Consider the following 60,948-nt stretch of genomic DNA (forward strand, 5'->3'; position numbering starts at 1 on the left):
TTTCACGCAACGCATAAGTGATGCGTGAAAATCACCGCTCATGTGAACAGCCCCATAGAAATGAATTGGGATTCAGTGCGGGTGCAATGCGTTCAACTCACGCATCGCATCTGCGCGGAATACTCATCCGTGTGAAAGGGGCCTTAATGGGAATGTATTTCTGTGCTTTAGGCCTCATGCACACTGATACTGGCCATGTAAAATGGACAAGAATAGGACATGTGTATTTTGTAGGACCACGGAACGGGTGTGCGGATGCGGACCCTTTCATTTCAATGGGACCAACACACCATGAGCTTTCCGTATCTGCATGTCCGTTCTGTGGCCCTGCAAAAAAATGCAGCATGTCCTATTCTTGTCCGTTTTGCAGATCGGATGCAGACCAAAACCAGAGTCGTGTGCACAAGGATTTAAATAGCATAAATCTCTGCAAGAAATCTGCCACTAGTGACTGTATCCTCAGGGAGCTGTGTACATGGAGTATTAGAGCCAACTGCTGATTACAGGTGACTGCATCTTTCATGAGCAACCAACAATTCTTGTCAGCAGCCCATCGACCTGTGTGAACAGGAACCTGTGGCTGATAAACGGGGCATCGTAGTAGCAGTAGTTCATCCCCGTACAGTAGTGTTAATTGCTTCATGTAAATGCAGCTAACAAGGATGCAATGAACATTCGCTATAATTGCCCGCTCTATGAGCTTGTTTAAGACAACCCTAAGGCCTCATGCACACGGACGTTTTTTTTTTTTTTTTTTTGCGGTCCGCAAAAACGGGTCCCGTAGTTCCGTGTTTCGTGTCCGTTTTTTTTATTCCGTGGGTCTTCCTTGAATTTTGGAAGATCCATTGACATGAAGGAAAGTAAAAAAAAAAAATCGTTTTGGTGTCCGCCTGGCCGTGCAGACCCAAACGGATCCGTCCTGACTTACAATGCAAGTCAATGGGGACGGATCAGTTTGACGTTGACACAATATGGTGCAATTGCAAACGGATCCGTCCCCATTGACTTTCAATGTAAAGTCAGGAGTCCCTATTATACCATCGGATCGGAGTTTTCACCAATCCGATGGTATATTTTAACTTGAAGCGTCCCCATCACCATGGGAACGCCTCTATGTTAGAATATATACCATCGGACTTGAGTTAGATCGTAAAACTGAGATCCGACAGTATATTCTAACACAGAGGCGTTCCCATAGTGATTGGGATGCTTCAAGTTAGAATATACTAAGAACTGTGTACATGACTGCCCCCTGCTGCCTGGCAGCCCCTGATCTCTTACAGGGGGCTATGATATGCACAATTAACCCCTCAGGTGCGGCACCTGAGGGGTTAATTGTGCATATCATAGCCCCCTGTAAGAGATCAGGGGCTGCCAGGCAGCAGGGGGCAGACACCCCTTCCTCCCCAGTTTAAATTTCATTGGTGGCCAGTGCAGCCCTGCCCCCCTCCCTCCCTCTATTGTATTAATTTCATTGGTGGCCAGTGCGGGCCCCCCCTCCCTCCCTCCATCGTATTAATTTCATTGGTGGCCAGTGTGCGGTCCCCCCCTCCCTCCCTCTATTGTATTAATTTCATTGGTGGCCAGTGGCAGCGGAGAGTTCCGATCGGAGACCCAGTTTAATCGCTGGGGCTCCGATCGGTAACCATGGCAACCAGGACGCTACTGCAGTCCTGGTTGCCATGGTTACTTAGCAATATTAGAAGCATTATACTTACCTGCTGCGCTGTCTGTGACCGGCCGGGCGCTCCTCCTACTGGCAAGTGACAGATCATTAAGCAATGCGCCGCACAGACCTGTCACTTACCAGTAGGAGGAGCGCCCGGCCGGTCAGACAGCGCAGCAGGTAAGTGACAGGTCTGTGCGGCGCATTGCTTAATGGTCTGTCACTTGCCAGTAGGAGGAGCGCCCGGCCGGTCACAGACAGCGCAGCAGGTAAGTATGATGCTTCTAATATTGCTAGGTAACCATGGCAACCAGGACGCTACTGCGAATCGAGTAATTCGACACGAAAAAATCCTCGATGCAAATTTGACCATGGAGCGGGAGTGAAGCGCTTGCTATTACTTACCGCCCCGTGGTCACCCGCCGTGGTCGTACCGCACCGCACTGGATCCTGACACATTGTCAGGTCATAGTGCACGTAAGCGCGCACTATGACCCGACGATGTGTGACTTCAGAATCCAGTGCAGCGCTCGGAGAAGAAGAGGAAGGAGCTGTGGAGCGGCGCCCTTACAGGAAAGTTAAGTATTTTATTTCACTGGCGCTGGGGACATGGCACTGAAGGGGGACAGTCGGCAATGGATGACATGGAGGGGCAGATGGGAGTGGGGGACATGGAGGGGCTGACTGATGGCAGTGGGGAACAAGGAGGGGCTGATCTGATGGCACTCGGGGAGTGGGGGACATGGCAATGGAGGGGCTGATTGCACTGGGGTGGGGGAACGGAGCTGATTGCACTGGGGTGGGGGAACAGAGCTGATGGCAGTGGGGGATAGTGGAGCTGATGGCACTGGGGGAACTGATGCACTTGGGCTGATCACACAGGGGGGAACGAAGGGTGTTGGGGACTGATGGCAGAGGGTCTGAGTTTTTATAAAGGAAAACAGTCAATTAATTTTTTTCTTATTAGATTAATCGTGAAAAATAATCGATAGAATACTCGATTGCTGAAATAATCGTTTACTGCATCCCTAGATGTGGACCCAAACCACGGTTGTGTGCATGAGCCCTTATCCATAAAAAAAACACACATCAATTAATTGACAAACTCTGCTCTGCTATGTTCTGTCTATTGTATATGCAGATGCATTGTAGCGGAGATGAACTTGCCATTTAACACTACACATCATGATATCGTAGTTTATTTTTATTTATTTTTTATTTCATTTAAATTTCATTTCATTTATCGGTGGGCACCAGAAAATGACTAAATGACTAGCAGGGATCTGCTATATGCAGTATGGGCTAGTTAAGGGTTTTGCCAAATAATAAATATGAAATGTTATTTAGCCCTGCACAGGAACTCCGAATGCTTACAGCTCGTGGTGACTGAACATAAAGCGGACTATGTCACTGGGGATTTTTTAATTACCAGCAGAACACATGGCACCGCTGTTTAGAGACTGCACTACAGATCATAAAAGGGAAAGTTGGTGGGACTTTATAGCCTTATAACTCGCACATCGTTACCATTGCCGGCCTCTGGAACTGTTCACAAGTGTTGAGTATGGGGCACCCAGTGCAGGGCCATGCAAAACATGATTTATTTTGTTTTTCCGCCAATTAGGCCTCATGCACACCACCCATGTTCTGGTCCGCATCCGAGCCGCAGTTTTTGCGGCTCGGGTGTGGACCCATTCACTTCAATGGGGCCGCAAAAGATGCGTACAGCACTCCAGGTGCCGTCCGCATCCGTTGCTTCATTCCGTGGCTCCGCAAAAAAAATATAACATGTCCTATTCTTGTCCGTTTTGCAGACAAGAATAGGCATTTCTACAATGGGCCGCCTGTTCCGTTCCTCAAATTGCGGAAGGCACCCGGGTGTCTTCCGTGTTTTGCGGATCGCAAAAAACTGAACGGTCGTGTGCATGAGTCCTTATACTGATGACTTATGAGACTACATTGATGTAGAGGTAAAATTCTAATTCTGAGAGATGGCTAGACATGTTTTCACCTGGGGCAAAGATTCAGGGGGAGATTTATCAAGACTGGTGCTTTCTGCGCCTGTCTTGAGAGCCACTTCGCTGCCAGGGGATGCGTCTAATTTATGATGAGGCGTATACCTCGTCATAAATTAGCCGCATCCTCCCGTCTCTGAGCCACCGCCTCCGTTGCTCCGTTCCGTGGTCTGCAAAAAAAAAAATATAATCTGTCCTATTCTTGTCCGTTTTGTGGACAAGAATAGGCAGTTATATTAATAGCTGTCCGTGCCGTTCTGAAAATTGCAGAACGCACACGGACGCCATCCGTGTTTTGCGGACCGCAAAACACACAACGGTTCTGTGCATGTAGCCTAATACTGATGACCTATCCTCAGGATGCCATCATCATGTGATCGGTGGGGGTCTGACACCTGGCACCACCACTGATCAGCTACTTGAAGAGGCCACAGTTCTCTGGTGGGCGCTGCAACCTCTTCTTCACAAATATACATACAATGTATGATGCTTGGTAAGCTGCGAGGAAGCCGAAATTCTCACCAGAGTGCAGCAACCTCTTCAACCAGCTGATTGTCGAGGGTGCTGGATGTCCCCCACCAATCCAGTCTCTGTTCTCCTGATCAGTGGGGATCCCAGCAGTAGAACCAACCCAAATCTAAGTTGTCCCCTAGACTACCTGCACACTGTACAGATTATGCATGACTTTTACGCGCTGATGCTCTTGCGAAGAAACCGCAGCGTAATACAGTACCTGCAAATTGAATGAGATGGCGCAAATCTCACGTATACTCTGCTTTTTCGGTCCATGCGCAAATTGACCTGCCGTGCAGATCTTGAAATCTGCAGGACGTCAGTTTTTTGCAGGTTCTTTTGTGCGGACTTCACCCTTTTTCAATGTATGGGTGAGATCTGCGGCGAAAGATCAAACTTGCCCCCCCCCCCCCCCCTAAAAAAAAAAAAAAAAAAAAAAAAAAAACGGAAAGTAACACATGGGTTTTTGGTGTGGAAACACACGGAAATTTGTGCAGAATTTCTGCAAGACATTCTGTACCCGTGCAAGTGGCCTTAATGTGTTTTTATAAGATGAATTCTTGTCAGAATATCAAATTGCCATGAGGAGCAGCAATAGTATTTAAAAAAAAATAATAAATAAAAAATTGTTCCTCCATGAAGATTTATTTTTAGTTGGCCACCAAGGGCGAAAGTTCTGCTGAAAGTGGAAAATATTTTGAATATCTATAATCTCTGTAATGTGAGACTTAAAAGCTCAAAATGAATGCATTTCATATTATTGCAGTCCAAGTCTAAGAAATCCATTTTTCTTCTCTCGCCAGGAAAACTCAAAATATTTGAGTGGCAGGTAGACGTCCATGTAAAATGGCACGTGTCTCTTTTGGCTTCGTGCTAAAACAGCCTGAGTGTTGGCAGACATGTCTGCTTCGAGCGTCTGCCTCCAGACACGGCACAGTGCTGCTACTGTTTCCATTTTCAGGAAAATTTCCTGGGTTTTCCCGTATAGGTCAACACTGCACTGTCCAGGAATGAATAAAAGCCTCGAGAGTGGAAAGACTGAGCCCTGGCTAAAAATGCCAAATGTCTAGCGCCAGATCCGGGTCACCGAAGGAAGCTCCGTCTGGGGCCTGTGCATGTATTTGCCCTTCTGGCTACAATTATAATTTAGAATGAATTGCTGCACCACTGCACACTAGGAAACACTGGCTGCATGCACATGATGTCTTCAGTCCTCTATATTCAATCACGTACGGCCCCAAAATATTATATTGCGTTCAGAAAGTCTTTAGAACCTTTCACTTTTTTTTTTCTTTCTCATTTTTCAAATTGCGGCCTTGTGCTAAAATGAGAAAAAAAATATATAGTTTATCCCCCATCCATCTGCACTCAATATCTGATAATGAGGAAAAATGAAAATTTCCTCTGGACATAGGAAGGCCGGGTTCACGTCACCGTTTTGTTTTCCGCTCTTATGATCCGTCAGAAGAACAGAATAATAATAATAATTAAAAAAAATGAAACCTTTTGAGCGTCCGTTGTGCTCCTTCTTCTTTTTTTTTTTTTTTTTTTTTTTTTTCTGTATACGTTTCTTTTCAGTTCTGTCAGAGATCCGTTATTTTAGATGGGAGACAAAGCCCTGCTTAGGTTTTTACCTGATCTGGTGACATGCGTACATGAAGTCTATATCAGTCTGCTTGTAGCTAGCAGTGGAGTACTGTATGCATATATCATTAGATAATACCTCTGCTATAGTTATATTTTACATCCCCTTTTGTGCATTGTTTTTACAAGTTTACATATTGAAATCCCTTGGCAGATGTTGGGTGATTATGCTCTACACCTTGGTGTACACAGCAGTACTATTTGTATCCTCATGCAAATGCAAGTCTTCTCGTTTCATTAACACTTCAGTTGGAGGAACACGTCGGCGATGCATGCTGCCGTATTTGTGTTATTGGTAAAGCGGTGATGGGAGGATGTACATTATAAGTAGTGATAAGCAAATTGAGGTATCCGAAGTAGACTTCGATCAGAATTTTTGGGGAAAACTCGATTTGCCGCGAAGCTGAATTACCTTGTGCTTCGTGGGAATGAATCAATTTTCCCTGAAATGGCTGTAAAAAAAAAAAAAGAACATACCTTATCCATTTGAGCGTGAAGAAGCCACTGCCAAGCCGGCTCCCCATAGAAGTGAATGGGAGCGCACCGCGCATGACTGGCCACTGCTCCCATTCACTTCTATAGGCTTGACGGAAATAGCCGAGCCAGTGCTCGGCTATTTTCGCCGGGCCTATAGAAAATGAATGGAGGGCTGCTGCACATGCGTAGTGTGCCCTCCTTCACTTTCGGGGCTCCATTCTCTATATAGGTGCAGGTCCCAGCGGCGGAACCCGCACCTATAAGACAATGGGGGCGTATCCTAGCGATATGCCCCCATTGTCTATGATGAGACAACCCCTTTTAAATGGCTATTCCAGTAAAAAATAATGTCCCATGGGCATCAAATGGTTAAAAAAAAAAAATATAAACAAGCTTATACCCACCTCTCCAATGTTCATGCTGCGCTCCACTTCCTGCTGATGTCATGAAACAGGAATGCCGCTCAGCCAATCACTGGCTGCAACAGTGACCCGCCCCAGCCTGTGATTGGCAGAGCGGCAATGGGGACCTGGCCACCGTCGAAACTCTATCTGCGGTGGATCAAATGGGTTAGGTTTTTATTTATTTAAGAAATCTTAAAGCAATGTCAACAACATTTGAAGAGGACCTCTCCCTTCTCCTGACATGCCTGTTTTCATAGCTACACGTGTTCCCCCTGTGATAACAATTATGGATCTATTCTTATGGCTCTGTGTTGTGCCATTCCTTTATTTCTACTATAAGTTATGAATGAATTGCTAGCAGTCTGCAGTAAGGGTACAAAGGGGTGGTAACAAGTTGGGAGGGGGGGGGCCTGCACAGTCTGCCTTTATCCAGTCAGTGCTACCATTGTCAGACTGTGCAAGGACACCCCCCCCCCCAACTTGTTACCTCCCCTCTGTACCCTTACTTTAGACTGCTAGCAATTTATTCATAACTTCTAGTAGAAGAAATTAAGAATTACCACAACATAGGGACATAGGAATAGATGCTCCAGAATTGTTGTAATGGGTAATGCAACTATTAAAACCGTCTTGTCAGGAGAGTGGACAGGTTCTCTCTGGATTGTTTTATTTACCATAAAAAATACAAAACTCACCCCTGACTTACCGGTACGTAGTTGGCAGATGCTTTTTATAGGAGGCAACATGTGCAGAATGCTTTATCCTGTGTAGGGTACTGTAAATTCTAATAAAATACCAACCTGCAAATGACCTTTAGTGGATCAGTTTCATTTCCTGACATACGGAGTGCTTGGGGGCCTTGGAATTTTTAAATGTAAAATTTTGAATATAGACTAAAAACATATTTATTAAATCTTGCATCGGCATCTCTTGATTTTATTTTTATTTTTTTTAATCGTTCATGGTTGTTTTACTAAACGGACTCCTTTTTTTTAAATTTAAGGTATCCTAAAAGAAAACCAATATGGATATATACGATCCTCAGACGTTAGGGGGTGATGGTGTTTGGAGGTTTCATGGTGATATCCGCCATTGGCATTGCCCTTGTGTCCACCTTTTCGATGAAGGAAACATCTTATGAAGAAGCTTTGGCCAAGCAACGTAAACAGCATGATAAGAACCAGCCCAAAGTGGATAAAAAGAAGAAAGATAAACTCACTGAAAAGAAACCAAAGTCAAAGAAAATGGATGATAAACCCAATGGAAAATTACCTGAGCATGAACCTTCTGTGCAAACTATTAAGCGGAAGAAAGTTGAACATCCAGTTGTAGTGGAATTGGTTAAAGCTCAGGAAACTGTGACCCGTGTAACACCAAATGTGTCTGCAGCTCCAGAAAAGGCAACTTCCTCTCCCAAGGACAAAGACACAAAGAAAAAACAGGCAAAGAAAGTCCAGAAAGTTGAACCATCTCTGGGTCCAGTGATTGCTGTGACTAAAGCAGTTTCAAAATCTGCTCCAGTTTTGGAGGCTACTGTCAAAGAAGTGCCTGTGGTTGCTGTTCCTCCAGTTGCAGCAAAGCCAAGCACGAAGGTTTCTCCAATTGGGGCAAAGCCAAACACAAAGCTTGTTCCTTCACTTGAAGAAAAGCAAAGCACAAAACGTGGCCCTCAAGGTGAAGCAAAGCAGAACACAAAGTCTGTTCCTCCAGCTGAAGCAAAGCCAAACACAAAGCCTGTTTCTCAGAATGAAGGAAAATCGAACAAAAAGCCTGTTGCTCCAGCTGAAGCAAAGCCCAACACAAAGCCTGTTTCTCCAAATGAAGCAAAGTCGAGCAAAAAGACTGTTCCTCCTCCAGCTGAAGCAAAGCCCAACACAAAGCCTGTTTCTCCAAATGAAGCAAAGTCGAGCAAAAAGACTGTTCCTCCTCAAGCTGAAGCAAAGTCAAGCACAAAGCCTGTTTCTCCAAATGAAGCAAAGTCGAGCAAAAAGCCTGTTCCTCCAGCTGAAGCAAAGTCAAGCACAAAGCCTGTTCCTCCAGCTGAAGCAAAGTCCAACACAAAGCCTGTTTCTGCGAATGAAGCAAAGTCAAGCAAAAAGACTGTTCCTTCAGCTGAAGCAAAGTCTAGCACAAAGCCTGTTCCTCCAACTGAAGCAAAATCAAACACAAAGCCCATTTCTCCAGCTGAAACAAAGTCGAGCAAAAAGGCTACCCCTCCAGCTGAAGGACAGATGGACACAAAGCATGTTCCCCCAGTTGAAGGAAAGCCAAGCAAAAAGCTTTCTCCTCCAGGTGAAGCAAAGTTAAACACAAAGCTTGTTTCTCCAGTTGAAGCAAAGCCAAGCACAAAGCTTGGCTCTCCTAAGCCAAGCACCCCAGTCACTAATACTCAGGCCCAACCTCCTAAAAAAGCTGAGCCACAAAAAACAGCGATCCCGGAGGACCAGACACAAGAACCAGCTCCAAAGAAAAAGAAACCAAAGAAGAAATCTGAGCCAGGTAAGCGGTGTCTTGATTTCTGATGTGTTTATAGAAAGGATCATTTATTTTTTGTGGTTTAGATGATTGTTTTATAGTTATTTCCTACAACTTTTCATTTTTAAACTGAGACACAGATGATTTGAAAAAGTGATGTTGGCTTTTCTGTGATTGGATGTAGGAACAAACCAGAGTGTGAGAAAATTTAGTGTTGAGTGAATTGGATGTTTCAAACAAAAGGGATTTGTCTCTTCTTCTCCTGTCTGGTAATATTGTTTAGGGCAGTTGCTATGTCTGATCCGTTATCATCAGTTAGCTGACCTCTTTGCTCAGCTTGGTTAATTTAGGGAACAGCTTCTTATTATGCTTTCTGCAGTGAAGTTGCAGTGTGTAATATTATAACCGGAATGCCCCTTTAAAAAAGCTTATACATCATTTTTTTTCTATAAAACGTAATTTTATTTTTAACAATAGTAAAAAAAAAAAAAACTCTCATGGTATTACAATGTTCTTCAGAACCCGTATAAGAAAGGTAACATTTAAACTACTCTGCGAACAACGTAAAGACGTTTGCAAATAATAATAATGGAATTTTCCTCCCAACCTCCTCAATAAATAAAAAAATAAATGGTGCCAACTACATCTCACCCCACAAAAAGCAAGCCCACGAATGGCTACATTTTTTTTTTTTTTCTATGAGATTTAAAACTACACATATTTGGTTTTGTCATAATCGTGCTTACTAGAGATGAGCAAAGTTATCAAAAATTCGATTTGGCTGCTTTGCCAAATTTCCCCAAAAAATTTGATTCGTTACGAATTACTTTGTCATGAATCGCAATCCATTGTATGTAGTGGGTGCAGTGACGGGGAACGGCGATCGTGCGGCTCCCTGGCATTGAACCCATCAAATGCTGCATTCATTGGCTTTTGCTGGCATCTGACAATAAAATGAAGGCTTTTCAGGGGTTAATCAGAGTTAAAAATATAAAAATAAAAACACTCTCCTTATCCATTTGCTCTTGAAGAGGCCGTCAAAGTCATCTTGATTGAAGAAACCGTGCAAAATCTCGCGGGGTGACGTGATGTCATCACTGATGACGTTACCGCGCTGGCCGGCAAGCTGCTGACGTGGTGACGTCACTGGGTGAGAGATTTCACACTGTTTCTTCTAACAAGATGGCTATAATGACCTCTCTGCAAACAAATGGATGAGGTAAGTATGTATTTATTTATTTTTGTTTGTTTTTTACCGCCATTTTAGGAAAAATACATTTGTAGCCACGAAGCGCAAAGAAATGCGGCTTCGTGGCGAATCAATTTTTTTTTCCTGAAATTCGGATCGAAGTCAATTCGTTTGACTTCTAATCGCTCAACTCTAGTATTGACCCATAGAACCTTGACCCATAAAACAAGGGCTCGTGCACACGACCATTAGATGTTTTGCAAATGGCAGACCCGTAAAAACACGGATACTGGCCATGCGCATTCTGCATTTTGCGGAATAGAAGGGTTGGCCCTAATAGTACACTCCTATCCTTGTCTTCAATGCGGACAATATTAGAACATGTTCCTTTTTTTTTTTTTTTGTGGAACAGAAATACGGACACAGAATGCACATGGAGTCATTTCCATTTTAATTTTTTTTTCTGCAGCGCCATTAAAGTGAATGGTTCTGCATGTGGGCTGCAAAAAACATGGGGAAAAAAAAAGTTTGTCCCTAAAAGTAACCTTAATTATGCTGCTTTGTGAATGTTTTACATTTAAAGCGGTTCTCCAGGCTTTTTCTATTGATGACCTATCCTCAGGATAGGTCATCAATATCAGATTGGCGAGGGTCTGACACCCGGAACCCCCTCCGATCAGCTGTATGAGGAGACACAGCTCGCAGTGTGCACGTGCCGTCTCCCTATCCTGAGCATGGGTCATCTATATAAACCTCCTGCAAAACCCCTTTTAAGTTGGAATAAGAGTGATTAGACTTTTGGCATTATCGCCCAGCGCTAGATTTTGGTAAAAGTCTTTTGAATAATAAATGTGTCTAAAATGAGATGCGCCAACATTTCGGCTCAAGCAACGCCGTGAGGGTGGTGAGCTTAGCACAGTAAATGTGGGCTACAGAGTGGTTTTAATATCTCTCTTGAAAAGAGAAGTCGCCAGAGGCTTTAATTACCGCACAGAGACTCGGTCTGGGACGCATTAACGTTATTGATTGCTATGAAATTGAATCCTTTTGCTTTCTAGGACAGATCAGAGCGCAGCGCAATCGCTGACATTGCAACTGATTGTCCTGGCGAATCAAACGAGCAGAGTGTAGCTCATTAGAAAATAGGTTATATGGTCCGCTGTTGCTTCTGGGTATCTGGGATTAATATACTGTAGCTATAAGGTCTGTTGGGTACAATGTTATTTTGGGGCCTTTTAGAACCTTTTGTAGTATTATTAATATTATTATTAATAATAATGATGATGATGTCACAAAAAAGTAACTATTTAAAGAGGCGCTGTCACCTCCTGTTATACCTCTTTTGGCACCAAGTTGCAAACCCCCTTGTAGTAGGGCTGGGCAATAAAAAAAAAAAAAAAATTATTACATTTTATTTATTCTCCCCCCCCAAAAAAAGGGGGCAAATATGGGGGATCTGCTCAAACCCCAAACACTGTAGTGTGTTTCTCATTGGGGGAGCAGCCCCACCGAATGTGGACCGCAGCAAACGACCATCCCAAGCAAAATGTTGCGTACAAAGGAGGACGCCAGCGCGGTCCACATGCACCACAAAAGCATCCTACACAGACCGGAGCATTGTGCGGATGAAAATATAATTATATAAATCACAGAAAAAATCGCACCAAACGGATATGCCACTGACTATACTAGCTGGTCATACAAGCAGATATTAAAAGCTGAGAACTTTGCCAATATATTCCTGTCAGGAAGATATCGGAGCCCATCATGCACCACGTCAAGGTCTCTCAGCACTGCATGGGTCCTACCACTAGCGTTTAAAGTTTTTCAGTATTGAGTTCCGTCCTAGGGGCTCAATGCCGGAAAAAAAACGCATCCGTTTTATCCCAATGCATTCTGAATGGAGAGCATTCCGTTCAGTATGCATCAGGATGTGTTCAGTTCAGTCACTTTTACGTTATTTGGCCGGAGAAAATACCGCAGCATGCTGTGGTATTTTCTCCAGCCAAAATTCCGGAACACTTGCCTGATTGCCGGATCCGGCATTAATTTCCATTGAAATGTATTAATGTGGATCCGGTACCACATGCGCAGACCTTTTTAAAAATGTGAAAAAAATAAATAATAATTCCGGTTCTGTTTTTCCGGATGACACCGGAGGGATGGATCCGGTATTTCAATGCATTTGTCAATGCATTTGCATCCGGATCCAGAAACAAATGGTATCCCAATCGATACTTTTGGGATACCGGGATTTCCATTTTTTCGATACTGGGCTGCGCAGTCTAGTATCACAGAACATGAGCGCCCTGCTGTCGGCGCACTCATGTTCTCTCAGCAGCACAGTGGAGAAGGAAGCAGTCTCTCCCTCCCCCTGTGCCGCTGCTACAAATGAGAGGAGAGGGGCGGAGGAGGGGCGGGCGCACTGTGCCACCAATGATACGACTTTTCCTGGGTCCGGACTTTAAGTAGCAGGCTACACAGAGAAGCGCCCAGAGACGTCCCTGCACTTAATATTATTCCTGGGCGCCGGTCCGTTCACCCGCTGTGCCCCATTACAGTCTTCTGCTCCATATGTTAATTACTATAGGAGCAATGGGGAGGAGACATCAGCTTCTCTAGTGGGCGTTCCTTCTGCATGCGCTGCGCTCCGATTGGACAGTGCTACAGCCAGGGAGAAGGAACGCCCACTAGAGAAGCTGATGTCTCCTCCCCATTGCTCCTATACGAATTAGCATACGGAGCAGGGGACAGTAATGGGGCACAGCGGGCGAACGGAGTGGCGCCCAGGAATAATAGTATTAGTGACATCTCTGGTGGCGCCCAGGAATAATAGTGCTGTGACATCTCTGGGCGCCGCTCTGTGTAGCCTGCTACTTAAAGTCTGGACCATATAAGTTCGTCTTTAACACATAATACAGGAGGCAGGTGCCGGCAGCAGAATCACAGCGATCAGCGGCAGTTAACCCCTCAGCTCCCTGTTAACTGCCGCTGATCTGCTGCCAGTACCCGCCTCCTGTATTAAGGGTTAATTATCATTGGTGACGCAGTGCGCCCGCCCCTCTCAACCCCCCAGTGTTAAGTACCCTTAAAGGTCCATTCACATGTCCGCAGTTTTGCGGAACAGGTGCGGACCTATTCATTTTCAATGGGGCCGGCACGTGCATTTGCGGATTCGCACTTGCGGATTCGCACTTCCGTTCCACAAAAAATTAAAACATGTCCTATTCTTTGCATTGCAATTGCGGACAAGAAAAGGCATTTTCTATGAGAGTGCCAGCGATGTGCAGTCGGCAAAATGTGGAACGCACATTGCCGGTGTGTGTGTTTTGCGGATCCGCAGAACACATACGGACGTGTGAATGGACCCTAAGGATAATTATTGATTTTTCTCACGTGTGTTTTTTTTTTTTTTTTTTTTTTTTTCTTCTCATTTTTTTGCTTTTGGTGATAACTTTATCTATCAATGTAGCCAACTGTGGATGTAGGTGTGTATGGGATATAGCAAGGCACATAGAACTAGGGGGAGGTGTTGACTTGGAGGCGTCCTCTGTCCGTGTCCGTGTTGACGGCCATGTGTCTGGTGATGCTTGCAGTCAGGACATGGTGTCATGGGCAGCGTAGGCACACCACTCCTGACACCCGGGCTGTCCCATCAGGACCACTAATGACACGTCAGCAGAATGAGCCAAGTGTTCCTCAAAGCCTTGGCCCGTGGTGCTCTTTCCTAATCTTAATGAGGGCTATTGTTAGATACAGGATGAAACCACATTAATACGATCTATTTACAGTTCATTTTGCTCTATATTTGTGCTAATTAGATTTCATTACAATGGTCCCATAAGGCTTTGTGCAAAAAAATGCTTGAGCTGTGACCTTTTTGACATTGGAGGGAATTGGAAGACTATAAAGTGATATACCTTTATTTTCCTCTACTCAAGGTAGTATATTGTTGACGTGAGCTTTTAGGTGAACCTTAGGTTAAAGGGCAAGAGTCGCCTTAGGTTTTTTTTAAATTGAATGGGTTGTCCCACAAAGTATATTCTACATCAGGGATCAGCAACCTTCAGCACTTCATCTGCTGTAAAACTACAACTCCCAGCATCAGGAGTTCTTATAACTCCCACAGAGGTGAAAGGAGGATTCTGGAAGTTGTAGTTTCAGAACAACTGGAGTGGCGGAGGTTGCTGATCCCTGTTCTACATGGTTTTTAACCACCAACTAGATCTAAATACTTTTTTCATTTTATATGTAGTTCAAAATTTAGTAGAGCCAACTGAGTTTTCCTTATTTCTCTGTCCACCTCGCTGAGGTGGTCGCACATACTCGATTCCATCCTTTACCGGCCACCAGCCTTTTCTACTGTTAGAAGCTGTGACAGTTAAATGGACACACCCATGAGAAAGGACACTGCCCCTGAGCTACCAGCCGAGCAATGAATGGGGAGATCTCTGGATCCATGTGCAGTACAGGGCTGGTTCTAGCTTTGTTAGGCTCCATTCACACATCCGAATTGCATTCCGGAATTGCGGACCCATTTATTCCCATGGGGCAGCACGATGTGCTGCCCGGACACGGAATTGCGGATCTGCACTCCCGTTCCGGAAAAAAATAGAACATGTCCTATTCTTGTCCGCAATTGCGCGATAAGACCAGGCATATTCTATTAGTGCCGGCAATGTGCGGTCCGCAAAATGCGGAACGTACATTGCCGCTTTCCGTATTTTGCGGCTCCGTGGATCCGCAAAACACGTTGCGGATGTGTGAATGGAGCCCAAGAGATTATCCTCTACTATATGACTTTCATTTTTCACATTGAATATGGGATTCATTTTTTTTATTTTTATTTTTTATTTTTTATTTTTTTTTGGAATATGTGTTTCTGCCTTCTTGGAACAAAAAAACATTGTGTGTTCTTGCTTTTATAAAGGATACCCCTGTTCCTATTTCCTCTGTCTTTTGTGTTGATGGGTTAGTAAAGGGGTTTTAGTTAGGACCAGGGAAATTAACATAAAACGCACCCTGTATTCATTGCTGCTCCAGTTTCCATCCCTACTCCATCTGGTCCCTGGTGGACCAGAGGTGTGACACCCTGTCTGTGGTCACTAGCCTCAATGGTGACATGCCCTCAAGTTGCATGTGACAGCTGAACCTCTGTGTTCACATGGTGTTTGGGGACAAGTCGCCACTGAGGCCAGTGAATGGCTGCAGCGGTGCACATGACCACAGACAGGCTGTCACAGTTCCAGTCCACCAGGGACTGGAAAAAGTATGGATGGAAGCCTCAATACTGGAACAGAGCTGTGGAGAAAAGGAGAGTGCCTTTTTTTCTTTGTTAAACACTTGCCCAGCCCTAACTAAAACTAGTGTTCGCCAAAATCTATTGAAGATATATTGGCGACTAATGTAGGGGCATGCTCGCATGTCTCAAATTCCTGTAATACAGTATTTCTGCTGCATGTCAATATACCTGTAGAGTAAAAGCTGTATTCTGGGGACCCATGGACAAGGTTCCAGTGAAACCAGGTTGGGAAACAATGGTCTAGATGAAGAAGAACAATGAGATGCATAAAACTTAGATAGAAGTTGTGTCTTGAGATTTCAATGTTACAAACATTAATCTAAATTCTCTTTTTATAATGTCTTTCAGTTTCCAATGGATTGGATGGTGCTCTGTACCTCCCATACAAGACCCTGGTTTCTACCATCAGCAGTATGGTTTTAAGTGAAGGGGAGGCACTGAAACTCATTGAAATCCTGACGGAGAAAAACGGCATCAAGCAGGATAACTGGCACACAGTATGCTATTTTTTTTATTCTGTTTACACATAGTTAATGGGATAATATTAATTGTTGTTCAAATAAACAACTCCAATAGGAGTGAGGGCTCTGCTTTCAGGAACTTGCAAGATATGGCCGCATTTTTTTAATTTTATTTACTTAACAGACAGCTTTTTGATTGCTTTTTAAAATGCAGTGCGCTATCCCTATAGTGCATTGCATTTTAATAGCAATGCTATTCTGACATTGACCAGCAGGCTGCGCCAGAGAGACGCAACCTGCTGGAAATTACTCGAGGCTGGTCTGGGGCCTACATCAGACCCCATGCAGCCTTCACACACATCTGCACCCCGCGATCGCATTTGCGGGGTGCCGATGGGAGATAGAGGGAGTTCCGCCACATGTAAAGTGTTAAACAGCCAACTTCTGCCGGTCCGGGCTGTTATAGCAGGACTGCGTCTCTCATGTGAGAGCTGGGTCGCTGCTCCCGCTGCACATAAAAAAACGGCGGCCCAGCAAAAGGTCCCTTAAAGACTGCCGTAAAAAGGTGTATGGGTGGTCACTAAGGTGTTAAGTTACTTTACCGGAATACCCCTTTAATTCCCGGAGAACCCTTTTTCAGTCTATACCCTTTCTATGTTTAGATGACCAGTGTGTTGTACTACTCAGTATTAGTGTAGTGCAGCTCAGGGGGCGTGTCCATACTCTCCCTATCACAGCTCGGGAGACAGTTGAAGGATGAAACTGAGCATGTGCGGCCACCTCAGTGAGCAGGACAAAGAAATAAGAAAAAGAACAAATAGGTGGCGCTATACAGATACATTTACTGAATAACTCAGTGCCTATACAAAATTTTTATCCCGTGCAATTTAAGTATTTAGATACAGGTGCAGGTTTGAAAACTGTAGAATAGTTTTCATGGGACAACCTCTTTTAAGGGTACTCTCACACTTGCGGCAGGACGGATCCGGCAGGCTGGTCTCCCTGTCGGATCCGTCCTTCCGCTGTTTCGCCGGACCGCCGCTCCGTCCCCATTGACTATAATGGGGACGGGGGCGGAGCTCCGGCGCAGCACGGCGGTGCCCGGCGAAAGCCGCCGGGCTAAAGTCGAACATGCAGGACTTTTGAGTCCGGCGGCTTTCATTGGGCACCGCCGTGCTGCGCCGGAGCTCCGCCCCCATTATAGTCAATGGGGACGGAGCGGCGATACGGCGAAACAGCGGAAGGACGGATCCGACAGGGAGACCAGCCTGCCGGATCCGTCCTGCCGCAAGTGTGAAAGTACCCTAAGAAAATTACAGCCAAAGTTAACTCTAAGGTATATTTTGCCTAATTTCTTCTGATTCCATTTTAGGCCACTCAAAAGGGAGATCCAGTTGCAGGTCTAAAAAAGCAGTTGGAGGAGAAAGAAAAATTACTGTCAGCAGAACAAGAAACCGCAGCTGCTGCTAAAAATAAGCTGCGTGAGATTACCAAGGTGAGCACAATGGGGGGAGATTTATCAAAACTGGTGTAAAGGAAAACTGGCTTAGTTGCCCATAGCAACCAATCAGATTCCCAAAGGAGCTCTGAAAAATGAAAGGCAGAATCTGATTGGTTGCTATTGGCAACTGAGACAGTTTTCCTTTACACCAGTTTTGATAAATGCCCCCCTATATACCCCATTCACACCCCTAATGTAATGCACTTCTGAGAAATAAGAGTGAATTTATTGATGGCCTATGGCAGAGATGTGACACTCGTGGCTATCCAGCTGTTGCAAAACTACAGCTTCCATCATGCCCGGACAGCTGCAGCTGTTGAGACATGCTGGGAGTTGTAGTTTTGCAGCAACTTGAGGGCCACAAGTTTGACTTCCCTGGTCTACAGAATTTGGGGAGGCCATAGGCCAGGAGGAGTCCTTCAGAAAATGTTCATCAGACAACTCTGCCTCCCTTGTCTGTAAGGAAATATCAGATTTATTGATTATTATTTGATTCCGATAACGTTGATCACATGAAGACAGAAGTTCTGTCATTCGATCGTTAAAAGCATTAAGTAATAGAACAGTGACCTCTAGTGGTTGTATAGAATAATACAGGAATCTTTTGAATAACGTGTTGTATGTTAGTTTCAGAATCCTTTTTGTTTATTTGATTTTTAATTATCTTTTTCTCATCTGTTTCATTGGGGGACACAGGCATTGACACTAAGCACACAAAGTGTAAGCTCCTCTCTTCAGCTATATCCCTTCCTGCAGGGACCAAGCTAATCAGTTTTAGCTTCGTGTCTGTAGGAGGCAGACCTTCCTGCGTTGCAGGTCTGCTGATTTACTTATTTTGTCTTTTTTTTTTTTTTTTTTTTTTTTCTAGCGGAAAGCTTCAGGCATTCCCGGTAAAAACTGCCTGCACTCCCACCCAAGAGACAGGAGTCCAGGGGGGTCACCCGAACCCCCTGCTCCTTCCTGCTCTCTAGAAGAAAAGGAGGACCAGAGGTCCCTGTAAAAACCTCTGTCTCCCGCCAGCAAGCGCATCACCGCGGCCGCCCCAGCGAAGGTCCCCTCTGTTTCCGGTGTAGCGTCCCTGACCAAGGGGCCGCACACCGAAGGTGGTGATCTGGCTGGAGCCAGGGGGGCAGAAGACTTCGGACAGGTGAGTAGGAGACTGCCCATAGTGCCCCCTCCAGTACCCTCTCCTCCGCCCATGTGATGGTCCCCATGTGGTCGTCCTGTACTATGGGCGCTAATGGGAGCCCGGTAAATGTTTAAATGGTACCTAGTGCAAGGCTCAGGGGAATGCTCCTGCTGTGTTGCCGCACGCGCGGCGCTTCCTTGGTCCGGTGGCCGCCGGGGCCATTGGTAATTCAGGCTGCATTTGGGGCCTACTACTGGGGGCGTCCGTTTCCACGGCGGTGTCCTCCTGAACACGCCGAGGAGAGGGGGCGGAGTTTCCTGGACCCTGACGGCCCTCCCCTTTACCGACAGCAGACTTTTTGGTAAGCGCCTGGATGAGATTATATCGGATGCTACAGGTGGTAAGAGCACCCATTTACCTCAGAACAGGGGGCGGTCTAAATAAGGCAAAAAAGCGGAAGCCTTTTTTTTTTTTTTTTTTGTCCCTTTCGTCCCGGGGTTTTTCCGGTCCCAAGGGAACGTCCTATAAGACGGCCGCAGGCCAAAAGCGCAAGCCTTCATGGCATTCCCGTCAACAGGGCTCCAAGTCTTTTAACCCTAAGAACCTCCGTTCGGGTGGGCTGCCGGCTTCATGTGTTTTGGCATGTTTGGCTGGCTCACATCTTGCTGCAGCAAGGCGTGAATGTTCCGGTTCCTGCACAAGACCGTTTTCAGTCTTCGCGTCCGCAGATTCCGGATGGAGTCACTGAGGTCTGTCATTGCGTCCATGGAATCGGGGGAGTACCTGTCCTCGATAGACATAAAGGATTCTTATCTTCATGTGCCCATATGCTTCAGTCATCAGAGGTTTCTCCGGTTTGCAGTGGGTCCATTTTACTGCCAACTTGTAGCCCTCCCGTTCGGCCTGGCCTTGGCCTTTGGTCTTTACGAAGGTTCTGGCGGCAGTCATGGCCCTGCTCCATGCCAGGGGGATCGTGGCGATCCCTTACTTAGACGACATCCTGGTGAAGGGTCCATTGTTCCAAGGGACGGCAGACAGCCTGAGCATAGTTCTGGACACCCTGGAGCGCTTCGGATGGATCGTGAACAGACACAAGTCTTGACTTTATCCATTGCAGCAATTGACTTATCTGGGCATAGTATGGACACTTGTCAGGCCAAGGTGTCCTTGCCTCTGGAAAAACTATCCGCTCTCCATCTTCAGATTCGCTCATTGTTACAGCCAGCTCCGGTTACTATTCGTCGCTGCATGCGGGCTCTGGGGCACATGGTTTTTGCTTTTGAAGCAGTTCCCTATTCTCAGTTCCATACCAGAGCGCTTCAGCGAGCCATTCTGTCCAGCTGGGATCACTCTCCAGACTCCTTGGATCGGCCAATGCGTCTCCTTGCCCCAGTGCGCCGCGCCCTCAGATGGTGGGGCTTTGATTTCTCCCTCTCAGTGGAGGGTGTTAACAACGGACGCAAGCCTCAGGGGTTGGGACGGGGGAGTGTTGGAAAATCTCTCGGTCCAGGGGTATGGTCACTCAAGGAGCGCTTCCTTCCAATCAATGTTCTGGAGTTGAGGGCGATTCGGCTCTCTGCAACACTGGGCCGAGCATCTCAGGGGTGTCCGGTGCGGGTGCAGTCCGACAACTCCACGGCGGTGGCATACATCAATCACCAGGGCGGCACCTGGAGCCCGACAGTCATGGAGGAGACGGCGCTGATTTTCAGCTGGCCGGAGAAACATGTTCTGGCGCTATCGGCAGTTCACATTCCAGGTGTAGACAGCTGGATTGCGGACTTTCTCAGGCGGGAGCGTCTCGATCCCGGCGAGTGGGCTCTTCACCCGCAGGTGGGGTCAGCCGGATGTTGATCTCATGGCCTCACGGTTCAACAACAACGTCGAGGACTAAGTCGCAAGGTCCAGGGACCCCAGGGCCCTGGCATGCGATGCACTGGTGATCCTGTGGAGTTGGTTCACGTTTCCTTACGCGTTCCCGCCTCTTCCGCTCATTCCACAGTTTCTCAGGAAGATCAGGTCCGAGGGACTGCCCGTCATTCTCATGGCCCCAGATTGGCCGCGCAGGGTGTGGCATGCATCCCTAGTCGCACTTCTCGCCGACTAACCTTGACTTCTTCCTCTTCAGGAGAACTTGCTGTCGCAGGGGCCGATCTTTGAATTTGGGGTCGCTACATTTAATGGCATGGCTGTTAAAATCACCGTACAGAAGGCCCGTGTTTTTTTTCGGATGCAGATGTCCAGACTATGATTCGTGCCAGGCAGTGGTGTATCTTGGTTTTGTGCTGCCCTAGGCGAGACTAAACTCGGGCACCCCCCCCTAATATAAATTTGACCCACCCCTTCCTGTCAAGGCCAAACCCCTTTCTCTCTAAACCCCACCCCTTCCTATGTGCCATCCACAGATCCCCCTCCCCTAAATAGTGCCATCCACGGATCCCCCTCCCCTAAATAGTGCCATCCACGGATCCCCCGCCTCTAAATAGTGCCATCCACAGATCCCCCTCCCCTAAACAGTGCCATCCACGGATCCCCCTCCCCTAAACAGTGCCATCCACGGATCCCCCGCCCCTAAATAGTGCCATCCACAGATCCCCCTCCCCTAAACAGTGCCATCCACAGATCCCCCGCCCCTAAATAGTGCATCCACAGATCCCCCTCCCCTAAACGGTGCCATCCACGGATCCCCCTCCCCTAAATGGTGCCATCCACGGATCCCCCTCCCCTAAATAGTGCCATCCACAGATCCCCCCCCCTCCCCTAAACGGTGCCATCCACAGATCCCCCCCTCCCCTAAACGGTGCCATCCACAGATCCCCCCCCCTCCCCTAAACGGTGCCATCCACAGATCCCCCCCCTCCCCTAAACGGTGCCATCCACAGATCCCCCCCCCTCCCCTAAACGGTGCCATCCACAGATCCCCCCCCTCCCTAAACGGTGCCATCCACAGATCCCCCCCTCCTCTAAACGGTGCCATCCACAGATCCCCCCCCCTCCCCTAAACGGTGCCATCCACAGATCCCCCCCCCTCCCCTAAACGGTGCCATCCACAGATCCCCCCCTCCCCTAAACGGTGCCATCCACGGATCCCCCTCCCCTAAACGGTGCCATCCACAGATCCCCCCCTCCCCTAAACGGTGCCATCCACAGATCCCCCCCTCCCCTAAACGGTGCCATCCACAGATCCCCCCCTCCCCTAAATGGTGCCATCCACAGATTCCCCCCCTCCCCTAAACGGTGCCATCCACAGATCCCCCCTCCCCTAAACGGTGCCATCCACAGATCCCCCCTCCCCTAAACGGTGCCATCCACAGATCCCCCCCCTCCCCTAAACGGTGCCATCCACAGATCCCCCCCTCCCCTAAACGGTGCCATCCACAGATCCCCCCCCTCCCCTAAACGGTGCCATCCACAGATTCCCCCCCCTCCCCTAAACGGTGCCATCCACAGATTCCTCCCCCCCCCCCCCTCCCCTATACGGTGCCATCCACAGATTCCTCCCCCCCCCTCCCCTAAACGGTGCCATCCACAGATTCCTCCTCCCCCCCCCCCCCGACCCTAAACGGTGCCATCCACAGATTCCTCCCCCCCCCCCCCGACGCTCACAGGAGAACATTTAAAAACAAATCAGTAACCTTAACTTTATTCATTGGTCTTTACTGTATACCTTACTCTGTCTTTCAGCTCCAGTAACAGCAGGCAGTGCGGGCGGGCGGCGCTCACTCACTGACGTCACGCGCCTGCTCCTCCCACTAGGCGACGCAGGCGCGTGACGTCAGTGAGTGAGCGCCGCCCGCCCGTACTGCCTGCTGTTACCGGAGCTGAAAGACAGAGTAAGGTATACAGACGGACATCACCAATGAATAAAGTTAAGGTTACGGATTTGTTTTTAAATGTTCTCCTGTGAGCGTCGGGGCCCTGTATATTCTAACCCCCAGGCAAGCGTCCCTGTCACCATGGGAACGCCTGGGGGTTAGAATATACCATCGGATTTGTGTTTTCACGCTCTCACTAAGAGCGTGAGAACTCAGATCCGATGGTATATTCTAACCCCCAGGCAAGCGTCCCCGTCACCATGGGAACGCCTGGGGGTTAAAATATACCATCGGATCTTCTGAGTATACCGGAGGCAGATAAGACTGATGGGACAAGGGGCAAACAAGGCATTTTGCCGCCCCATTGGCAAGTGCCGCCCTAGGCAAATGCCTTGTTTGCCTCGTAATAGATACGCCACTGGTGCCAGGAAGCCGTCGTCTTCCAGAATCTACCACCGGACTTGGAAGTCCTACTTTAGTTGGTGCGAGTGGAGACAGCTGTAGTTTTTCTTTGCCGCAACTTTTCGCTATCCTGCAGTCGGACATGGACTTGGGGCTGGTTCTCAGCTCTCTCAGAGGGCAAGTGTTGGCTCTGTCATTACATTTCGCTGAAAAAGAATCTTTGCTTTCGGAGGTTTGGACTTTTCTGCAGGGTGCATGCTGTGCCCCCCTTCCGCCCTCCATTGGATCCTTGCGATCTTAATCTAGTGCTCAACGCTCTCCAATCTTCTCCGTTTGATCCTTTGCAGCAGGCGTCGCTGCACTTCCTGTCTTAAAAGGTGTTTTTTTTTTTTTGTTTTTTTTCAATTGCTTCTATCCGTGGAGTGTTGGAACTCGCAGCTCTGTCATTTCGGTCGCCCTTCCTGATCCTCCATCAGGATAAGGTGGTCCTTCGCCCTGTGCAGTCCTTCTTGCCGAAGGTGGTGTCGACATTCCATCTAAATGAGGAGATTTTTCTTCCTTCATTTTGTCCGGACCCGTCTCATCCTCGAGAACAGTTGCTCCATACTCTGGATCTGGTGCATGCAGTGCGTATCTATCTGTCCCAGACGGCATCTTTCAGGAGGACGGATTCCCTGTTCGTGATTCCAGAGGGGCTGGCAGCGTCAAACACCTCCATTTCCAGATGGATTTGTTTGGCTATTGTGGAAGAGTACCGCGTTAAGGACCAGGCCCCGCCCTTCCGGGTGACTGCTCATTCGGTTTGGGCAGTGGGAGCCTCTTGGGCGGTGCATCACGGGGCTTCGGCCCTTCAGGTGTGCAAGGTGGCAACCTGGTGGTCTTTGCATACTTTTTCAAAGTTTTGCAGAGTGCACACCTTTGCATCTTCTGACGCTTCTTTGGGGCATAGAGTTTTGCAAACATCTGTTCTCTGATTGGCAGGGGGGTTGTAGTTAAGCCCACCCTCAGATACTGCTCTGGAACGTCCCATGGTCAATGCCTTTGTCCCCCAGTGAGACGGGTGAGAAAACTAGATTTTTGTACTAACTGTAAAATCTGTTTCTCTTCCGTTCATTGGGGGACACAGCTGCCACCCAGTTTTTTGTTTATGGGCCTTTTCGGACCTGTGTGGTTCTGGGTTTGCACATAATGTAATTTTCTTATGTCTGGCTTCTACTACTGCTTTTGCACTAAACTGATTTAGCAGGAAGGGATATAGCTGAAGCGGGAAGAGCTCACACTTTGTGTGCTTAGTGTCCGCCTCCTAGCGGCAACAGCTATACCCATGGTCAATGCCTGTGCCCCCCAATGAACGGAAGAGAAAAAGATTTTACAGTAAGTACAAAAATCTAGTTTTCTCATCCGTCTCATTACATGATCACCATTATAGTAACATGGTAACATTGTTTATAAGGCTGAACAAAGACAACTGTCCATGTAGTTCAGCCTGTTCTCCTGCAAGTTGATGAATTATTGGATGACCGTTATGTATTTTTTTTATATTAGGAACTGGCAGCAGAGAAAACCAAAGTTACTGGTGTTGAAGCCAAAATGAAAGAGCAGATCTTATCTCGAGAACAGGAGAACAATGCTCTGCAAGCCCGAATGCAGGCCACTTACAAGACTCACTTGGTGGAGATCCAGCAGCTACAAGGAAAGGTAAAGCTTTGCCCATTATGTATGTTGAGCACCATAAGGGTTAAATCGCACGTGGCAAATTTGGTGTAGAAATTCCAATGACTGAAGATCTGTTTCATTCATCTTAATTCTTTTAGTGGTAAGTACATAGGGGGAGATTTATCAAAACGGATCTAAAGGAAAACCAGCTTAGTTGCCCATAGCAACCAATAAGATTCCACCTTTTATTTTTCAGAGCCGGTTTGGAAAATGAAATGATCAGGCTAGTTGGTTGCTATGGAGAACTAATCCAGTTCCTTTAAACCAGTTTTGATAAATCTTTGTATTCGGCGCAGTGAGTGAATGCCGCGCTCCTGGTGCCGGCTTCCTCATTGTAACGTAGTTGGCGCAGTGAGGAAGCCGGCGCCGGGAGAATACAGAAGCGCACGGCGCAGGCGCGGGAATTTGTACACGATACTGAGAAGTTTCACGTCAATCAACAGGAGCGGGGAGGGCTGGAGGGACGCGATGGGCGGCTGAAATGGTTAGTGGACGGAGCCCTCTAGGTGCTAATGACGCCCACATAGCACCTAGAGGCTCATTAGCATATCTATAAAAGTACGTTTTTAACAAAAACGGCTGCAGGAACTACATAGAAACATAGTGTTATGTAGTGCTGACATTGGCGCATCGCTAATGTCAGTCAGCTACATAACAGTATTTCTGGTGGTAGAAACCCCTAAAGACAGTGATTGATAAGCTGCTGTGTATAGGTAGCGGCCTGTCAGAGGGGTGTGGGGGACTCTGCTCCTCATAAATATACCAGACTCCTAAACATCCATTTTATTCTTTGAGCACTTCTCGTAGCCAAATGACACAACATTTTTTGCACCATATAGGTTTCCTGTTGCTTTAATAACCTGCTGCTTCCCATAGGGCGGTAAATTAAGCTGGCAGTAGGTCCATTACTTTAAGTTTTTTATTTCGTGTTTTCTCTGCACGACTCCCTAACCTGGGTGGAGTTTGAAAAAAAAAGAATAAGTCCTACCATTTATGTAAATAGGGGTACGTGTGTGAGATGAAGACAGGTGCATGTCATGGAAATGTAACTGGGGCAGGTATGTGAGATAGTCAGGTAGTGAGTCATCAAGGGGCACTCAAACCACACCCGAGGTCAATGATAAAATATGAAGAATGTGCGTCTACAGACAGGCGTAAACCGGTCCTATATGTACTGAGAAAAATACTGTAGCTATGGAGACTGGTATAGAAGGCAAAAGAGTTTTATTTTATTTTTTTACATTTTTTAATCTACGTGCAGAGTAAGTGTTAATGATGGTCTCAGTACATGAAATGCATGGGAAAGTGATATTCTGCTGGTGACGGACAACATATTTGTACAGAAACATCACAGTGTAATTGTCAGGTTCATGCTAGAGCACCGGGGGTTTGGGACACTCAGATTTTAATTTATTTTTCTATACAGATTCGGACTCTGCAAGACGAACTTGAAAATGGCCCAAAAGCACAACTTGCCCGCCTACAACAGGAAAACTCAATTCTTAGAGATGCACTAAACCAAGCTACAAGCCAAACTGAGAGCAAGTAAGTGTTGGCTATCTGTGCAGACAGTATATATTTAATGTATCCAAGGTGGCAATCTACTATAGCTGTGCTAGCCATAGTAGATTTCAGTGGTGGATTGGCCATATACCATACAGGGAAACTTCTCAGGGGCCACCCCAGCCCTCCTCGCAGCCGCTGGCCAAGTACATAACGATCTGATGCTCTCAGCATTATTAATGGTAGGAGCATCAGGTACTTGTGCACCTGGCCGGAGGTCGCAGGGGTCCTCCTGAATACAATTGTATTGTTATCTTCAGAAAGATAATACAGTTGAATACTGCACCTGGGAAGGCAGTATTTGGTACTATGCTTGGTATTTTGTACTAGACTAAGGATTGCTGGCCCTGTCTACTTCTGTTGCTGCTCCTTCAGGTTTATTTTTTATTTTTTCCCAGTCCACTTCTGGTAGATTTCATATTGTAAATGGGGGGCCTACTCTGGACTTGTCTACATTGGCAAGCAAAGTTTCGACAACCAGCTTGTCTGTGCATTGGGGTCCCATGGGTGTGCATTATGCAAAAGGTATACCATTTTCTAATGTAGTTTGTTTCTCAGTTCCACTCAGTTTTCAAGATCCACTCAAACATTTGAAAAAGACCACTTCTTCAAGAATACCACCCCGTTATCTAGAGCAGATATCCTGAAACAGATTTTTCACTTCCATCATATATTATGTATTCTGGTCATCTTCCTTGAGGAAACAACCCCCTAGAAGACCACTTTTCAATGAGATTTAGGTGATCATCTCAGAGAGGTTTCAGTATATCTAGAAAGCGTCATTCTTTGCATCCAGTGGATAAAAACTGGTCCTGGTTTTGTGATAATCGCATAACGTGCTCCACTTGTAGATCAGTTACCGTATGTCTCTGTAGAGCGACCAGAAACTCTGGCAGAAGATAATCTCCTAGAGAACAAAAGGAAAGGCCTGTTGAAATCCACATGTTTGATCCTTCTCGTCTCAGACATCTGCTGCCTGGGAGATTTCGGAGTTCCCCCATGCACTTTAAATAGCTGGTCCCTCTGACATCAATCTGATTTCTATGGCCATCTTAAAGGGATTGTCTGAGATAATTAAAAATCTTAGAGCCCTCTGATTGTCTACTGCTAAGGACAGTGATTGGCGCCGCCGGTCACATATTATATACTGGCATTACAACGCTGCAGTTTGTAAACAAGCAGTGACAGGAGGATTGGTCCAGTGCCGCAGACTATTTGATGGCTTGTCCAAGAATTTTAATTCTCGTACTACCCTTACTCCATGTAGATCTTTATAGCTACCATTGTGTACAATACTAGCTGTATAAATCCATATTCAGTTGATGCCCCCTAGTGGTGAATGCGTGTGGCAAGAATTACAAAATGTTGTCTGTACACATCTAGGGAGTTATTCTGATTGGAGTCGGGAAGGCTTCTACCTCACAGTTTGTTTTTTGTTTGTTTGTTTTTTTGCATTCCTCTGGATCAACCTGCAGGATAACAGGCCGAACTGGATGGACAGATGTTTTTTTTTTCAGCCTTATATACTATGTTACTATGTTACTATATAGGGCAAGCTCTCCTATACAGATACATTATGAAATCAGCAAAGTACTTTGGACTTTAAAAAAATATGATATTAGACATTAACTTTGATAGGGTCATTGTGCATTTGTTGGAGAGTGGAGCTCTGTGATGTCTATGGACCCCCTGTGCCTGTAATCTGGAGGACTGGTGTCATTGTACCCTTTTACTTTATTACTAAGGTCATAATGTGGTCAAAAGATACTGATAATACTACAATGGCATTGATCGTATTGCACTTTTTAGGCAGAATGCAGAACTGGCTAAGCTTCGTCAGGAATGCAGCAAGCTATCCAAAGAGCTTACCGAAAAGTCAGAGGCGCTGCACCAGGAGGAGCAGAGGAGGAAGAGTGTGGACGGGAAAATCTCTGCCTATGAGAAGCAAGTGGCCCAACTGCAGGTAAGGTCAAATGCAGCAGCTTGTAAGGAAGCGCAACTTTCCAATGACCATTTGTACATCCTAAAACTATATGGAGTTATGCTCCATTACATCTCAAGCAAGGCTATTCATTATTATGGTTTCCTGTTATGTTAATTTCTTTCTTTCTTTTCATTTCTCTGTTTAAAGGGATTCTGTCACCTCGTTTTAGCTTATAGAGCTGCGGACATACACGGCTAGATCGCCGCTAGCATGTCCGCAATATACCTGTCCTATAGCGCTGTGTCCTTTTATTGTGTTTAAAAAATGATTTTATAGATATGTAAATGAGTCTTGTAAGGTGCCCAAGGGGCTGCACTAAACTTCTTGGAGCCCAGCACCGCCTGCGCCCTCCGAATCTCCTCCTTGCTCACAGTTAGATTGCCGTAATCTCGCGATGCGCAGTGCCGGCATAGTGTTCCTTCCCTGTGCTGGCATCAGTCTCGGAGAAGGAACTGCGCATGTGTGAGCTCACTCATCGCGAGATTACGGCGATCTAACTGTGAGCAAGGAGGAAATTCGGAGGACGCAGGCGGTGCTGGGCTCCTTCACAGGGGGGCATGGCTGGGCACCAAGAAGGTTCGTACAGCCCCTTGGGCACCTTACAAGACTCATTTACATATCTATAAAATCATTCTTCAGCACTATGGAACAGGTATATTGCGGACATGCTAGCGGCGATCTAGCCGTGCATGTCCGCATCTCTATAGGCTAAAACGAGGTGACAGAATCCCTTTAACTTCTTTCTTTCTTTTTCTTTTTCTTTCTTTCTCTTTCGCTTTCTTTTTCTTTTTCCCTTCTTCCCGTCCAAAATATGCTACTCGTCTTATAGAGCTGCTCACAATGAAATGTATTCAGCCACAGTAAAACAGGACTATTGGGATTATATGTGGTAATTCATTTAAGTACAGCAACAAATTGTGTTTTTGGACATGGGTTTTCTGTAAAATTTTAGGCAGATTATTTCAATGTTTGCAACATAGGTGTGTTTCTGCAATTTAATATCAGGCAGACCTCAAATTTAGGCCCCATGCACACAGCCACGTGTCCTTCCGTGAGACCATTCCGCAAAATATCAGACATGTTTTATCTTTGGCTGCATTAGGAGGAACCCAGACCTATTATAGTCAAAGGGTCGGCACCGCGATGTGGTGTGCACACGGCCTGTGTACGTGTTTTGTGGATCCACAGTCACGTGCATGGTGTCCTAAAGTGAAAACAGCGGGGACCCTAGGAGAGGACAAGAACGGTTTATTACCGCTTCTACCTTCTCCTGTGTCGGCAGGAGATCGTGGAGGAGAGCAGGAAGTGGCCGAGCCGCTTCCTCTGTTAGTCCTGGCGGTCACATGACCACCAGGTGTCTTGGGACAGGAGCATAGCTGCAGTGTCTAAGGCAGGCATGCTCAACCTGCGGCCCTCCAGCTGTGGCAAAACTACAACTCCCAGCATGCCAGAATAGCCTACAGCTATCAGCCTACAGCAGGGCATTGTGGGAGTTGTAGTTTTGCAACAGCTGGAGGGCCGCAGGTTAAGCATGGCTGGTCTAAGGAGACCCTGGTCAGCTCTGCCTGTGTGTAATGGTCCCACAGGGGGCTGTTTTCCCCTATAACTGGGGCTCCTGTGGACACAGTGGGGAAAAAAATAATAATCTGTGTCCTCCAGATGTCTTTTAATGACCTCCTGGGGGACATATTTGCCAACAATTAAATGAAAATATAAGTAAAAAAATGTAAATGCCATCACTAACAGTTCAATCAAAATAGGGAACCCATTGTAATAATTTAGTTTTTGTGTCAGTTTTAATATTTAAGAAATAAAAAGCTACAATAAAAAAAAATGTAATAAGAATTAGCAGTTTTCCCACAAATTAAACCAAAAAAAGGGAAAAAAATTCTAAAAAACATGCTAATAAAAAGTCCTAAGTGTCAAGTAAAAAAAAAAAACGCAAAAATTATTTAGGTATTCGAACAAATGGAAAAAAAAAAATTTAGGCCAGATTATCAAAGAGATACAACCACCTTGGCTTCTGCTGGGATCATATCTTCCAAAAACTGTATGCCATGCAACATGTGCTTTTATATCATGCATAGCCTTTAGGGTCATAAGGATCTTGGTTTAGGGCTCAGTTTATGGAGAACTCATTTTACTTTCAGGGCACCATGCTCTTGGCTGGTTAGGTTGGAGCTGACAAGACGTCCATCCATGTTCTTTCTATGTGCTGGTGGTCTACCCATCATTAATATCCTGTATATTTGAAAGGCTTTGATTTGGGTATGAATGCTTTTGTGTACTATATCATTTTAAGATTTTCTTTTATTTTTAGACTCAACAACAGGAAAGTGCAGCTACACTACAGAAGAGACTGGATGAAGTAAACGAAGAACTGCGCAAGTCTCAGAATGGTTACCAAACACTACTTGCAGACACGGAAAAGGCCAAAGGAGAACAGAAGAACGTGGCAGGTAAGAGCTGATGGGGCAGATTTATTAATCCTATAGATAGAGTAAGCGTAGACGGGCTGTCTAGACTGCACCAGATCCACTGGGTGATGAATCTGCTGCAGGGATAGACATGTTTGTCCAACTTTATACCAACTATTGGGTGGCTTAGTCTGAGACAAACTTTTATGCCAGAATTGTGTTGCAGATTGGGTGCAATATGAAGAAGTAGAGTTGTAGTAGCACTACTCCAGGCTTAGGATCTGAAGAGACCAACAGTCTAAGCATTATACTATACTATGATGTGGGATGTAGCTCTACCAGTCCAATAAAGACAGAAGAAAATGTGGTCACATGAAATTAGCAGGTTATATCACTTAGCATGTTTTTTTTTCAGAATTGGCGATCCCACAATTCACTGTTCCCCAACATCGACCTCCCAAAACGATGACAAATCCAAATAAGCTAGCACTCTATCGATCTGGCCTTCAAATGTAAAGAAGAGTTAAAAACATAGAGTGTGCCTCCTTCCATTTTAATATATTTAATATACTCCTAAACATTAACATTTGAAGTGCTCTGCAGTGGCACAGTGCAACGACCCAGCCTAGGTTTCGGCTGTTCCACCTTCTTTCTAGTAATCGTACTGAACTAAAGATTACATTTGTCTTGACATTTTTAACCCATACTGAGCTCTGTAAAAATGAAACCCTAAAACTATGACGCTTTTTTTTTTTTCTATTCCACCGCACAAATTATTTTACGATATCACAAATCAATATTATTTGGAACGGTGCCGTTAAAAAGTACAACTCGTCCCGCTAGCAGCAAGCCCTCCTATGACTGTTTCCCCAGAGAAAAAAAATATGGCTCTTGAAAGGCAGGGAGTAAAAAAATGGAAAACTGGCTGCTGTCAGGTGGAGAAATATGGATGTATATTAAGTAACCACACCTAGGTATTACATTGTTGACTTATGGATCAGAATTTAGTCTACAAGCTGTTAGTCAAAGGACTTCTAAGGAAATTATATAATCTGGGCGCAGTCGTTATGAGCCTAATTTCCTCATATTCATATATGTTCAATATTAATATTTTCAAAATGTTCAATATTTTAAAGGTTCAGGTCCTAAGATAGAGCCTTTAGTCTGACTTATAGGGCATAATGCCAAAAGAATACATGCAGTAGAAGCTAAGAAGAAGTGTGGTTGTTGGCCGTGCTCAGCAATGATATACCAGCTTCCTTTTGTGCCTAACAGTATTTTTTAATGTCCCTCAAAGATCTTCAGACTAAACTGATGTCCTATGAAGCTGAAGGCAAGCAAAAATCCGAAGAGTTGGGAAGACTGAACCAAAAACTTCAGGAGGTTACCGGTGAAAACACACAGCTTTTGGAAAGAATAAAATCCATTGAAGCTTTGCTGGAGGCAGGACAGAGCAGAGATGCAGAGAAACAGCAGCAGGTTGGTGATATGGTGTCTGACATCTGACCTTAAAGGAATTGTCCTACACTTGCATTTTAGTAATAAAAAAGACCATGTCTAGACATTGCCGTTAGGTACGCGTTATTGTTGCGCCCCTTGCAGTTCTCTTGAACATCAAAAGAACTGCAAGGTTTTCTTAATAAAAACAACAAAAACAAAGCAGGTAAAATCTTAAAACTAAAAACGAGTATATACTCACTATTTTGAACCCTCTCTACTCCAGTGCCATCGCTCAGACGGATCCGGACCCATTCGTTTTCAGCAAGGGCCGCAAAAGATCCGCGTCTGCACTTCCGTTCCACAAAAAAATTGAACATGTCCTATTCTTGTCCGCAGACACCGACAAGAAAAGGCATTTCTATTAAAGGGAACCTGTCACCAGGATTTTGTGCATAGAGCTGAGGACATGGGCTGCTAGATGGCCGCTAGCACATCCGCAATACCCAGTCCCCATAGCTCTGTGTGCTTTTATTGTGTGTAAAAACAGATTTGATACCCGTGTCTGTGTTTTGCGGGTCAGCAATCTGCGGACAGCAAAACACTTGCGGACGTGTGAATGGACCCATAGAGGCTCTGCTTTCCCTGCAGCTGCCACACTCTCTGCACATTGATTGATAGAGCAAGGCGTGATGATGTTTTCACCGCTTTCCCTGTCAAAGTGGAGCGGGCGCAGCCGTTGCAGAGAGAGCAGTGTAACGGCTATGCCCCTTTTGTACCTAGAGGCAATAGCTCAGCCAGTTTCTTGGGTACAAATCTGCTGACAAATGCCCTTTAATTAATGACACCAAGGGGGAGATTTATCTGAACTGGTGTAAAGTAGGAACTGGCTTAGTTGCCCATAGCAACCAATTAGATTCCACCTTTTATTTTCTAAAGGAGCTCTGAAAAGTGGCATCTGATTGGTTGCTATGGGCAAGTAAGACAGTTTTCCTTTTCACCAGTTCTGATAAATCTCCCTTAACCCCTTAGTGACCACCCATATGTTTTTTTACGGCGGTCACTAAGGGGCTGGGCCGCCGCCGCGTTTTTACGGCGGCCCAGTCTATGCGCTGCACGGACCTGGCTCTCACATGAGAGTCAGGGCCCTGCTCTAACAGCCCGGACCGGCAGAAGTGCCGATCCGGGCTGTTTAACCCTTTACATGCCAGGCACAATGGCGCCCGCTGCATGTAAAGTGGTGATAGAGGGAGCGGATTTCCTCTGTCTCCCATCAGCCCCCCGAAAATGCGATTGCGGGGTGCTGATGTGTTCAGAAGCTTACCTCGCTTCCGTTCAGGGCCCCGAGCTTGTCTTCCGTTATCTCCAGCGAGCTAGCGCATGCGCAGTGTCGGCATCATGTTCATTCCCTGTGCTGGCATCAGCACAGGGAACAAACTATGCATGCGCTAGCTCGCGCATCGCGAGATTTCGGCGCTCCAGCTCTGTGACGTCAGCCAGCAAAAAGGAGATTCGGAGGACGCGGGGCGGTGCTGGGCTCCTTTCCGCTGGACTCATCTCCGGATACAGGACACATATGAGGTTCATTTGCATATAGATCAAAACTGTTTTTTAACACAATAAAAGCGCAGAGAGCTGTGGGGACTGGGTATTGCAGATGTGCTAGCGGCCATCTAGCAGCCCATGTTCCCAGCTCTATGGCCAAAATCCCGGTGACAGGTTCTCTTTAAGTAGTAAAAAAAATAGAAAAAAAATACACATTTATTAAATAAAAAAAATTCCATAAAATAAAAAAATATGCTTTTTTTCCAATTTGAAAATACGCTTTTCAATGAAAAAAATTGCAAAAAGAAAATATCCCCCATATGTTTGGTATTGCCGTAACGACCCAGACTACATAAATATTACATAAATTATCCCCTATGGTGAACTCCGTAAAAGAAAAAAAAAATGAATTTCTAATTTATTCGTAGTTTCCACTGAAAAAAACATAATAACAAGCGATCAAAAAGCGCCATTTACTCCAAAATGATACCAATGAAAAATACAAGTTGTCCCTCAAAAATCAAGCCCTCACACAACTCCATAGAAAAAGAAAAAAAAAGTTATGGGTCTTGTGAAGTGGCAATGCAAAATCATTTTTATGGTTAATAAAAGGGGTTTTATTGGAAAAAAATGTAGTAAAACGTAAAAAAAATAAATAAGTATTTAGTATCCCTGTAATCGTACTGACCCAGAGAATAAAGATATTATGTTATTTGTACCGAAAAATTAACGCCGTAAAATTTATAATGTAAAAACGCAGTGGCAGTATTGCTATTTTTCCCCATCTCCCTCCCAGAAAGAGTTAATAAAAGTTAATCGGAAAGTTATGTGTACCCCAAAATGGTGCCATTAAAAACTACAACTTGTCCTGTAAAAAAAACAAGCCCTCATAAAGCTATATAGACGAAAAAAAAAAAAAAAAGTTATAGCTCTTGGAACGAGACCATGAAAAAAGGAAGAAAAACGCTTGGTCATAAAGGCCCAAACTCACTAAGGGGTTAAAGTATTTGAAGGAACAGTTTTAATATTTGCAAATTCAGCATTTTTACAGAACTTTGAATGGGGAAAGCGCAGTCTCACTTCCCACAGAATATGAGAAGATATCTAAACTCAATACCTCTAGCAAGGGATTGATCTCATGTATTTATTGTGTTTTATTCTCCCTCTACCCCTCTGATTCCCCCCCCCCCCCATGCTTACATGACAAGGTGGGAATCCTTCCTGGGCCTCCCCCTTTTGGCAGAGACATGGTGGAGAATATGAAAAAGGGCAACAGTGACTTCTATATGCACTGTTTATAAAGAAAACCAATATAAACTATTGATGTTTTGGTGTCATATTCCCCAATTACTACACTTTTGGTATGTTTTCTCAAATTACCCAAAATGTTCAGAATATGTTGGCATAGAGAGAGTCTTGTAGTGTAGGAAGTTTGGGGGAAACCAGTTAACATCTAAGTTGTTTTATGTACGTGAAGCCACATTAGGCTCCCCAGAAAACAAGCTTAATGTGTCTCATTTGCCTTGTGGGTAGCCAAAATCCATGAAACTTCCAGGATAGGTTTGGGAAGCTGGGAACTTAGGTTGTGGAAAGTTTCAAAGCAATTGATTGAGGTTTAGGCACATTATGGTACATTAAGCTGCAGTAAGCCATTTTCACATTAAAGGTTTTAGGATGTCCCGGTTTCCGTTGGACCCCCTTCTATTTTTATTTAAAGTGACACAATCGACCCCTCTGAGACACTATTTTAGATTAACAATGAATATCCTTACTGCAGCCAGAATGTCCGTTCTATGGAATTTCTTACCGCACTTACTCATAACTCAGTCCTGATGTTTGATGGGGTCTGGGCACCTTGGGGTGCATATTGTGGAACACTCTCTGATGAGGCTAGAGGTTAGGGGATGAGAATGTTAATCTGCAGAATTGTCCTTTTCCCTTTTTCTTCTATTTGCATTCCCCATGTAATAACAACTATTTTTATGACTCTATGTTGTGCTGTTTTTTCTCTTATTCCTGCTAGAAGTTTATCGAAAAAGGTACAGATAAGTGTTACCAGTTGGAGGTGTGACCCTGCACAGTCTGCCACCGGCACCTATCATTGGACAATGTCAGACTGTGCAGTGACCCCCACCCCCCAAATCTGTATCTTTATCCATAGGCTTCTAGGAGGAATAAGAGTAGAATGGCAAAACATAGCCTAAAGAATAGATGCTGAAGAATTGACATTTCACGTGGAATACAATTATTTACATGAACAGACATGTCAGGATTGGTGACGGGCCTTTTTTAATTCCTGATGGGTGGCCCATGACCCCTGTTGTGACAAGGTGAGGAGAGTTGCGTGCTGCTCTGCCCATTAAAGTCTATGGGAGTTACGAGAAGAGCTTAGTCAGTGTAAGAATGCTGTTGAACAGTCGATGATCATGGTGCCCCTTTAATACAAAGAAATGTAATGTTTTTTAGGTAAACAGCTGTTGACGTAATCTTTTCTTTTTTCTCTTTATTTTCTAGGAAAGTAAAGAAGCAGAAATGGTGCAGTTACATGCCAGGTAATAGAACAAAACATGCCAGAAACATGGGAGCACTAAATATAAATTCGGCAGAGTACAGGCTACATTTATTCACCCTTATGTATGCATTTGTTTCTAGAGGTTTGCAGAAGTGGCGATAACTTGATATTTTCATTTATAAATACATTCATTAAAAAAATGAAGTACTTGGCACACGCTGAGAAGAGGATAAAATACATTAAGTAGGCTGGCAAGAATTGAGGACACGTGGAAGGCAGTATGACTGCAGACTGTAGTCTGTTACCATAGAACCAAATCGTTCAGCATAACAGATGTAGATGCAAAACAGTTGGCTATTTTTACAATTTACAGAGATGCTTTGTTAGGCTACTTTCACACTTGCGTCAGTGTGAATTCGGCCGTCGGAACTGCCCGCCGGATCCGCCGATTTGGATGTGACTGAAAGCATTTGTGAGACTGATCCGGATGCGGATCCGTCTCACAAATGCATTGCAAGAACGGATCAGTCTCTCCGCTTGTCATGCGGACAGACTGCGCCGTCTTGTATTTTTTTTCACATTTTTACCAGTCTGCGCATGCGCAGGCTGGAAGGACGGATCCGGCATTCCGGTATTTTGAATGCCGGATCCGGCACTAATACATTCCTATGGGGAAAAATGCTGGATCCGGCATTCCGGCAAGTTTTCAGTTTTTTTCCCCAGAGATAAAACCGTAGCATGCTACGGCCTTTTCTTTTGCCTGATCAGTCAAAACGACTGAACTGAAGACATCCTGATGCATCCTGAACGGATTACTCTCCATTCACAATGCACATGGATAAAACTGATCAGTTCTTTTCCGGTATAGAGCCCCTGTGATGGCACTCTATGCCAGAAAAGACGCTAGTGTGCAAGTACCCTTAGTTAGATACAGTGGAGCAATTTAATTGTTTTTTTTGTTTTTGTTTGTTTTTTTGGTTTGTTTTTGTTTGTTTCTTGTTTTTGTTTGTTTTTTTGTTTTTTCATTGAATTTCAATAGCCTACCATGTCATCCCTTATGAAGATTAGGAAAGTTTATTAAATTGAATAAGACCCTCATCAAGTTCCCTTAACTGATTGTGGGCTATCCATAGAATGTAAAGGTCCATGTGGTCAGCATAGAAGTGTAAGGATGTTCCTTAATGTCTCTGCAGAGTGAGCAGCTCCTGCTCAGGTCCCAGTGGTCATGGATTTGCGGCCATCCATCGGTCGCATGTCCTAGGCACAGCTCAGCCCCATTGAAGTGAATATCGAGCACAGCTGCTATACAGTGTACGGCGCTGTGCTTGGTAAGCACCGAGAAGGCTGCAGCGCTCACAGGAGTGGCAACACCTTCTTAAACAGTGGATCGGCAGTGGACCCGGGTGTCGGAACCCCTGCGATCAGATACTGACGACCTATCCTGAGGATAGATTATCAGTAGTAAAATGTCGAAAAAAACTTTTAAATGTCCCCCAAAAGCCTTGTATGACCTTATGGGGGGAGTAAAGTATAAAATAAAAGAGCCCCACCACATTCCACATTGCAGCTTCTAGCCCCACCACTGGTGATCATAACTAATACATCTCCTATAACAAAACAATTGAAAGGGGACATGATTTAAAAAAAAATGTATTTTAGTTGCACTTGTGCTATTAAAATTTTTTTTAGAAAAAACGTGAACAACAATTTTTTTTTTTTACTTTTTATTTACTTAGATTTTTTTTTTTTACATTTTCCCAGGTATAAAAAATATAAAAACAAAAAATATTGCAATAAAAATGACATTTTCCACTGAAAAAAAGGTGCAAAAGTTATTTACATGGCCAAACGGAAAAAAGTTATAATTTTTTTCAAAGATGCATAAACTAAAAAACAAAACAAACAAAAAAAAAAGCTGAAAATGTGTCTGGTCAGGAAGGGGGTTAAACGGCCCTGTTGTGAACTCCTAATTTATTCGTTTTATTATTAGTTTTAAAACTATACTTTGCAAAGTCACATTACGATGGAAATATTACCGATCCACATTCATTTTACCGAAACATAGCATTATACATCTGAGTATATTTGTGTTATGTATTAGTGCGACTGAGGCAATAACCGGAGCATAACTTTTACTAACATGCAACATAAGTTCTGTACGGAGGAGCTGTTTATCTCTGAAGTTCTTCTTTTAATTTTTTGTTTCGTTTTTGCTGCTCAGACTTCAAGAAAAAGAAGCTCAGATTTCTTTACTGGAGAAAGAGGCTGCCGAGTTAAAGGATACGGTTGAACAACAGAAAAATAAAAACAATGTAAGTCATTTTTTTTCCGGGTCCTTTAATCAACAATTAAAACGAGAGGAGCGGGCATATTGCTTGGGGTAGAGCATTCCAGGGAATTGGTGCAGCTTGAGAGAAGCGGTTCAGATTATGGTGGATGTTAGTTGAAAATGATTTGCAGAGCATAGAGCATGGATAGGGTGGTAGATAGAGTTGAGGGAGGAGATGTAAGGGGTGCAACACTTGAATAATTTACATTAAATCCTATTTTATATGGGTAACCTGTACAATGATTGTTAAAGGGCGGAGGCACCAGAGTAGTGGTTGGACAGATAGATCAGTCTGGCTGCTGCATTAAGGATAGATTGGAGAGGGGAAAGTTTAGTAAGAGGGAGACCAATTAATAATGAGTTACAGTAATGTACTGAAAGCTCTACCAATTTCACTACATAAAGCTGCAGTATCTTTCTCTTTAGTCAAGCTGTTTCATAGTACGACCACGACAAAACCCATTCTAATATATAGCACAAAAAGTTCAAGTTTGGTCATTGTGGAATTGTTTCTTATAGGAACTTCGAGAGAAAAACTGGCAGGCGATGGATGCTTTGGGAAAGGCAGAAAAAACATGTGAAGAGAAACTGAGCTCTGAGAGGAAAGCAAAGGTATCATAAATGTCATAAATCTTTTCCTATAAATGAAAATGTTGTGTTAAACTGTAACCTTCATTCATTTTTTTCTCTCGAAATGTGTATGAAATATTTTTCCTTATCAACCTTCTAACAGAGAGCCGCTATTGGATTCCACTTCAATGCAGAAGATGGCTAACTGTACTATACAGAGGTGGGCACCTCAGCCTGCCTCTGGTCTCCCTTCCCCAGCCCTGCATCCCTATATGCCCAATGTACCTTGCAATTTTTTTTCCCAAAAATACAAGTTTCCAAGCATATTTTTATTGCAGCCAGTGCTGATTACTGGCAGCAGCGCCAAGTGCTAACAAGGGATACACTAGCAAGATAGAGAGGAACACTGTTACCAGCGATCAGCACTGGCAGTAGATAAAATACAGGAAAATGTGTAAAATCAGTGTTTTAGGAAGGTACATCACACGTGGGGGGTAAAGCTGAAGTAGAGAGCACACTAAGGCAGTGAGAGGAGAGGCAGGCTGAGAAGTCTGGCTCTGCATCTTACAGTTTCCTTCAGCTTTCCATTAAATGCTTAAGACTGAAATGTTCACTTTCCATACAGTTTTCCATAAATGGTTGGCATTACCTAATGCATTATATTACAAAAACGCTTAAATTCACTGTACCTACACACAAAAAATATGACAGTTACACTTTAAATGGGAAAGCCACCTAATAATGGGTTGTCCTATTTTGGAGGTTTGTCTCGATATCAAGCAATTCCTAATGTAGCTATTGGATGTCAGAACTAAAGAGGTCTTATGGTTCTTTAAAATTGGTGGTCTATCCTTAGGACAGGCTATGCACGTTCCGTAGCCCCCCCAAAAAAATTTGAACATGTCCTATTCTTGTCAGTTTTGCGGACAAGGATAGGCATTGTTACAAAGGATCCGCAAAAAAAAAAAAAACAGATGGCATACGGATGTCATCCATTAAATTTCTTTTTGGGCGGACCGCAAAATACAGTTGTGTACATGTAGCCTTATATTGGTGATAACTGGACTCTCAGAAAGCCCACAGATTAGCTATCTGAAGGGTCCGTGGCACTCCAGCTAGTGCCTTTCCCCTTCATTGTTCACACTGATTAATACAGTACAGCTCCAGCATGGGATAAAGCTGTAATCCCAGGCACAGCCACTACATAAAGTACAGAGCTGTGCCTGGTAAACAATGAAGGGGTGTGTTACTCGCCCTTCAAAGATCTGAACAAGGGGGTGAGGAATATCAACAGTTAGACTCCCACTGATCTAATATTAATGGTGTAGCCTAGAATAGGCCATCAGATTTCAAAAACTGAAATCCCCTCTTTAACATCTCCTCTCAAGGGTCCTGATGTACTTTAAAGTTTCCAGGCTCCTATACCTGGCACAGGCCTAACAATACAGTGCCATTGACAGGTCTTCTTTATTTTGAGACTTGTGGGGTCATGGCTCATTTGTCAGTGCTGCTGGCCAATGAAATGTGAAGAGCTGTCACATGAGGCTGGACAGGTTTGTTTTCACTGGAAGCAAGGTTCCTTCTGAAAGACAGCATTTGTAGTTACTGAAACCAAACGCATGCATCCCATAGTAACAGCCTTATTTTTATGGGGTTTTCTTTTGTAAGTATGTGACTTTTTTTATATATATATTTCTGATTTGCAGGATGATCTGGAACATCAACTCGGTCATATTCAGACTCAGGCCAAAGAAACCTTGTTGACCCTTTTCCCACAGGTGTCTGTAGAGTCTCACCAGGTACAAGTCATGATTCTTCTATATGTTTAGACATCCTGTCTTTGTCCTTCTAGGGCTAGGGGACATGTAGCAGTTTTAGTTGAGGTTTTGATGTGGTTTTCAGTAAAACTACAGCTATGAGTTTCTGAACACAATTTGCCACAACATAACCATGACGCATGACCTCATCTTTGCTCTTTGATTTAAGATGATAAGATCTCTGCTGTTGACAGGAAGGGTACAGTATATCCACACATTGCAGATTTTTTTGCAGAAATCCACAGGGCAATCCACCCCAAATTATGGATATTTTGCTGCTGATTTCCCTTGTGCTGAAACCCCCCAGTAGTCTTGTTTATTAATCCCCTGGTGCTCTCATGATGTCATTTTTTTAAGGATCCCCAGTGGTTTAGTGTGTGTGTGTGTGTGTGTGTGTGTGTGTGTGTGTGTGTGTGTATATGTATATATATGTGTGTGTGTGTGTGTGTGTGTGTGTGTATGTGTGTATATATATATATATATATATATATATATATATATATATATATATACACAGTCTCGTAGAGCACACTCTCCTCGCTGTGTCTCGATTCTGACTCCTGAAGTGAGGAGAGTGAGCTATGTGAGTGTGAGCCCTTCTCTCTCCTTCTTTTAGCGATTTAGATGGGGGTCTCGGCACTCCACCCTCACCGCTCAAAACCTATTATATGCTTCTATGGCACATACATTTTTAGTCTTCTTTTTTATTTATTTATTTTTTATCCAACCTCTATAATGACCTCCCCCCCCCCCCCCCCCCCCCCCCCCCCCAATGCCTGGGCCCCTCATTTAGATTATACGTAACCCGCTCACTGGCACCGGTTTTGTTCCTGATCCCCGCACGCCACCGCTGCATCTCCCTAGCATCGCGTGATGCTGATGCTGGCGAGCGGGGTAAGTAATCTATATGAGGGTCCTGGGCATGGGGGGGGGGGGGCATTATAGGGGTTTGATAACCCCTTTAAGTTTTATCAGCACCAGTGGACAGTGTGGCAGATCCACCAGTAATCCGCAGCAAAATCTGTAACATTTGGGTTTTGTTGCGGATTTTAACTTTTCGGGAGAATCCAAGACCAAAACTGATTTCCTATGGAATTAAAAATCCACCCTGCAGGTCAACATCTGCATGAAAATTTTCTGCTGCATGTGAATGAGCTTTCTTAAAATATTATTTACGTGACTGCTAATCGCTTTGGATTTGTGAACGGAAAATCCACACCGGTTTTATTACTCAGTTCAGAGCAATAATTGTTCAAATGGTCTGTTATTTCCTGCTATCTAGATGCATCAGAACAGTGAATACAGTTAGAGATTCTCTGCTTGGTTCTGATCACTTTTTCTTCTTATGAAATGTGAAACACTTTAATTGTGTTGCACTTCTTTCATATCGACAACGGAGCCCTGAAAGTGAAGGAGAGCGCACTGCGCATGCGCAGCCACCCTCCATTCATTTCTATGGGGTCGCCGAAAATAGCCGAGCGCTGGCTCGGCTATTGCAGTCTGCCCCATAAAAATGAATGGGAGCATGGACAGCGCATGCGTGGCACGCTCCTATTCGCTTCTATAGGAGGGGCGGGGATTAGCGCTTGGTGGTGGATGGACCCCGGGAAATCTGGGGTCCTCCAGCCACAGCGCTCCCTGCTCCATTCTCGATATAGGTGCGGGTCCCTGCGGTGAGACCCGCACCTATCAGACAATGGCGGCATATCCTAGCGATATGCCCTAATTGTCTAAGATGGGAATACCTCTTTAAGAGCCGGGAATGCTGTGACAGTGATTGACGGGGTTGTCATTCCTTCCTTTCCAGTTATACAGTGAATGGCTTCAGGAATTCAGAGAAAAATCCTCAGATATACTTAAACAGCTGAGCCAGCATTCAGACCAGACAGATTCTTCAGTAAGTATTTCACTTGCTGCTGTAGATATACGGCAGATGCTGCTAGAAACTTAAAGGGAACCTGTCATCAACTTTATGCTGCTCTCACTGAGGGCAGTATAAAATGGTGACAGAAATGCTGATTTCAGCGATGTGTCACTCATGAGCTACAAGTAAGTGGTTGCCGAGAACCAGCATCATAATCATTGCAGCCCAGGCCTGAAAAAGAGTCAGATCTACCTGAGAAGAGTCCTGGTTATACATAATCTCCTGCTCTCTCACCCATCTGCTGATGATTGGCAGTTCTCTCCTAGAGAGAAAGGGAGAAAACTAGGTAGAAGACTGTCAGTCATCCGCAGGCGGGCAGGAGAGCAGGAATTCATGAATAACCAGGACTCTTCTCAGGTGGCCAGGACTCTTTTCCAGACCCAGTCTGCAATGATTGTGATGTTGGTTCTCGGCAACCACTTACTTTTAACTTATAAATGACAGACCGCTGAAATCAACTTGCCTGTCTCTACTTTATTCTGCTGTTAGTATGGACAGCATAAAGGTGATGACAGGTTCCCTTTAATTGCATAATCTGATATTTTACAAAGGGGATGCTTTGACACAAGTCCATTTTGTTACACTCTCCATAGTTGGTTTAATAGAAAGTTTGGAAAGCAATGATTTGATTGTTCTAGTGCAGCTAAAATGATCTTAAAGGAAACCTGTCACTGGGATTTTGGGTATAGAGCTGAGGACATGGGTTGCTAGATGGCCGCTAGCACATCTGCAATGCCCAGTCCCCATAGCTCTGTGTGCTTTTATTGTGTATTAAAAAAAAGATTTGATACATATGCAAATTAACCTGAGATGAGTCAGAGCTTGAAAATATGACTCTTCTCTGGTCACACAAGTAAGATATGACTCTTTTTTATGTTAATTTGCATATGTATCAAATCGTTTTTTTTACACAATAAAAGCACACAAAGCTCTGGGGACTGGATATTGCGGATGTGCTAGTGGCCATCTAGCAACCTGTGTCCTCAGCTCTATACACAAAATCCCGGTGACAGGTTCCCTTTAAAGTTTCCTGTTTTGTGTGTACAGCTCCTATGCAGGCCTATGTGTCTCCGAGGTAACACGCTATAAACAAACCCAAGCCTGACCCATAGTCACATAGTTATCTCTCTGCTCATATTTCTTGCTAACATACAAAATTTATGTTAGCAAGAAGTATGTGACAGATGGAAGTATGACAGCAGGATCAGACTACACAGGGGTTCTTTGTAGTCTGTAACCGTGGAGACGCATAGCTCTGCAGAGATGCTGCAGACATAAAAGGGTACTTTATTTTTACTGAAGCCATATTGTATATTTTTATATTTGTGATGCATTGGATCATTTTCACACTTTGGTTGCACCCATGACCAATGCAGTGGTTCCCATCTGCAGAAGAAACGTAACTCAGGGTTGCTCAATTGGACAACCACTTCAAGAGGACCTGTCGCCTCTCGTGACATGTCTCTTCTAGTAACTACCTGCATCCTCCATGTAATAACAGTTCTGGAGCATCTGTTCATCTAAATCTGTTGTGCCTTTCCTCTGTTGTTCATACTGGATGTTTATGAATAAATTGTCAGCATTCTACGAAGAAGATCCAACTGGTGGTTACCGATTGGTAATGTGACAATGACAGCACTGATTGGATAATATCAGCTTGTGCAGGGACACCCGTCAGCTAGTAACACCTATCTGGACCTTCATTGCAGATTGCTAGCAATATTCTAGTTGGAATAATAGAGGAACAACATACAGTTATAATAATATATGTGCTAGAATTGTTATTACATAGGGAATGCAAGTAGTTACTGAAACGGAACAGTCAGGAGATGTTACAGGTCCCTATTGAAGACATATCTACTGTTCAAACAGCAGGTGGCGCCTTTTGCATAGAATTTCCAATGACTATTATAACTCTCAGTAAAGTTAGGGCTACTTTCACACTAACATTTTTTGCGGATCCGTCATGGATCTGCAAAAAACGCTTCCGTTACAATAATACAATCGCATGCATCCGTCATGAAAGGATCCGGTTGGATTATGTCTTCTATAGCCATGACGGATCTGTCTTGAACACCATTGAAAGTCAATAGGGGACGGATCCGTTTTCTATTGTGTCAGAGAAAACTGGTCCGTCCCCATTGACTTACATTGTGCGCCATGACAGATCAGTTTGGCTCCGCTTCGTCAGGCGGACAGCAAAACGCTGCAGACAGCATTTTGGTGTCTGCCTCCAGAGCAGAATGGAGACTGAACGGAGGCAAACTGATGCATTCTGAGCGGATCCTTTTCCATTCAGAATGCATTAGGGCAAAACTGATCCGTTTTGGACCACGTCTGAGAGCCCTAGACGGATCTCACAAACGGAAAGCCAAAACGCCGGTGTGAAAGTGTCCTAATATATAGTGTTGATTATTCTAATCACAAGCAATGACAAAAATTTAATTTGTATCATAACTTTTTATCTGCAGGATTCATTACTTAAATTAAAGGAAGCAGAAGAAGCACAGGCCTCATTGCAGGCAGAATGTGAACAATATAGGACTATCCTTGCCGAAACGGTAAGTTGTGTTATCATTACAGTCACTATTTATGATCATACAAATGTTGAATGGCTTTAGCATACTAATACTCTCCTCTTCCTGCCCCATATGGTTACTGTGATGGTGTAATATACACACTATAAGAGCCACCGACATAAATTCCCTTAGATGCTGCGGTCAATAGCAACTCTGGTACCTAAGGAATTTGACATGGGGATCAGGATCCCTCATTAGTAACAAAGCCATTTTTTTGCATTAAATTGGTAGTAGACCTGGTGGCTCTCACAATGTATGTAACTCCTGTGATACTGTGTATACTATGTGCTCTAATGATTGCTGTGTATCCATAATGATAGGAAAGAATGCTGAAAGATCTTCAAAAGAGTGTTGAAGAGGAGGAACAGGTGTGGAAAGCCAAATTGGAAGAATCTGAGGAGGTGCACAAGACGGTGAGTACCGTATGTCGGGACATGGGGTATAAAACAATGGCAAGTACAGGTGCAGCCTGGCAATTAGCTGTAATCTGCATGCAGCTCCTGTGGCAGGGCCTTGTATAGATTTGGGCCGAACCTTGTACAGATTCGGCTCGGCCACAGGGCTGAACCTGTACACGACCATTTTTTTCATCCGTACTTCCGTTCTGCGGCCCCACAAAAAACATAGAGCATGTCCTATTCTTGTCTGCAATTGGGGACAAGAATAGGCTTGTCTATCATAGAGTTGGCGGTGTGCGTTATGCGTTTTGCAATTTGCGGACCTCAAAACACGGTTATGTGAATGCTCCCTTATTCCAAGATGCCCAATGTGCTGCATTTCAGCTGTGGTCCGATATATTCCCTTCTTATCCTCCTTATCCTTCAATGGGCCTCATGTGGTAACAACCTGCCTCGTACCTCTGTTTATTTCCAATTGGTTGTGTTGACCGACACATAAATGATCATTAAAACAGATATATTTGTATTATTATTATAGTCACAACTTCAAGTGAAATCTTTAGAAGAGTCTGTGGAAAGACTGAAATTAGAAGTCCAGAGTGCTGACCAGGTATGACTGATCATTGATGCAGAAACCCTCAGCTCTAGATGTTGTCTCACAACCGCTTTGCATATTTTCTCTCCATGACTGCAGTATTTGTATATGGTGTCTGTTGTTTGTCTGTTGTTGTGTAATGAGGTCTTATGGTTTCTCTATACTGCTGTACAGACTCATTATAGATGATGTCTTAAAGGGGATGACCAGGATTTTACTATTGATGGCCTGTCGTCAGGATAGCTGATTGGTAGGGGTCTGACACCCTGCAACCTTTTCGATCATCTGTTCCACAGTAAGTCCCGTGCTGCAATACACAGCATTGTGTATTGTGTAGTGAACAGAGCTGATTACTGCTTCACTGCTCTCATTGAAGTGAATTGAAGCAGAGCTGCAGTTGCCATCATGTCCACTACACCAGTGTTTCCCAACCAGTGTGCCTCCAGCTGTTGCAAAACTACAACTCCCAGCATGCCTGGACAGCCTTTGGCTGTGCAGGCAATGCTGGAAGTTGTAGTTTTGCAACAGCTGGAGGCACACTGGTTTGGAAATACTGCACTACACAATGGACGGAGTTGTGTAGTTCTGGTGTCGGAGCTAGCTGGAACAGCTCTCCTCTCAGTAGTAAAATCCTGGACAACCCCTTAAGTCTCTTGAATTGCATAGTGTAAGTACAGTAATCCACTACATATAAAAAAAAAAAATCCCATTGCTGACCCCCAGAACCTCCCTTGCTCTTCTCTCTAGATCTCCTTCTTTTTGAAAATCTTCAGTCCGCCTTTTTTTTTTTTCATTTACTCTAAAACGTACGCTGTATAAAGCTTACGGGCACAGGCAATCTTTGACTAGATTGTGGCTTCTGGTGGTTGCTAGGTCATTGAAAAATCTTTTTACAGGCCAGCAGTTTGGTCATTAGATCTCCCTACACAAAAATCAGTTTTCAGCCAAGCTTCACCTAGAGTTGACAAAACATAGGCCCAAGAATAAAAGACCATCAAGGGGTTCCTAGTTTGAATTTTCCTTCTTAGGGGCAGAAACGTAGCATTACTCCAGGTAACAGGCAGTTTGTCTTTCAGTTGAAGGAATGCATTGCCCTTATGGAGGCCCAGCTGGAAACCCAGATGAATACATCCAGCACAGAGTGTCAGACGTACTCTATAGAAGTGGAGAGTGTAAGTATCCTATATCTACTATTACCCAACACATACATAAAAACTAGAAGTCTTGGTTGTGTATTGCTGTAAACATTACTTTTCTTGTATGTCCACCACTATAGTTGCGGCAGCTTTTGTCAGAGTCACAGGAACAGATGGAATCTACAAAAGCAGAAGCCAGAAAACAGAGCAAAGAGCTTTCTCTGGTAATAGTCCTGATGAACTTTGTGGCTTCCATACTTGTCATGGCATCTCATCTTGCATAGTGTGATGTTCATGGGTTCTTACACAACTCCTTAGACTGGATCTCCTTTTTCTTCCAGCTCAGGCAGCAGTTAAGTGAAATGCAGAATCATGTACATGACTCTCATGGCTCAGATCAAAAGGTTAGTAAACCCTAGTGGACTAAAGAACCTTCCGAATATCTTCACTGCCCCACTTTGGGGGAAGCACCACATGGACACTATTCCCTATTCATTCTGCCTTGCCTACTTCTCTTCCCTCTACCGTTTTATGGGTGAGAATAAGGTATAGACTGATGACATTGTTCCCTAATATATAAATTTAGGTGTTAACCTAGAGACTAGGTTTTTATCAATCCGTAGTGTAAAACAAGCTAAAATTGTTTTTTGGGGTGCACCACCCTCCATACTTCTCCACTTGTACTACCCTCTCGCCCATTAAAAGGGGTTGACCGGCTTCCTATATTGATAACCTATCCTCGCGAACAGATGATTGGCTTGGGTGTGGGGTGTTGGCGATCAGGTAATGATGGCCTATCCTGAGGATATAAATAAATCCTGGATGACCCTTTTAAGATGAAATCTCTTTTTGTATGGGACAGGTGGCAAGAGAGGGAATACCCATATTTATTTTTAATAGGGTACATTGTTCTCCACCCAGGTGTGGGTTCTAGAGGTGGGGCCCACAGCCGTCAGAAATTTATGGCATGTCCTTTTGTATTTGCCATAAATGTCCAAGATTCATGTAAGATGACCGCTGTTCATATGCCTTATTAGGGCAAATGGATTCACTGATGGGTGGTAAGAGGATCGTTGTCGGGGACCCACTACAATGAGGGCTTTGAGGAGTTTGAATGGATCAGTGGTTAAATGTTTCCTGTCGCTCAATTCGATGTCTTTGGTACTGACAGAGGTACCCAAACACTGTACAGTCCCATAAACTTTAAATGGAGTGGCAGAGTTCTATTCAACCTGATCCAGGGTAGAGGTGTGGTTTCTGGTAATCATGGGGGTCCCAGAGGTGCAGCCTCAGCGATCCTGTGGATAGGTGATAATCCCTTCCAAACTGGTAGAAGTTTGGCAATATTGCTTTAAAAATTCAGACATCTGCCTTACAATAATACATTTAAATACTTGTTTCCCAGCTGAAGGTACCACAGTCAAGTCTGGATGACCAGCATGAAGAGCAGAATATGTCCGACCAGCATGAAGAGCAGAATATGTCCGACCAGCTGGAAGAGGTGAATATAAGTGTGGTGTCTCTTTTTATGTGAGGCGTTGTATGGTATTATACTGTGACTCACAAACTAAACTGGGGCATGTAGTGTCCTGTTATTACATACAACCAAAGTTCTAGATTTCATGGTAGGGATGTACTCTAGTGATCCAGAACAGTGGGCCATGTGGTTACAAAGAGCTTATGTTAAAGTGGTCGCTGAACCAAATTGTAACTTGTTTCATAAATTCTCATTGAACAGAAATCTGTGTACAGCTTGCAACAGGAGTTGGAGAAACTAAAATCTGCAGAAGAGATCTTAACTGGCACAGAGGAAGCCCAGCAGCTGAAGGTCCGGGTGGTAACACTTTAATCCATGTTTCTGTAGTTGTGTAGAGATCTAACTGAACATGAATCAATTCATAGATACTAATTTTTGGTGTGTAGATAACGGTCAGCAAGCCACAGGAGAAGCCGCTTTGTGTGGTCAACCAGTATACTGCCTGCTGCAAACAAGGGATTACTGGTGTCCTGTTTTATGAATCCTGAAACAGATGACGTCCTTGTAGTTGACATAAGCTGCTGCTTTCTAAATATATATCTGCATTTGCATGGGTAGCTGGTTTAACCCATCAAAAGGCTCGATCCACTGTGGATAGCTCAAAGGCTGGAATTTGAGATGAGATTTACCTGTACCCAGCTTTATTATGTGAGATTGCTGGTTTGTACTGGTAGCACCTTTTGAAAAAGCACACCTACTGAAATGTATCCTTTGGTCAGTTAGTAAGGCGGCTGATGTATATATCCTGCAGTCAAGACTCGCTGAATCCCACAGTGTCTTATTTGTGAACCAGAGTCAGTTTCTCTATGAAGTTCTACCACAAGCTGAATCGTAAGACTGCATAGAGAATACGTACATCTAGTCCACCAGTGGGCAGATTACCTGCACTCCTGGTTACAGCGGAGATTTCCTAAATCACCAGAGGCAATTAATCTTTATGGGGATGAGCAATCGCATGTAAATACAGCGCTTGGCTCAACCCAGTAATTATTGGGAAAGACTAGTACGTTCTCGATAATTGCCTACACAGTTGACCCTAGGCAAAGGGGCCAATTCTCTGGGGGGTTCTTCTTGCCTATCTTAAAGATCAATAATCACTTCAGTAAAAATGTGACAAGTGTTTTAAAGCATGATTCTGCTTTTAATAACCCTTTGGGGCACATTCACTAAAGACTGGACTAGGTCAAAAGACTAGAGTCCTAAATGTGTTGCATCTAAGTGCAGTCCCTGTGCCACAAACTGAGATCTCTGCCAACTATTTATGCATCGGTGTAGCGCCACTTTTCTGTAAGACAAGTGCCATACCAGCTTAGATTTGGCTTGGTCGATAGTGCATGCATTGGGAATAGGCATGGGGAGGAGGCCGCTGCCAGGCTTCTCTGGCAGCAGCTCATCTCCCTGAGAACAAAAAGGATCGGGCAGTTGAAATCCCATGGGTGTCAGAAGGCTAAATTTAACATTGAAACCCAGGTAGGACTGGTACCAAAGTTCCTCATCCTGTTCTGCGGATTATGAAATGTATTAGCTTGGTGCTCAAAAGCAAACTATATGCAAATAGCAGGGCACATGTACAGTATGTCCTCACAACTTGTCTGGATGTGACTAACATTGTGCTTCTACTGGAAATATTGTAGGAAAGGCTTGACAAGGAAAAAAAACTAACACGGGATTTAGGTCAAGCAGCTAACAAACTGTTACAGCTCTTGAAGGCATCTCAGGAACAACTAACTAAGGAACAGGAACACAATAAACTGCTGCACAACAGACTACATTTAACGGTACTAACTCTCTCTTCTCACCCTCCCTTCTGTAAATTTCATCCTTAAAGGGGTTTTCTGAGACGTTAATACTGATGACCTTTCCTCTGGATAGGTCATAAGTATCTGATAAGTGGAGATCCGACAACCGAGACCTCCGCCGATCAGCTGTTTGAGAAGGCAGCTGCACTCACCATAGTGCTGCGGCTTTCTTGCTGCTTTCCCTACACCAGTGATGACACGTTCATTGGTCACGTGGCCTAGGCGCAGCTCAGCCCCATAGAAGTTAAAGGGCCTGAGCTGCAATAACAAGCACAGCCATGATACCAGGCATGCTCAACCTGCGGCCCTCCAGCTGCTGCAAAACTACAACTTCCATCATTCCCGGACAGCCTACAGCAGTTTTAGGGGGAGTTGTAGTTTTACAACAGCTGGAGGGCCGCAGGTTGAGCATCCCTGCACTATACAATGTACGGCACTGTGCTTGGCGAGTACGGAGAAGGCAGTGGCAATGCCTTCTCGACGGCTGAACAGCGGGGTTTCTGGGCATCGGACCCCCACTAATCAGATACTGATGACCTATCTTGAGGATAGGTCATCAGTTGTAAAATCTCTGAAAACCCTTTTAAACCGACTAAAATCACTAATGTCTCTCTGTAAAACACTCCGTCCTCTGTCCATTCTGGAACCTTTCATCATCAATGAGTTAACTCTCAGTGCTGGATCAAAGGGGTTGTCTGGAATTTTTTTTTATTATTTTTTTTCTCCTCTTCCCCCTACCTGCCAACGGGACCTGTGGAGAGAAACATACTGCCAGCTCCCAGCATCCACTTCCCAATGGGGTCACATGCCTCGCTACAGCCAATGACTGGCCTCAACAGTGACTCCAAGTGCACATGACCCAGCGGTGACTCCAAGCGTCAAGGCTAGTCATTGGCTGCAGCAAAGCATGTGACCCCGTCCGTATGGATTTTGACAGCTGGGAGCCTAAACCAAGCAGCAGGGAGCAGGTAACCATGTTTCTCGCCCATTTTCCTTGGGGGACACAGACCTTGGGTATAGCTCAGCTCCCTAGGAGGCGTGACACTAAGTAAAACTGTTAAGCCCCTCCTCCATCAGCTATACCCTCAGCCTGGAGATAGAGGCTACCAGTTTTAGCTTAGTGTCCAAGGAGGCAAGACACTCCCTGCTACTGCAGGGCTGTTTTCTCCTTGTTATTTTTACTTTTTCTTCTAATTTTGTTATTTTATTTTTTCCTAGGGATACCAGAGACGCATTAGACCTCTCTGCTCTCCCGGGGTTGAGCTGCGCCAGTGCCAACTTATCTGCACTGCTGCCTCCCCCACAGAAGCAATAGGAGGATCTGGGCAGCAATGGCTCCCCTACATCCCGCCAGCTAGGGGGTCGCCCGCACGCCAAGCCCCTCTTCCAGCTTCCTGCCACTGCGGTGCCAGTGGCTGAAGGGGCGACCCTGCTGGAAAGGACTGAGGGTGAAGACGTCGCACGGTGAGATGGCTATTCCAGCCCATACCCCGTCCCTATCTGCAGCATCTACCCCTCTGGGTAAGGGGGGCACCCGTGGTCGCTCATTCTGAGCGCTCATCTGCAGGACAATGCAGCACAGCAGCATCCTCAGCACCCCCACGCTGCTATCTTTCCCCCCCCCCTCCCCCTCATTCGGGGCTGACTCCATTTTTCTCTTCTCTCTCTCCCCCTTCCCGCCGAGAACGGGGGGCGGGGCTTAGCGGTCCCGGCAGGGGGCGGGGCTTACGCGCGCGTCATTTTGGGTGCGGAGCTACGTTTTCCTTCACAGGAGACATTTCAAGCGCTGGAGGGGCGGAGCATGTTCCCCGCGCTTCCTCACTCCTGACAGGAAGCTGGGACACGGTGGGGAACTCTAACCTCCTGTGTACATCGCTCGGCTTCTGTGGGCGCTCTCTGCTGCTCTCTGCTGCTCACTGCTGTTCACTGCTTCTCTGCTGCTGCTGATCTGGGCCATCTCCTGACGTTCTTCTGAGGCACTGGTAGGACAGTTAACCCTCTCCTAACCCTCCTGGTCATAGCTGCTATAACCCTTTGTGGTCTCTATATTAGAGTACAACCACACTTCAGCATGTCAGATCCCACAGGTGCCCCCAAACCCTGGTACCATGCCTGTACCGCCTGTAAGGAACTTTTTCCGCGGGGGCAATCTGAGCCGCATTGCCTTGCATGTCAGGCCCCGGTGCAGGGCCCGCTTCCCGCTGCGCCCCCCGGTGCCTCTGAACCCCCTGACTGGGCTAGGTCTCTGTCTCAGGCGGTGGAAAGCCTTACACACGTAGTGGGCCGTCTCGTGGATAGACCGCCTCTCCCGCAGGCTGCCACAATCCCTGTCGCACCCGCTGGGACTACCGTTTCTGCCGCCCCCACTGGTTCCCTGCCTCCCAGCGAATCTTCCAGGGCCCGGCATACTCAGAAACGTTCAAGGGTTGAGCGCACATCTTCTCCAGATGCTTCGCTCTCTCCGCCATGCGTGCGAGCTCAGTCAAGTCTATCCTCTCAAAGGGATACGCTTTCTGAGGGAGGACTGGCGGATTCGGACGTGGACATGGACTCAGAGCTTCCGTCCAAATTGGCGTCCGCGGTGGGGCATCTTGTCACTAGCATCCGTGATACCTTTCAGCTACACGATGACCCCCCCAGCTCTGAACAGGCCGGCGTGTCCTTTCTCCGCCCCAAACAGGCCTCCAAGGTTTTTCCCATACACGCTGATTTTTCTTCTGTGGTATCCAAGGCTTGGACTCGGCCTAACGTCCGCTTTATTACACCCAAAAAGCTGGACATTTGTTATCCCTTTCCAGCGGATTCTGTGACCACGTGGACATCCCCGCCTAAGGTTGATCCTCCCGTGGCTCGCCTGTCCAAAAGCACTACTATTCCTGTACAGGACGGATCTTCCCTCCAGTCTGTTGAGGACCGTCGTACGGAATCCCTCTCCAAGGCCATATTTACTGCCTCTGGTTCGGCCCTTAGACCGGTCTTTGCCTCCGCCTGGGTTGGCAAAGCGGTCTCTGAATGGGGTTTGCAACTGGAACGGGAGTTAGGGTCGGACGTCCCTGTTCAGGACCTCCGTTCCTTAGCCCAACTAATTGTTCAGGCCGGAAAATTCGTCTGTGAGGCCTCCCTTGATGCGGGTGCCCTCATTGCCCGTTCCTCTGCCCTGGCAGTTTCTGTCAGGAGGGAACTCTGGCTGAAGGTTTGGGTGGCGGACGCCGCTTCCAAACGCTTTTTGGCCGGCCTACCATTCACGGGTTCCCGCCTGTTCGGAACCCGTCTGGACGAACTTATATCAGAGGCCACGGGTGGGAAGAGTACTCACCTCCCCCAGTCCAGGCCAATGGGCGCCCCCCGTGGTCGCGCTGGTTCGTCCCATTTTCGGTCCTTTCGCAAGCCCACCGGGTCTAGACCCGCGGCCAGTTCTTCTTCCTCTGGCCCAGCCCAGGATAGACGCAAGAAGCCGTTTTTTCGGACGCAACCTACCTGGCGCAAGTCCCAGCCTGCACGGGCTCCCACAGGCCAGCAGCCCTCTGCCTGAAGGTGCGCCCCCACCTTCTCCTATTCAGGAACGTATGGTGGGCCCACATCTCAGACGCATGGGCGCTCGAGATTGTATCTTGCGGATACAAAATCGAATTTGCGTCCATTCCGCCAGACCGTTTCTTCCGATCCCGTCCTCCGCGAGATCCCGTACGAGTGGCCGCCTTCTTCGCGGCCATTCACTCTCTAATGGACAAGGGTGTCGTCGCCCCCGTGCCTCCGACGGAAAGGTTCAGGGGGTTCTACTCGAACCTCTTTGTGGTTCCCAAGAAGGAAGGCTCAGTGCGTCCGATCTTGGACCTAAAACGCCTGAACCGTTTTCTCCGACTGCAGAGATTCCGGATGGAGTCTCTCAGGTCCGCAGTGGCCTCCCTGGAAAGAGGGGATTTCATGGCCTCAATTGACATTCAGGATGCATACCTCCACGTTCCGGTTGCTCCATGTCATCACCGCTTCCTGCGCTTCGCGGTGGGGGACGATCACTTCCAATTCGTCGCCCTTCCCTTTGGTCTGGCGACGGCTCCTCGAGTGTTCACCAAGGTCCTGGCCCCTGTCTTGGCCCTTCTACGTTCAAGAAGTGTTTTTCTTCTCCCATACTTGGACGACATCCTGGTCAAGGCACCCTCCTTCTCTCAGACATCCCGCAGTGTGGAACTCACTCTGGAGACCCTGACGCGGTTCGGTTGGATTATCAACCACCCCAAATCTTCCCTTACCCCCTCCAGACGGCTGATCTTCCTGGGGATGCTCCTGGATACAGAGTTGGCGGAGGTCCGCCTTCCGTCGGACAAGCGTCTGGCCCTTCGCGGGTCGGTTCGCAGTCTCCTCCGTCATCACCGCCCTTCCCTCAGATCCAGCATGCGGTTGTTGGGAAAGATAGTTGCCTGTTTCGAAGCGGTGCCGTTCGCACAATTCCGATCCCGCACCTTTCAGAGGGCAATTCTGTCGGCCTGGGACAAATCACCGAGGAGTCTGGACAGGACCTTTCTTCTGCCTCCCCTGGCTCGGGCTTCCCTCGGCTGGTGGTTGCATATCCCTCTAAGGGGGAAGTCCTTCCGTCCACTGAACTGGCTGGTGATTACCACAGATGCCAGCTTACGGGGGTGGGGGGGGGTTTTCCCTCCCCGGTCCGTCCAGGGCGTTTGGTCTCTATCGGAGTCCAGACTTCCAATCAATATTCTGGAACTGAGGGCGATTCTTCTGTCCCTCAGACACTGGACCCATCTGCTGAGGGGCCACCCTGTTCGGATCCAATCGGACAATGCCACGGCTGTGGCATACATAAACCATCAGGGAGGCACTCGCAGCGATGCAAGAGGTGACCCTCATTCTCCTCTGGGCGGAGACGCACGTGCCGGCCTTATCTGCGATTTACATCCCGGGGGTGGACAACTGGGCGGCGGATTTCCTCAGCCGGTCCACCATCGACCCGGGAGAATGGTCCCTGCACCCAGAGGTGTTCGAAGCCCTTTGTCTTCGCTGGGGTCGCCCCGACGTGGACCTCATGGCCTCCAAATTCAACCACAAGGTCCCCCTATACCTGGCCAGGGCACGGGACCCGAAGGCATACGGCGCCGACGCGCTCGTCCTTCCGTGGCGCGAATTCTCCCGTTTGTACGTCTTTCCTCCTTTTCCCCTCCTGCCACGGGTTCTTCGGAGGATCGCGGCAGAGGGCGTCCCCGCGATTCTAATCGCCCCGGATTGGCCCCGCCGGTCTTGGTACGCCGACCTAATGTTGCTGTTGGCAGACGCACCGTGGCCATTGCCCTCCAGGGAAGACCTTCTCTCTCAGGGACCGATCTTCCACGAGCATTTAGGCTCGCTACGTTTGACGGCGTGGCTATTGAGACCGCCGTCTTAACGCGACGGGGTTTCTCCGCGGACGTAGTCCGCACCATGATCCGGGCTCGTAAGCCCGTATCCTCTAGGATCTACTATCGGGTTTGGAGGTCCTATCTGGGGTTCTGTGAGTCCCGGAGCATCCCACCTCTCCGGTTTTCTCTTCCCACAATCCTGTCCTTCCTCCAGTCGGGTCTGGACCTGGGGCTGTGCCTCAGTTCTCTGAAGGGTCAGATTTCGGCGCTGTCTATTCTTCTCCAGCGTCCCCTGGCCCCTCTAGGGCCAATTAAGACCTTTTTACAAGGGGTGGCTCACTCTGTTCCGCCGTACCGCCCTCCAGTTCCTTCCTGGGACCTGAATGTGGTGCTCTCGGCGCTCCAATCAGCCCCCTTCGAGCCTTTACGGGAGGTCTCCCTTCGCCTTCTGTCCTGCAAGGTCATCTTTCTTGTGGCCGTCACGTCTCTCCGACGGGTGTCGGAGTTAGCGGCTCTTTCTTGCTCCGAACCTTTCCTGATCTTCCACCAGGATAAGGTTGTGCTTCGGCCTGTCCCGACTTTCCTGCCAAAGGTGGTCTCCGCCTTTCACATCAATGAGGACATCGTCCTTCCGTCGCTCTGTCCCTCTCCTTCCCACCCCAGAGAACGGGAACTGCACCGTCTGGATGTGGTCAGGGCGTTGAGGATTTACTTGGAGGTCACCGGGTCCTTTCGGCGCACGGACTCCCTGTTTGTGGTTCTGGAGGGTTCGCGCAAAGGGTTGGCGGTCTCCAAGGTGGCTATTGCCCGTTTCATTAAACTGGCGGTGTCTGAGGCTTATCGAGCCAAGGGCAGACCTCCGCCTTTCGGCGTCACTGCTCATTCCACCAGAGCAGTCGGAGCTTCCTGGGCGCAGAGGCATCGGGCCTCGGCTGAACAGTTGTGCAAAGCAGCCACTTGGTCCTCTCTGCACACTTTCACAAAGTTCTATAGGGTGCATACGCATGCATCAGCGGATGCTGCTTTGGGCCGCCTGGTTTTGCAGGCAGCGGTTTCCTGATGCTCTGGTGGTGTTCCGCCTTGGGTTTGTGGTCCCTCCCTTCTTGGACTGCTCTTGAACGTCCCAAGGTCTGTGTCCCCCAAGGAAAATGGGCGAGAAAAGGAGATTTTTGTATAACTTACCAGTTAAATCTCTTTCTCGCTCTTCCTTGGGGGACACAGCACCCACCCTTCTGTGTTTGGTTACAGGGTTATGGTCTGGCGCCCCGTTGGGTTGCTGGCTGGTTGTTTCCGTTATTGGTTGTTATCCTTTCACTACTTGGACACGCAACTGGTAGCCTCTATCTCCAGGCTGAGGGTATAGCTGATGGAGGAGGGGCTTAACAGTTTTACTTAGTGTCACGCCTCCTAGGGAGCTGAGCTATACCCAAGGTCTGTGTCCCCCAAGGAAGAGCGAGAAAGAGATTTAACTGGTAAGTTATACAAAAATCTCCTTTTCTCTTCACATGTACCGCTGACTGGGGTGGTGGATTAAAAACAAAAATGCATACAGCCCCTTTAACTTTTGGAGGAGCACCAAGCAGTTCAGTGCAAGTATTGATGAGTACAATGGAACGACTATGAAGCTTTTGTAAATGCACATACCATTTAAGTATCAATTGCCCCCAAAAATGTGAGCAAAAATATGGGAGACTAATCTTGTAAGAAAATCTATTGCTGTTGCAGACCCCTATGGGCAGATGCCCTAAAGGTGTGTTCACAATTGGCAGATTTGCTGCAGAATTCTCCTTCATCTGAGGAACTCAATGCACATTTAGCAGAAACAACCTCATTCAGATGTGTGGAGCAGATTTTCAGTTGAGTAAATTTCTGCAACATATTTGAGGTGTGTGAACGCAACCAAAAAACAAGCCAACGTATGCTGGTTCTATATTCTCAAACTGAATTTAATAATAATAATTTAAAAGAGAAAAGCCATTAAAAGGATTGTCTGGCTCTGGGATCTTTCTGCCAGACCAAAATTTCTGGACCTGTGGTGGGAAGCCTACAGGGCAGTTAGCAGGTATTTATGTCCATGATGTGACGTATGTCTATGAGGCGATGCATGGCGGACACAGCTGCAGTGGCACACTTGAGCCTCGTCAAACCAGTTTGATGGCGGGGATCAAAGCATGTTAATGGCCGCAGGGGATTGAAAGAACGCAGAACCTAGTGGTGGGGGAGCAGTTAAAAGGGTTTTCAAAGACTTTATAACTGATGAACTGTCCTCAGGATAGATCTTCAGTATCTGATTGGTGGGGGGGTCTGACACCAAGGACCCCCACTTATCAGCTGTTTGAGAAGGCACTGGCGCCCCTGTGAGTGCCGTGGCCTTCTTGTAGCATACCAAGCACAGCACTGTACACCACATAATGGCTGTGCTTGTTATTGCAGCCCCATTCACTTCAATGGGGCTGAACTAAGTCTAGGCCAAGTGACTCATTAATGTGTCCTCACTGTCCTAGAAAAAAGCTGAGAGAAGGTCATGGCGCTACTGTGAGCGTCGCTGCCTTCTTGAATAGCTGGTCGGCAGGGGTCCTGGGTGTTGGACCCCTACCGATCAGATCCTGATAACCAGTTATCAGTGTTAAAGTCTTGGAAAACCCCTTTAAGCATGCTTCCCTCCGCACATTTAGCTAGATGGTGGGGGTTGGCAGAAAGGCCTCCAAAACTGGACAACCCCATTTAAAGTAGTTATCTCCTTTTGCAATGGTATCATGATAATATGCTAATAGAAGTATATAGCCTCCACTGGATATCCATGATGTAAAAACCATGCCCTCGCCAAAGTGTAACACAAATTCTTCTAGTCATAGACACATGGGACAATCCTCAATTGGGTAAATGTTTTTGGCCTTCAGACTGTATGTCACACCATAGAGAAAGTGCTTGCATCCATTATTGATATATAAAGTGTGGAGTTTTTGCATATGTCTGGATCCAGGCTGGGAGCCTGCTCCAAGCATCCCAAAGATACTAGAGCAATGTGATCTTTCTGCCTCTAGCGGGACCCCAAGCATCAGCTGTAATCTGCTGGGTAACCTGATATCAAGTGCTAGATTTCCCTGCAGCGCCACCACAGAGCAAATAAAGTATTACATGCTGTCCATTGAAATCATTCTAATGGTGTAATGCGACGTCCTCCAAGATCCGTGCTCTCTGGCCAAGGCTGTGTGGACACGTTGCAGCTGCGGAGCATTTTTTGCCAATGTTTTCCGCAGCAAAACTACACAACAGCATGTGAGCACAGCCTAAATGATGGTGGTGTAAACCTATGGACCGCTCTATTTCCATTGGTTACTTAAAGGGATTTTCTATACCGTGAATAGCCCTGGGTGGCTTGTGGCAGAACAAGAAATATACTGTGTTGAATGGTTTGTTTAACCCTTTATGCTGCTTACAGTTTTCATTTCTTTTTCTAGGAACAGGATTCCGGCAGCACTGATGGAACATCCGTTTGATCCTATTTTTATTTTTTTCTATTTTTACCAAAATGCCTTAAACATTCCTTTCTTGAAATTCAAATAATAATATTTCAGTGAGCCAAAATACTTCAAAATGTATTAGTTAAGATGATATCCATGTGTTAATCTGAAGAAGAAACATTCCACTATGAAACCACTGACCGTGTCAGTACCGCCATATCTTCGCCTCTGCCTTCCACACCAGTGGACTAAATCCGTCGGTTGGCCTACAGAAAGGGACAGTCTGTACTCTGTACATGAATCAGTGCAATTTCTTTATTGTTTATATTTCTGAATGAACAATGTATGGATGCAAAGGGCAGGAAAAAGGATGAGAATGCCATATTGTAACTGGTCTCCAGTATAAAATCACTTGACTTGATGGTTGCTGAAATGACATTAAAAAATATTGATGTAGCCATGAAAACCCTTTCTCTGCTTTCTTTAATTTTATTTTCAACAGATATCAAATTATGTGTGAACATATATATATATATATATATATATATATATATATATATATATATATATAAAACATTATCACTGCCACAGAAATGTAACAAGGTATTCCCATCTAGACATGTATGACATATCTGAGTTAGGGCACCTGTACACGGGTGCGGGTGAACATGCAGAAGATCCACCCAAATTTCCATGCGCTTATTTCGGCACCAAAACCACACACACACACAAAAAAAAAAAAAAACGCAATTTCTAACAGCGTTTTTTTTTTGTGCAGACTTGATGCAGTTTTGCCACAGATCTCGCCCTTTGTTTGAAAAGTGTGAAATCCACTGCTAAAACCACAAACATAATTGGCCGGCTGCAGAGTTGGAAATCCACATGTCGGGTTAATTTCCACGCAGAAAAAAACTCGAAAGTAAACATGAGATTTGTTTACTCTCCTACACTTTGCTGGTAATGTACAATGCTGCATATTCCGCAGTGTGTGCAGGTTGCCTAAGCATGCTTAGCTATTTACGGAAGTAAGGCTAGGTCTACACAACGACATTTGTCAAAGGACAATTTTTATAATGATGATCTATGGTGTCTCGCTGCGACGCAACAGCCCCAAAAAGTCCATTCGAGATGGTATTCAGAATTATTTTTTGTGGGAGATGCAAATCTGAAAAACGAAATATTGCACGGTCTATTGGATGCCATATGTATGGACGTGTTCTCTGCTTGTAGATGAGGCTAGATCAGTACATTCTGTAAGTGATGAACCTGGGCGGCAGCTTTCATG

General features: G+C 45.8%; 1 protein-coding gene across 1 annotated transcript; it reads left to right on the forward strand.

Moving 5' to 3' along the window:
- The first annotated feature begins 7,743 nt into the window (after positions 1-7,743).
- Positions 7,744-60,129, forward strand: RRBP1 (ribosome binding protein 1). The gene is given in 23 exon segments (XM_044289626.1): positions 7,744-7,770; positions 7,772-9,218; positions 16,034-16,182; positions 17,519-17,641; positions 24,539-24,691; positions 26,136-26,254; positions 28,082-28,235; positions 30,577-30,715; positions 31,971-32,152; positions 36,170-36,207; positions 38,389-38,479; positions 39,016-39,108; positions 40,773-40,865; positions 42,691-42,780; positions 45,279-45,368; positions 45,707-45,799; positions 46,323-46,394; positions 47,456-47,551; positions 47,656-47,739; positions 47,857-47,919; positions 48,921-49,016; positions 49,254-49,343; positions 59,661-60,129. Coding segments are annotated over 23 exon segments (3,621 nt in total). The 3' UTR covers positions 59,700-60,129.
- The last annotated feature ends 819 nt before the right edge of the window (positions 60,130-60,948 follow it).

This window comes from Bufo gargarizans, chromosome 4, assembly GCF_014858855.1.
Source record: "Bufo gargarizans isolate SCDJY-AF-19 chromosome 4, ASM1485885v1, whole genome shotgun sequence".
NCBI classification, from domain to species: Eukaryota; Metazoa; Chordata; class Amphibia; order Anura; family Bufonidae; genus Bufo; species Bufo gargarizans.